This window comes from Strigops habroptila, chromosome W (genome assembly GCF_004027225.2).
Source record: "Strigops habroptila isolate Jane chromosome W, bStrHab1.2.pri, whole genome shotgun sequence".
NCBI lineage: Eukaryota > Metazoa > Chordata > Aves > Psittaciformes > Psittacidae > Strigops > Strigops habroptila.
In genome coordinates, this window is record NC_044301.2 from 29,228,137 (window position 1) to 29,300,225 (window position 72,089).

At 43.2% G+C, this 72,089-nt stretch overlaps 1 pseudogene; it reads left to right on the forward strand.

Annotated features, from left to right (window-relative positions):
• Nucleotides 1–21,925: 21,925 nt before the first annotated feature.
• Nucleotides 21,926–47,061, forward strand: LOC115618998 (annotated as a pseudogene).
• Nucleotides 47,062–72,089: the final 25,028 nt, after the last annotated feature.

The window sequence follows — 72,089 nt, forward strand, 5'->3', positions numbered from 1 at the left end:
CCATGAGGACAAGGGCCTGCGAGCGTGAGGCTGCTCCTATCTGTCTGTAGAGCGCTTCATCCACAGAGTCCTCTTGATCAGGCGGCCTGTAACAGATCCCCACCGTAATGTCCCCCATTGCAGTTTTCCCTTTGATCCTGACCCACAAACACTCTGTTACCTCATCACCCATCCCCAGACAGAGTTCCATACTCTCTAGCCTATCGCTGACATAGATAGCAACGCCCTCTCCCCGTCTGCCTGGCCTGTCTTTTCTAAACAGCCTGTAACCTTCCATTCCGACACTCCAGTCATAGGAGCCATCCCACCATGTTTCTGTGATAGCAATGACATCATATCCCTGTAGCCTTGCACACATCTCTAATTCCTCTTGCTTGTTCCCCATACTATGGGCATTTGTATAGAGGCATCTGAGCCAAGCTCCAAATGAAGCTGACTCAATGGCTGGAGCAGCTGAAACATCTCTACATCCCTCCAAGCACTTATTACAGGTGCTGGCAACTGACCAGGAGTGTTGGGATGGATCAATGCTCCCCTCCCCCAACACATCTAGTTTAAAGCTTTCTTGACCAGCCTGGCAAGCCTCCTACCAAAACAGCTCTTCCCCTTCTTTGTCAGACCAGCTCCACCAGCCTCCAGTAGACCTGGCCTCCCAAGTCGAGTCCCATGTTCTAAATAGCCAAACCCCTGACTATGGCACCACCACTCTAACCATTTATTAACCTGCCAAATGCGCCTACCTTTTTTAAGGTCCTCCCCTTCGTCCTGGAGAATCGATGAAAAAACTATCTGAGCTCCAGAGCCCCTAACCACCTCTCCCAGGGCTCTGTAGTCCTTCTTAATGTTCTCCAGGCTACTGCTATCTATATCTCTAGCACCCACATGGACCACTAGAAGGGGGTAATAGTCAGCAGGACTTACTAGAGCAGGCAGCCTCTCAGCAACATCCCTGATCCGAGCTCCTGGCAGGCAACACACCTCCCTCGACACTGGATCAGGCCGGCAGATGGATGCCTCTGTGCCTTTCAAAGTAGAGTCCCCTACTACTATGACCCGCCGCTTTTTCCTGGAGGCACCAGTAGTGATCCTCTTTACTGCTGCATCAGCAGGATGCTCATTAGGTGTGGTGGGTGCTTTCTCGTTAGCCCCCTGCAGAACTGCAAAGCAGTTCTGGGTGGGGACATCAGATTTAGGAGGAAGCCCCTTGTCGTTAATTGTCCTCTTCCTCCTTTTTTTGTTAGTTTTTCTTGTAACTAATTCCCAGCTCCCTGGGTTTCTGCCCTCCTTCTTTCCTATATGAGCAATGCTGGATGTTTGCGGCCCCTGCAGAGTTTGGGCCTGGAGCAAGCAGCCCAGCTTCCTCTCAGCTTCCCTGGCATCTTTTAGCTCACCAACAGCCTCCCGCAGCTCAGACAGCTGCTGCAGGAGGACCTCCACCAGGATGCACCGAGTGCAGCCCTGTCCATTGTGCACCCTTGCCTCAAGAGACCAGTCGAGGCACTTTCTACACTCCGAGGTCTGCGCTGCAGCCTCCCCTCTCATCGGCTCTGAGGGCCTATGCTGGCCACCACCGGGGCAGGGCGCTCACAGCGGGCCCTGGTCCTGAGGTGAGTGCTCACCATCCCGCTCGCTGCCCGCTCGCCCTGCCTGCGCGAACTGACGTGCCATGCCCTGTTCGCCGCGCTCCTGGTCGCTCGCGCTCCCTGGGATGGGTTTTTACCCACTGAGGGCTGGTACCCTCACTCCTGGCACTACCCACTGTGAGTCAGCTGCTCTTGTCAGTTAGATTAGTTCAGGATTTAAGGGCTATAAATCAAGAAGTTAAAGACTGTCGTGGTTTGAGCCCAGCCGGTAACTCAGAACCACACAGACGCTCGCTCACTCCCCCCCTTCTTCCTCCCCCCGCTCCCGGAGGGATGGGGAGGAGAATTGGAAGAGTGTAACTCCCACGGGTTGAGATAAGAGCAGTCCCGCAACTAAGGTATAATACAAAACCACTACTGCTACCACCAATGCTAATAATGATTAGTGAAATAACAAGCGGAGAGGATACAATGGCTCACCACCCGCCAACCGATACCCAGCCCGACCCAAGCAGTGATCTGGGCCTTCCGGGTAACTCCCCCTGGTTTATATACTGGGCATGACATGCTGTGGTATGGAATACCCCTTTGGCTAGTTTGGGTCAGGTGTCCTGTCTCTGTTTCCTCCCGGCTTCCCCTCCTCCCTGGCAAAGCATGAGACTGAGAAAGTCCTTGGTTGGAATAAACATTACTTAGCAACAACTAAAAACATCAGTGTTATCAGCGTTGTTCCCAGACTGAAAGTTAAAAAACACAGCACTGCACCAGCTACTAAGAAGGAGAAAAATGACTGCTATAGCTGAACCCAGGACAGTATCCACCCCTTATTCCATACCATTCATGTCATGCTCAGATCCCACATCTCTCAACTCACCATTGCCCCTGTCCCATATACACACATATATATATACACCCACACCCACACACAGAGAATGATATCATTCCCTAGTCCATGGACCAATCCCTGCAAAATTGCTGAACTCATCCAGTCCATGATGTCAGGCTCCATCTCTTGTAATAGTCTTTCAGGGCAGGAGGGACGGTATGTAGTGTTGGGTTGTTGCCTGCTGATGACACCGCCAAACTCGTCTGGTCACTGCTGAGCTCATCTGGTTTCCTCAAAATTCATTCTTTGTTGAGGTGATGATCGGAGGGAAGTCAGGGTCAGTTGCTGGTGACCTGAAGATATCTAGCTGGCGGGCTATAAAAGTGTTATAGAGCAGGCAACAGCATACAATTGAGTTCATTGGCTGTTTTCCCCCAAAATCAAATCCCCTTGAGGTACACATCGGACTTCCCCATCTTCCCGCATTACCCACCAAGTATATCCAGGTCCCTGAGCAAAAGCAACCCCACGAGTGGGTTTGCCTTTACCTGAAGCAGGAATAACCCAGACTGTCTTCCCCAACAAATTCTTTATGTGCACCACAGGAACTTTATCCCCCTCTACAGTACGTAAAAGTTCTGATTGGGCTGGGCCAGCCCTGTTGGCAGATCCCCTAGTGTTGACCAACCAGGTGGCTTTTCCTAAATGTGTATCCCAGTGTTTGAAAGTCCCACCACCCATTGCTCTCAGTGGAGTTTTTAACAGCCCATTGTACTGTTCGATTTTCCCGGAGGCTGGTGCATGGTAGGGATGTGATATACCCACTCAATGCCATGCTCTTTGGCCCAAGTGTCTATGAGGTTGTTCCGGAAATGAGTCCCATTGTCTGACTCAATTCTCTCTGGGGTGCCGTGTCGCCACAAAACTTGTTTCTCAAGGCCCAGGATAGTGTTCCGGGCAGTGGCATGGGGCACAGCTTATGTTCCCAACCAGCCGGTGGTTGCTTCCACCATGGTAAGCACATAGCGTTTGCCTTGGCAGGTTGGTGGGAGTGTGATATAGTCAATCTGCCAGGCCTCCCCATACTTGTACTTCAGCCATCGTCCTCCATACCAGAGAGGCTTTAACCGCTTGGCTTGCTTAATTGCAGCACATGTTTCACATTCGTGAATAACCTGGGCAATAGTGTCCATTGTTAAGTCCACCCCTCGATCACAAGCCCATCTATATGTTGCATCTCTGCCTTGATGGCCTGAGGTGTCATGGGCCCACCGGGCTAAAAATAATTCACCCTTATGTTGCCAATCTAAGTCCATCTGAGGCACTTCAATCTTAGCAGCTTTATCCACTTGCTGGTTATTCTGGTGTTCCTCAGTGGTCCGACTCTTGAGTACATGAGCATCTACGTGGCGTACCTTCACCACCAGGTTCTGCACCCGAGCAGCGATATCTTGCCACAATGCAGCAGCCCAGATGGGTTTACTTCTGCGTTGCCAGTTGCTCTGCTTCCATTGCTGCAACCACCCCCACAGGGCATTTGCCACCATCCATGAGTCAGTATAGAGAGAAAGTACTGGCCATTTTTCTCATTCAGCAATGTCCAAGGCCAGCTGGATGGCTTTCACCTCTGCAAACTGACTCTATTCACCCTCTCCTTCAGCACTTTCTGCAACTTGTCACAGGGGACTCCACACAGCTGCCTTCCATCTCTGATGCTTTCCCACAATAAGGCAGGACCCATCAGTGAATAAGGCATATTGCTTTTCACTCTCTGACAGTTCATTATATGGTGGAGTCTCTTCAGCACGCGTCACCTCCTCTTCTGGTGACATCCCAAAATCTTTGCCCTCTGGCCAGTCCAGGATGGCTTCTAGAATTCCTGGAGAAATGGCATTTCCTATTCGAGCTCGTTGTGTAATTAGTGCGGCCCACTTACTCCATGTAGCATCGGTTGCATGATGTGTAGAGGAGACCCTGCCTTTGAACATCCAGCCCAGCACAGGCAACCGGGGTACCAGGAGGAGCTGTGCTTCAGTTCCAATCACTTCTGAGGCAGCTCGAACCCCTTCATAGGCTGCCAGTATCTCTTTTTCAGTGGGAGTATAGCTGGCCTCGGATCCTTTATATCCCCGACACCAAAAGCCAAGGGGTCAACCTCGAGTCTCCCCTGGAGCTTTCTGCCAGACGCTCCAGGTAGGGCCATTCTCCCCAGCTGCGGTATAGAGCACATTTTTCACATCTGGCCCGTCCCGGACTGGTCCAAGGGCTACTGCATGAACTATTTCTCGTTTAATTTGTTCAAAGGCTTGTTGTTGCTCAGGGCCCCATTTGAAATCATTCTTCTTCCGGGTCACATGATAGAGAGGGCTTACAATCAGACTGTAATTTGGGATGTGCATTCTCCAGAACCCCACAACACCTAAGAAAGCTTGTGTTTCTTTCTTGTTAGTTGGTGGAGACATTGCTGTCATCTTGTTGATCACGTCTGTGGGGATCTGGCGACGTCCATCTTGCCATTTTATTCCCAAAAATTGAATCTCCTGTGCAGGTCCCTTGACCTTATTCCGTTTTATGGCAAAACTGACCTTCAGCAAGATTTGGATTATCTTCCTCCCTTTCTCAAAAACTTCTTCTGCTGTATCGCCCCACACGATGATGTCATCAATGTATTGCAGGTGTTCTGGAGCTTGCCCCTGTTCCAGTGCAGTCTGGATCAATCCATGGCAGATGGCAGGGCTGTGTTTCCACCCCTGGGGCAGTCGGTTCCAAGTGTACTGGACGCCCCTCCAAGTGAAAGCAAACTGTGGCCTTCATTCTGCTGCCAAAGGGATTGAGAAAAATACATTGGCAATATCCCTTGTGGCATACCACTTGGCTGCCTTTGACTCCAGTTCATATTGAAGTTCTAGCATGTCCGGTACGGCAGCACTCAATGGTGGTGTGACTTCGTTCAGGCCACGATAGTCTACTGTTAATCTCCACTCTCCATTACACTTTTGCACTGGCCATATGGGGCTATTAAAGGGTGAGCGGGTCCTGCTGATCACTCCTTGGCTCTCCAGTCTGCGGATCAGCTTATGGATGGGAATCAAGGAGTCTCGGTTGGTGCGATATTGCCGCCGGTGCACTGTTGTGGTCGCAATTGGCACTTGTTGTTCTTCGACCTTCAGCAACCCCACAACAGAAGGATCCTCTGAGAGACCGGGTAAGGTGGACAGCTGCTTCATTTCCTCTGTCTCCAAGGCAGCGATACCAAAAGCCCATCTATACCCTTTTGGGTCTTTGAAGTACCCTCTCCTGAGATAGTCTAGGACGAGGATGCATGGAGCCCCTGGACCAGTCACAATGGGGTGCTTTTGCCACTTCCTCCCAGTCAGGCTGATTTCAGCCTCCAGTAGAGTTAACGCTTGGGATCCTCCTGTCACTCCAGAAATATAAATGGGTTTCACCCCTCGATACCTTGATGGCATCAGAGTACACTGTGCACCGGTATCTACTATAGCCTTATACTTCTGTGGGACTGATGTGCCAGGCCATCTGATCCACACAGTCCAGTAAACCCGATTATCCCTCTCCTCCACCTGGCTGGAGGCAGGTCCCCTCTAATAGTGATCATAAAATTCTCCACTTCTGTCTTGTAGAAAGGGATTAGTATTCCTTCTCACAGGAGCGGGAGTAAAATCAGCTCTTTCACTCCATCTGGGAAACTGCTCACCAGAGACTGGAGCAGCAGCTTTCCTGGGAGGATCATCCTTGACCATTGTTCTCCTCTTCAGTTCACGCACCCGTTGCTCCAGAACTGAGGTAGGTTTTCCATCCCACTTTCTCATGTCTTCTCCGTGATCCCTCAGGTAAAACCATAGGGTGGCTCGTGGCGTGTACCTCCTATGTTTTCTTTCTCGAGCAGTAGGGCGCCTTCTGTTAATAGCTGAGACATGGGTTGGTACGCGTGGGGAGCTGGATAGATCGGATAAATTGTCTCTCAATTTTGTGAACTCCTGGGACAGTTTTTCCACAGCTGAAATGATGGAAGGGGTGAGATTGTCTTCGAACTCTCGGAGTTGACGAATCAGGCAATCCACTGTTGGTGATATTCCGTCATTCCAGGTCATTGATGCCAATGTGAGGGCATATGATGATGGTGCACTCCGTGTAAGTTTCCGCCACATGGGTCGTGTACATTCGACTTCATCTGGATCTACGGATGTGTTCCTGGAATCCGGCCTACGATAGATCATCTCTATAATGGCTGATTCCCTCAGGGACTGGATGCCTTTCTCTATCGCGGTCCAGTTGGCTGAATGACTCGTAATATCGTCTTTGTAGGGAAAACTTTCCTTCACAGCTGCCAGGAGCCGCCTCCAAAGACTGAGGGCTCGCTTCTCTCTTGCAATCGCTTTGTCAATTCCTCCTTCCCTAGCAAGTGATCCCAGCTGCTTGGCTTCCCTACCTTCTCGTTCATGACCGTCGGCCCCATCATTGTCCCAGCATCGGAGCAACCAGGTGACAATGTGCTCCCCTGGAAGACGGGTGAAATCTTTTCGCATATTCCGTAGTTCGGTTGAGGTCCGGGGTCGAGAAGTGACCTCTTCTTTTTCTTCCTCTTCCTCTGATCCATGTAGTAGTAACTCTTGTTCAGATGCTGTTCCGTGTAGTAATGGCATTGGGTCTTCATCTTTCTTTGCTTCGCGGGTTGCTCTTTGTGCCTCTCATTTGCTTTTGCTTACAGGGGCAACAGACATTGTCACAAACTGGACATTTGGTTTAGCCGCAGTGTTTGTCACTGTGGTTGGAGTGGCTGCAGTGTCTGCCACTAGGATTGGAGTGGTTGCAATGTCTATTGCTGGGGTTGGTGCAGCTGTTGTGCTTGGGAGTTGAGTAACACCAACAGCTGCATTGTTTATTGCTGTCGGGGTTTGAGTAGCTACTGTGCATGTCACTGGGGTTGGTGTAGCTGTGGTGCTTGGAGTAGCTATGTTGTCTGTTGCTGTCGGGGTTTGAGTAGCTACTGTGCTTGTCGCTGGGGTTGGTGTGGCTGCGGTGCTTGGAGTAGGCGCATTGTCTGTTGCTGTCAGGTTTTGAGTAACTGTTGTGCTTGTCACTGGGGTTGGTGTAGCTGCTGTATTTGAAGTTGGAGTAGTTGCGTTGTCTGTTGTGGTCAGGGTTTGAGTAGCTGTTGTGCTTGTCACGGGGGTTGGTGTAGGTACTGTATTTGAAGTTGGAGTAGCTGTGTTGTCTGTTGTGGTCAGGGTCTGAGTAGCTGCTGTGCTTGTAGTTGGCATAGCTGCATTGTCTGTTGCTTTGCCATCGGATCCAGAGACATTTTTTTCCCTTTGAAGGTGCTGGATAGTGTTGAGCAGGGCTCTGTAGGCATAGGCCAAGCCCCAACACATTGCCATGACTTGTCCCTCTCTGGTATAACCAGGACGACAGCACACCTCGTTTAAGTGTTTTACTAGTTTTTCCGGATGTTGCACTTGTTCAGTGGTGAAGTTCCAAAGCAGTGGAGGGGCCCACTGGCCTAGATACTTGCCCATACTATCCCACACACCCTGCCACTCATGACTGTCCAGCCTCAGGGAAAATCTCTTGGTGGTCCTCCTATATCGTCGTCTAATCCTAGACCAGATTTGAACCCTATACTGCTTAACTTTCAAGATTAAACTAATTAGGATGTTCCCAGGACGGGATGGCCGTGGGTAAAACACACTCCGTATGTTTGCCAACATGCTGATCCCCAGCACAATCAGCAGGCAGGTTTCAAGGGTATTCAAAGGCCATCTAAAACCTTCAGAACTCTCAATTGCTGTTGCAAATAGGCTGGTGGGGGAACGGGGGGTGAAAGAGAATGCTTCCTTCGTAAGTTTACCCCTCGAGGAGAAAAAAAAAGATATGCAATTGCTAAAAATTTCATTATATACCTCCCAATGTATAGTGGTGATGGCCACGCTGGAAGCACAAACCAGACCAGTTTCATGATCAATGAGTCTATTGTATTACAAGTCATTACCATGAAGTACAGTGAAACAAGAACCTTAGCCCAGGCCCCCCAGCCGATAAACGCTAAAACAGCAAATAGTGGCTGTAAGTAAGGTACAACATGCTGAAACTCTGAGATCAAGCGCAACAAGTCTGAGGGCCAAATAATCACCATTGTGATGAGTAGTAACAATGAATGCTTATCACAAATATGATTAGACACACTCCGGTCAGATCTGTCATTATCTCAACCTTTCGTGCCCCACGTTGGGCGCCAAAAAGAACTGTCGTGGTTTGAGCCCAGCCGGTAACTCAGAACCACGCAGCTGCTCCCTCACTCCCCCCCTTCTTCCTCCCCCCGCTCTTGGAGGGATGGGGAGGAGAATCGGAAGAATGTAACTCCCACGGGTTGAGATAAGAGCAGTCCCGCAACTAAGGTATAATACAAAACCACTACTGCTACCACCAGTGATAATAATGATTAGTGAAATAACAAGGGGAGAGGATACAATTGCTCACCACCTGCCGACCGATACCCAGCCCGACCCGAGCAGTGATCTGGCCTTCCGGGTAACTCCCCCCGGTTTATATACTGGGCATGATGTGCTGTGGTATGGAATACCCCTTTGGCCAGTTTGGATCAGGTGTCCTGTCTCTGCTTCCTCCTGGCTTCCCCTCCTCTCTGGCAAAGCATGAGACTGAGAAAGTCCTTGGTTGGAATAAACATTACTTAGCAACAACTAAAAACATCAGTGTTATCAGCGTTGTTCCCAGGCTGAAAGTTAAAAAACACAGCACTGCACCAGCTACTAAGAAGGAGAAAAATGACTGCTATAGCTGAACCCAGGACAAAGACATACACTCTGTAGTTGCAAATCCATATACACTTTTAACAGCATTGAGAGAGGATCATCAGTGGTTTACAGTGCTTGATTTAAAGGATGCTTTCTTTCGTATACCCCTGGAGGAGGAAAGCCTAAAATTATTTCTTTTTGAATGGGAACATCTGCAAACAGGACAAAAACCACAATTAACATGGATAAGACTGCCACAATGGTTCAAAAATTGTCCGATGGTCTTTGGTAACCAGTTGGTGAAAGAGCTGGAACTGTGGAAACAAAGTGATGCAGAACCTAAACCTGTATATCTGTTTCTACAATACATGGATGACATCTTGATTGCTACAGAAGAGAGACCGACTTGTATCAAGGTAACAATAGACCTTTTAAACTTTCTTGGACTAAATGGGTACAAAGTGTCTAGAAATAAGGCTCAGATAGCAAGCCAAACTGTTATATATCTGGGCTTTGAGATTTCAAAAGGACAATGACAATTGGGAACAGACCGTAAAGAGGCAATCTGCAGTATTCCCGAACTGTTCGTGAATTCCCGAAATGTTCGTGAATTAAGAGCATTTGTGGGAATGGCCATGTCCTGGGTTCAGCTATAGCAGTCATTTTTCTCCTGCTTAGTAGCTGGTGCAGTGCTGTGTTTTTTAACTTTCAGCCTGGGAACAACGCTGATAACACCGATGTTTTTAGTTGTTGCTAAGTAATGTTTATTCCAACCAAGGACTTTCTCAGTCTCATGCTTTGCCAGGGAGGAGGGGAAGCCGGGAGGAAGCAGAGACAGGACACCTGACCCAAACTAGCCAAAGGGGTATTCCATACCACAGCACGTCATGCCCAGTATATAAACTGGGGGGAGTTACCCGGAAGGCCCTGATCACTGCTCGGGTCGGGCTGGGTATCGGTCGGCGGGTGGTGAGCAATTGTATCCTCTCCCCTTGTTATTTCACTAATCATTATTATCATTGGTGGTAGCAGTAGTGGTTTTGTGTTATACCTTAGTTGCGGGACTGCTCTTATCTCAACCCGTGGGAGTTACATTCTTCCCATTCTCCTCCCCATCCCTCCGGGAGCGGGGGGAGGAAGAAGGCGGGGGGGGGGGAGTGAGCGAGCGGCTGTGTGGTTCTGAGTTACCGGCTGGGCTCAAACCACGACAGGCCAGATGGTGTCAGCTCTGGATAATGAATTATGGTCTGATAGCAAAGCCGCTGTATGAAGCCCAAAAGGTTGCACCATTTCTGTGGGGCCCAGAACAGCAAAAGGCCTTTCTGGACTTAAACCAGGCTTTAGTGAGTGCACCAGCATTGGGACTTCCAGACCTAACCAAAGACTTTCAGTTATTTGTTCATGAAAGACAACATCTTGCACTCAGTGTGCTGACTCAGAAAATAGGAAGCTGGAAAAGGCTGGTTGGGTATTTCTCCAAGCAACTGGACACTGCAAGTAAAGTATGGCCTACTTGTCTCCAGGCAGTTGCTGCTACAATGATGCTAATACAAGAAGCTCGAAAACTAACTTTGGGGGTGACAATAACAGTATATGTACCACACACGGTAATTACTGTTTTAGAACAAAAGGGGGGTCATTGGTTATCCCCTAGCAGAATGATGAAATACCAAGTGATTTTGACAGAACAAGATGATATTATTTTGAAAACAACTAACCTGATTAACCCTGCAGTCTTTTTGAACTCCGTACAGGAAGAAGGACAATTAGAACATGACTGTTTGGTGACCATTGAACATGTCTATTCCAGTTGAGAAGACTTAAAGGACAGACTGCTGGATGATCCTGATTGGGAATTATACACGGATGGTAGCAGTTTTGCGGAGGACGGAATTCGATATGCAGGATATGCGGTGACTACTGAGAATTCAGTTATAGAAGCAAATTCTTTACCTTGCACTACTTCAGCTCAAAAGGCAGAACTGATAGCCTTGATGAAAGCATTAGAACAAAGTGAAGGAAAGAGTAAATATTTAGACTGATTCAAAATATGCCTTCGGTGTGGTACATGTTCATGGAGTCCTGTGGAAGGAAAGGAGATTATTATCCTCCCAGGGAACGAGTATTAAATACAAAGAAATCTTAAAATTAATACAAGCAGTCCAAAAACTGATTAAGGTGGCAATCATGCACCGTAAAGCACATCAGTCAAGAAATAAAAAAGAAATTATAGGAAACAAATTGGCAGACAGAATAGCTAGGAGGATTGCAAAATAGATGCCTTCCAAATGGCATTAATCCCTACTAAAACCATAGTCCTACCAAGAGAAAAACCCAAATATTCAGAGGAAGACGAGAAATTAGGAAAGTTGCTAAATGCAAGAAAGAATCTGGCAGGATGGTGGGTGACATCACAAGGCCAAGTAGTAATCCCACCACTTATAATGAGGGAAATAATACAGAAAAAACATAAAGAATGTCATTGGGGAGCAGAAGTATTAGTGACGTTTTTAAAGAGACACATAGTATCAGTAAAAATGCTAGAAATAGCTAAAATGACAACTGCAAAATGTGAAATATGTTTGAAAAACAATCCAGTTGTAAAGAAAAAGGTTCAAATGGGAATACTGAAATCAGGAATGGAACCAGGAGATTATTGGCAAACAGATTTTTCAGAACTACCTCTGCAAAATGGGTATCGGTACATTTGGTAGGGGTTGACACTTTTACAGGATAGACAGAAGCCTTTCCCTGTCTGACCAATCAAGCAAAAGAAGTCATTAAGTGGCTATTGCAGGAACTTATCCCAAGATTTCGGGTGCCTATCGGAATATCTTTGGATAGAGGTCCAGATTTTATTGCAGAAGTGATACAGGGCATTAGTAAAATGTTGGGAATTACTTGGTACTTTTACATACACCTTGGAGGCCACAATCCAGTGGAAAAGTAGAAAGAATGAATCAAACATTGAAAAGACAGGTTAGCAAAATATGTCAGGAAATTAATTTGAAATGGCCTCAGGCACTCCCATTGGCCCTTTTGCAAAATTCGGGTTCAACCTAAAAGTGGAACTTTAATTAGTCCTTATGAGTTGTTATATGGAAAGCCATATGAATCTCCAGAACCAAATTTGAATGTACATATAAAAGGAAAACAAGATGTATATAGCTATCTACTTTCCCAAGGAAAAACTTTAACCGCACTTCAGAGTGTGGTTGTTTGGAACAGGCCTCTGTCTTTGGAGAACCCAGTACACGATTTCCAACTGGGAGATTATGTCTACATGAAAACATGGACTTCTGAACCTCTTCAGGAACATTGGAAAGGACCTTTTCAAGTACTGTTGACTACCTTCACAGCCATCAAGAGAGCTGAATCAGAAGCATGGCTACACCACAGTAGGGTGAAGAAAGCCCCACCATCGTGGAAAATTGTCAATAGGGATGATAAGACCTCAAAATTGACTCTGAAATATGTCTAATTTCATGTATCCTTTTCAAATCTGGGGAGAATGGATATTGATTTGGATGTTAGTGGGAGCCAATTTTGTGGTAAAAACTGAACCAGATGGAGAATTATTAGGACATGGAAATCTTATTGAAATTCAGATGTAATTCTATTCAAATTTCAGACTTTAATCTTAATGAGATGGCAAGTGAACCAGGAAAAAGATGGGGGGGGAAAGAAAAAAAGAAATAAAAGGCAAATAGAAACAGACCAAATGATCTATCTCCCAAGAAAAACCCAGGATGAAAATTTGATGTTAGGATTAATCAAAGAGTTCGCTAATTTGCAAAACATGTCACAAATTACTGCTTGTTTACCAATTCCAAGAGCAGTAGGTGAATCAATCCTATGGGGAATTTTAACTATGAATCTGATAATTTTAGGGAAAAAAGTGAAACCACACATTGTGAACAAAAACCTGTGGTTGAATGGCAACAACAAACAGAATCCATTCAGAAACAATGGAAATCCCCAGGTAATCGGGCTGACTGTGGGAAATTGTTAAATTATGTTTTTACCAAAATAGGGAGATATAAGACTGTAGGATGGTGCTCCTATGATGAATAAAGAAATAAAAATGTGAGTCGAATGATCATGGAATGGAAATGTAATGAGACAAGTCAGATTCAAAAGAATGAGGCAAATTGGGACTCTGTTTGGACTATGGCCATTTTATCTCAGTTTCAATACATAGCTAAGGCACCTTTTATTTGGCATGGAATGACTTCTGCAACCTTTCCAAATGTAAATGATAGTAGTTCATTGTGAGAAAAGGAAAACTTAGCGTCTTGGTGGAAGTGTGAAAAGGTATATAATTGTAATACCACTGATATGGTGATCCAGGCTATTCCTCCTTTAGCTGCTGCTTTAAAATATGGATGTTTGTGTAGGGGCCTTAGGAATGACTTTGAATTGACTGAGACATACATACCTAGAAGAGGAACAATATTTAGTTGCAAAACATCTTCATTCCGGAGCCCAGGACACTTAGTGTGGACAATGAGTGATGGGACCTGGACAACTCATTTACCTCTAGATGGTAAAGTAAGACAAATAACATTAGGCATGCCAACTCTATGTCCAATCTGGAAAATAACTCCTTTTAGAGGAGCAATAGAACATTTAAAATTGGAAAGGGTGAAGAGGTCAGAAATAGATGAAGAATGGAATGAACCTTTAACTGGAGTGAAAGTTGGTTGGTCTTTGGAGTCTTTGCTGACTCCTTTAGCAATATATAAGAACAGGGAATGGATATATCAACTAATGGGACAAGTAGAAAAACTAGCAAATGCAACCAGGAAAGGATTTAAGGATTTGAATTTACAATTACAGGCAACTTCAAGGATGACTTTACAAAACAGAATAGCTTTGGATATGCTTGTCCTGGGTTCAGCTATAGCAGTCATTTTTCTCCTGCTTAGTAGCTGGTGCAGTGCTGTGTTTTTTAACTTTCAGCCTGGGAACAACGCTGATAACACCGATGTTTTTAGTTGTTGCTAAGTAATGTTTATTCCAACCAAGGACTTTCTCAGTCTCATGCTTTGCCAGGGAGGAGGGGAAGCCGGGAGGAAGCAGAGACAGGACACCTGACCCAAACTAGCCAAAGGGGTATTCCATACCACAGCACGTCATGCCCAGTATATAAACCGGGGGGAATTACCCGGAAGGCCCAGATCACTGCTCGGGTCGGGCTGGGTATCGGTCGGTGGGTGGTGAGCAATTGTATCCTCTCCCCTTGTTATTTCACTAATCGTTATTATCATTGGTGGTAGCAGTAGTGGTTTTGTGTTATACCTTAGTTGCGGGACTGCTCTTATCTCAACCCGTGGGAGTTACATTCTTCCCATTCTCCTCCCCATCCCTACGGGAGCGGGGGGAGGAAGAAGGAGGGGGGGGGGAGTGAGCGAGCGGCTGTGTGGTTCTGAGTTACCGGCTGGGCTCAAACCACGACAGTTCTTTTTGGCGCCCAACGTGGGGCTCGAAAGTTTGAGATAACGACAGATCTGACCAGAGTGTGTTTAATCATATTTGTGATAAGCATTCATTGTTACTACTCGTCACAATGGTGATTATTTGGCTCTCAGACTTGTTGCGCTTGATCTCAGAATTTCAGCATGTTGTACCTTACTTACAGCCACTATTTGCTGTTTTAGTGTTTATCGGCTGGGGGGCCTGGGCTAAGGTTCTTGTTTCACTGTACTTCATGGTAATGACTTGTAATACAATAGACTCATTGATCATGAAACTGGTCTGGTTTGTGCTTCCAGCATGGCCATCACCACTATACATTGGGAGGTATATAATGAAATATTTTAGCAATTGCATATCTTTTTTTTTCTCCTCGGGGGGTAAACTTACGAAGGAAGCATTCTCTTTCACCCCCCGTTCCCCCACCAGCCTATTTGCAACAGCAATTGAGAGTTCTGAAGGTTTTAGATGGCCTTTGAGTACCCTTGAAACCTGCCTGCTGATTGTGCTGGGGATGAGCATGTTGGCAAACATACGGAGTGTGTTTGTTTTACCCACGGCCATCCCGTCGTAGGAACATCCTATTTCGTTTAATGTCAAAAATTCAGCAGTATCAGGTTCGAATCTGGTCTAGGGTTAGACGACGATATAGGAGGACCACCAAGAGATTTTCCCTGAGGCTGGACAGTTATGAGTGGCAGGGTGTGTGGGATAGTATGGGCAAGTACCTAGGCCAGTGGGCCCCTCCAGTGCTTTGGAACTTCACCACTGAACAAGTGCAACATCCGGAAAAACTAGTAAAACACTTAAACGAGGTGTGCTGTCGTCCTGGTTATACCAGAGAGGGACAAATCATGGCAACGTGCTAGGGCTTGGCCTATGCCTACAGAGCCCTGCTCAACACTATCCAGCACCTTCAAAGGGAAAAAAATGTCTCTGGATCTGATGGCAAAGCAACAGACAAGGCAGCTATGCCAACTACAAGCACAGCAGCTACTCAGACCCTGACCACAACAGACAACACAGCTACTCCAAGTACAGCAGCTACATCAACCCCAGTGACAAGCACAACAGCTACTCAAACCCTGACCACAACAGACAACGCAACTACTCCAACTTCAAATACAGCAGTTACACCAACCCCAGTGACAAGCACAACAGCTACTCAAACCCCGACAGCAACAGACAATGAGGCTACTCCAAGCACCGCAGCCACACCAACCCCAGCGACAAGCACAGTAGCTACTCAAACCCCGATAGCAACAGACAATATAGCTACTCCAAGCACCGCAGCTACACCAACCCCAGTGACATGCACAGTAGCTATTCAAACCCCGACAGCAACAGACAATGCAGCTGTTGGTGTTACTCAACTCCCAAGCACAGCAGCTGCACCAACCCCAGCAATAGACATTGCAACCACTCCAATCCTAGTGGCAGACATTGCAGCCACTCCAACCACAGTGACAAACACTGCAGCTAAACCAAATGTCCAGTTTGTGACAATGTCTGTTGCCCCTGTAAGCAAAAGCAGACGAGAGGCACAAAGAGCAACCCGCGAAGAGAAGAAAGATGAAGACCCAATGCCATTACTACATGCAACAGCATCTGAACAAGAGTTACTACTGCGTGGGTCAGAGGAAGAGGAAGAAGAAGAAGAGGTCACTTCTCGACCCCGGACCTCAACCGAACTGCGGAATATGCGAAAAGATTTCACCCGTCTTCCAGGGGAGCACATTGTCACCTGGTTGCTCCAATGCTGGGACAATGGGGCCGACGGTCAGGAACTAGAAGGTAGGGAAGCCAAGCAGCTGGGATCACTTGCTAAGGAAGGAGGAATTGACAAAGCGATTGCAAGAGAGAAGCGAGCCCTCAGTCTTTGGAGGCGGCTCCTGGCAGCTGTGAAGGAAAGGTTTCCCTACAAAGACGATATTACGAATCGCTCAGCCAACTGGACCACGATAGAGAAAGGCATCCAGTCCCTGAGGGAATCAGCCATTATAGAGATGATCTATCGTAGGCCGGATTCCAGGAACACATCCGTAGATCCAGATGAAGTCGAATGTACATGACCCATGTGGCGGAAACTTACACGGAGTGCGCCATCATCATATGCCCACACATTGGCATCAATGACCTGGAATGACGGAATATCACCAACAGTGGATTGCCTGATTCGTCAACTCCGAGAGTTCGAAGACAATCTCACCCCTTCCATCATTTCAGCTGTGGAAAAACTGTCCCAGGAGTTCAAACAACTGAGAGACGATTTATCCGATCTATCCAGCTCCCCACGCGTACCAACCCATGTCTCAGCTATTAACAGAAGGCGCCCTACTGCTCGAGAAAGAAAATATAGGAGGTACACGCCACGGGCCACCCTATGGTTTTACCTGAGGGATCACGGAGAAGACATGAGAAAGTGGGATGGAAAACCTACTTCAGCTCTGGAGCAACGGGTGCGTGAACTGAAGAGGAGAACAATGGTCAAGGATGATCCTCCCAGGAAAGCTGCTGCTCCAGTCTCTGGTGAGCAGTTTCCCAGATGGAGTGAAAGAGCTGATTTTACTCCAGCTCCTGTGATAAGGAATACTAATCCCTTTCTACAAGACAGAAGTGGAGAATTTTGTGATCACTATTAGAGGGGCCCTGCCTCCAGCCAGGTGGAGGAGAGGGATAATCGGGTTTACTGGACTGTGTGGATCAGATGGCCTGGCACATCAGTCCCACAGAAGTATAAGGCTCTAGTAGATACCGGTGCACAGTGTACTCTGATGCCATCAAGGTATCAAGGGGTGAAACCCATTTCTATTTCTGGAGTGACAGGAGGATCCCAAGCGTTAACTATGCTGGAAGCTGAAATCAGCCTGACTGGGAGGAAGTGGCAAAAGCACCCCATTGTAACTGGTCCAGGGGCTCCATGCATCCTTGGCATAGACTATCTCAGGAGAGGGTATTTCAAAGACCCAAAAGGGTATAGATGGGCTTTTGGTATCGCTGCCTTGGAGACAGAGGAAATTAAGCAGCTGTCCACCTTACCCGGTCTCTCAGAGGATCCTTCTGTTGTGGGGTTGCTGAAGGTCGAAGAACAACAAGTGCCAATTGCGACCACAACAGTGCACCGGCGGCAATATCGCACCAACCGAGACTCCTTGATTCCCATCCATAAGCTGATCCGCAGACTGGAGAGCCAAGGAGTGATCAGCAGGACCCGCTCACCCTTTAATAGCCCCATATGGCCAGTGCAAAAGTCTAATGGAGAGTGGAGATTAACAGTAGACTATCGTGGCCTGAACGAAGTCACACCACCATTGAGTGCTGCCGTACCGGACATGCTAGAACTTCAGTATGAACTGGAGTCAAAGGCAGCCAAGTGGTATGCCACAAATGACATTGCCAATGCATTTTTCTCAATCCCTTTGGCAGCAGAATGCAGGCCACAGTTTGCTTTCACTTGGAGGGGTGTCCAGTACACTTGGAACCGACTGCCCCAGGGGTGGAAACACAGCCCTACCATCTGCCATGGATTGATCCAGACTGCACTGGAACAGGGGCAAGCTCCAGAACACCTGCAATACATTGATGACATCATCGTGTGGGGTGATACAGCGGAAGAAGTTTTTGAGAAAGGGAGGAAAATAATCCAAATCCTGCTGAAGGCCGGTTTTGCCATAAAACGGAATAAGGTCAGGGGACCTGCACAGGAGATTCAATTTTTGGGAATAAAATGGCAAGATGGACGTCGCCAGATCCCCACAGACGTGATCAACAAGATGACAGCAATGTCTCCACCAACTAACAAGAAAGAAACACAAGCTTTCTTAGGTGTTGTGGGGTTCTGGAGAATGCACATCCCAAATTACAGTCTGATTGTAAGCCCTCTCTACCACGTGACCCGGAAGAAGAATGATTTCAAATGGGGCCCTGAGCAACAACAAGCCTTTGAACAAATTAAACGAGAAATAGTTCATGCAGTAGCCCTTGGACCAGTCCGGGACGGGCCAGATGTGAAAAATGTGCTCTATACCGCAGCTGGGGAGAATGGTCCTACCTGGAGCCTCTGGCAGAAAGCTCCAGGGGAGACTCGAGGTTGACCCCTTGGCTTTTGGAGTCGGGGATATAAAGGATCCGAGGCCAGTTACACTCCCACTGAAAAAGAGATACTGGCAGCCTATGAAGGGGTTCGAGCTGCCTCAGAAGTGATTGGAACTGAAGCACAGCTCCTCCTGGCACCCCGGTTGCCTGTGCTGGGCTGGATGTTCAAAGGCAGGGTCTCCTCTACACATCACGCAACTGATGCTACATGGAGTAAGTGGGCCGCACTAATTACACAACGAGCTCAAATAGGAAATCCCAGTCGTCCAGGAATTCTAGAAGTCATCATGGACTGGCCAGAGGGCAAAGATTTTGGGATGTCACCAGAAAAGGAGGTGATGCTTGCTGAAGAGGCCCCACCATGTAATGAACTGTCAGAGAGTGAAAAGCAATATGCCTTGTTCACTGACGGGTTCTGCCATGTGGTGGGAAAGCATCAGAGATGGAAGGCAGCTGTGTGAAGTCCCCTGAGACAAGTTGCAGAAACTGCTGAGGGAGAGGGTGAATCGATTCAATTTGCAGAGGTGAAAGCCATCCAGCTGGCCTTGGACATTGCTGAACGAGAAAAATGGCCAGTACTTTATCTCTATACTGACTCATGGATGGTGGCAAATGCCCTGTGGGGGTGGTTGCAGCAATGGAAGCAGAGCAACTGGCAACGCAGAAGTAAACCCATCTGGGCTGCTGCATTGTGGCAAGATATCGCTGCTCGGGTGCAGAACCTGGTGGTGAAGGTACGCCACGTAGATTCTCATGTACTCAAGAGTCGGGCCACTGAGGAACACCAGAATAACCAGCAAGTGGATAAAGCTGCTAAGATTAAAGTGGCTCAGATGGACTTGGATTGGCAACATAAGGGTGAATTATTTTTAGCCCGGTGGGCCCATGAAACCTCAGGCCATCAAGGCAGAGATGCAACATATAGATGGGCTCGTGATCGAGGGGTGGACTTAACGATGGACACCATTGCCCAGGTTATTCACGAATGTGAAACATGTGCTGCAATTAAGCAAGCCAAGCGGTTAAAGCCTCTCTGGTATGGAGGACGATGGCTGAAGTACAAGTATGGGGAGGCCTGGCAGATTGACTATATCACACTCCCACCAACCTGCCAAGGCAAGCGCTATGTGCTTACCATGGTGGAAGCAACCACCGGCTGGCTGGAAACATATGCTGTGTCCCATGCCACTGCCCGGAACACTATCCTGGGCCTTGAGAAACAAGTCTTGTGGCGACACGGCACCCCAGAGAGAATTGAGTCATACAACGGGACTCATTTCCGGAACAACCTCATAGACACTTGGGCCAAAGAGCATGGCATTGAGTGGGTATATCACATCCCCTACCATGCACCAGCCTCTGGGAAAATCGAACGGTACAATGGGCTGTTCAAAACTACACTGAGAGCAATGGGTGGTGGGACTTTCAAACACTGGGATACACATTTACCAAAAGCCACCTGGTTGGTCAACAGTAGGGGATCTGCCAACAGGGCTGGCCCAGCCCAATCAGAACTTTTACGTACTGTAGAGGGGGATAAAGTTCCTGTGGTGCACATAAAGAATTTGTTGGGGAAGACAGTCTGGGTTATTCCTGCTTCAGGTAAAGGCAAACCCACTCGTGGGGTTGCTTTTGCTCAGGGACCTGGATATACTTGGTGGGTAATGCGGGAAGATGGGGAAGTCCGATGTGTACCTCAAGGGGATTTGATTTTGGGGGAAAACAGCCAATGAACTCAATTGTACGCTGTTGCCTGCTCTATAACACTTTTATAGCCCGCCAGCTAGATATCTTCAGGTTGCCAGCCATTGACCCTGACTTCCCTCCGATCATCACCTCAACAAAGAATGAATTTTGAGGAAACCAGACGAGCTCAGCAGTGACCAGACGAGTTTGGCAGTATCATCAGCAGGCAACAACCCAACACTATGTACCGTCCCTCCTGCCCTGAAAGACTATTACAAGAGATGGAGCCTGACATCATGGACTGGATGAGTTCAGCAATTTTACAGGGATTGGTCCATGGACTAGGGAATGATATCTTTCTCTGTGTGTGGGTGTGGGTGTATATATATGTGTATATATGGGACAGGGGTGATGGTGTGCTGAGAGATGTGGGATCTGAGCATGACGTGAATGGTATGGAATAAGGGGTGGATACTGTCCTGGGTTCAGCTATAGCAGTCATTTTTCTCCTGCTTAGTAGCTGGTGCAGTGCTGTGTTTTTTAACTTTCAGCCTGGGAACAACGCTGATAACACCGATGTTTTTAGTTGTTGCTAAGTAATGTTTATTCCAACCAAGGACTTTCTCAGTCTCATGCTTTGCCAGGGAGGAGGGGATGCCGGGAGGAAGCAGAGACAGGACACCTGACCCAAACTAGCCAAAGGGGTATTCCATACCACAGCACGTCATGCCCAGTATATAAACCGGGGGGAATTACTCGGAAGGCCCAGATCACTGCTCGGGTCGGGCTGGGTATCGGTCGGCGGGTGGTGAGCAATTGTATCCTCTCCCCTTGTTATTTCACTAATCGTTATTATCATTGGTGGTAGCAGTAGTGGTTTTGTGTTATACCTTAGTTGCGGGACTGCTCTTATCTCAACCCGTGGGAGTTACATTCTTCCCATTCTCCTCCCCATCCCTCCGGGAGCGGGGGGAGGAAGAAGGAGGGGGGGGGGAGTGAGCGAGCGGCTGTGTGGTTCTGAGTTACCGGCTGGGCTCAAACCACGACAATGCTCTTACTTAAAGAGCATGTAGTTTGTGGATACTTGAAAGATAGAATTGATTGTTGTTGTATACACATTCCAAATATGACTCAAGATGTGGAGCATGATTTAGATTTATTGGAATAGGTAGAAGAGAATATTCAAAAGCTTCAAGAAGACATACAAGAAAGTTGGATAGATAAAATCTTCAAGGGATTAGGATGGAAAATCGGCATGGGGTGTGCTTGAATTGTGGAAATTCCACCTAGGACCCAGCGCTGCAATGAAGTGCCTGCTTCTTAATGCTACATTGGTATTAAGTTTTATTCTCCCAACTTTCGGTGACAAAACTACCTAGAGAGCTTCTTTTTAGGGAAGGAAGGAAGAAAGAGGGTTAGAGGAAAGAGTATAACAGAATCTTTAACAGGTCTAATATTTAGTCAATTCGAATCTAGAAAACACTAGCATGTCAACACCTGTGACTAACAGCACTCCAGCAAACCAGAGTGCTTGCAGCAGTGTACATCCTAACAGTGTCCACATCCTAGCTGATGTGACTGCTCAGAGTAAGTCTCTCCATCGTTAGAACTTGTGTCTGCTTGTTTTCTACTGCCACATCATTCACAGAAATCAGTTCTACTGTGACTGTGTCTCAACCACCTCTCGTGAGCACAATTCTATTGTGCACCTGAAGTCCATGTAGGGGTAAGACCATGCAGTGTCTCCTGTGGTCCTGATTAATTTCTGGGAAGCTGGAGAAGTCATTTGTACGTGTTACACAAATGGAGGTTTAGAATAAATATGGTTTAATATAGCAGAGAAGCATGTTGTTTCAGGATATAAAACTTATATAGCAGATAGGTACTATGTAATTTTATAAAATGCTTGCAAATTAGTAGATTCTCTAGAAAATATTCTTGAGTTCCCCAAACAATAAAAATTACTATTCTCATATATTCTCATATATATTCCTTCCTTAAGGAACCTGGAAGAACCGACACTGCACTTAGACTGCACCGATTTCCTAAAGTTGAAATTTTAAGAAAGCACATAAATGCATTACGTATTTTTGTATGTTCCGAGTTGTGGTTAGCGATTTCTAGGATTTGCATGAATCAGGACTGCAGAAAATTGTCTATAATTTTGATGAATTACTGATGTTTTTTCTGTCCAATTTCTCTCATCAGTGTTACTAGTAACAATCTTTGTATTGGAAGGGATTGCCGTTGCACAGAAGACACAAGGTACAATTTTGGTTTGATGATTTTCTTTCAAAAAATGTAATGGTTTTCTCATTTTTAATTAAGCAATATAAGCGAAAGAAAGTATTTGTGTTCAGATATCAATAGCTCTTGAATTACCAATATGAATTCCAGTATTTTCCATTTTCCCCCTATTTACTACATTTTTTTTTTCCAATTGAACAAAGCCATCCAGTCACAAAGAACATGGAAGTTCACTTACCCAGTTAAAATTCTGTGGGTTTAGACCTTAGAAGTGGGAAAAAAACCACCACAGAAATTAATGTTTTCTGTATCTGACAAGCTTTTCAAATAGTCCACCCACAACCATTTTTGAAGCTTGCTGAGTGGGGAAGGCATCAGTTTCATAAAACTTATTTTCTCATATGTGGGATTAACCCACACTTAGGAGAGAAGAATTCCTAGAACTGACACCTATAGAATTTCCTTTAACAATTTCTGCAGGAGAGACTAAGTTTTCACCCCCATAAATCTAAAAGTTCCCAAGATATCAGTGGAAGGTGATATCATTTACTGGAGGCAGCTGTCCTGGGTTCAGCTATAGCAGTCATTTTTCTCCTTCTTAGTAGCTGGTGCAGTGCTGTGTTTTTGACTTTCAGCCTGGGAACAACACTGATAACACCGATGTTTTTAGTTCTTGCTAAGTAATGTTTACTCCCATCAAGGACTTTCTCAGTCTCATGCTCTGCCAGGGAGGAGGGGAAGCCGGGAGGAAGCAGAGACAGGACACCTGACCCAAACTAGCCAAAGGGGTATTCCATACCACAGCACGTCATGCCCAGTATAGAAACTGTGGGGAGTTACCCGGAAGGCCCAGATCACTGCTCGGGTCGGGCTGGGTATCAGTCGGTGGGTGGTGAGCAATTGTATTCTCTCCCCTTGTTATTTCCCTTATCATTATTATTATTAGTGGTAGTAGTAGTGGTTTTGTATTATACCTTAGTTACTGGACTGTTCTTATCTTAACCCGTGGGAGTTACATTCTTTCGATTCTCCTCCCCATCCCTCTGGGAGCGGGGGGAGGAGGAAGGGGGGGAGTGAGCGAGCAGCTGCATGGTTCTGAGTTACCGGCTGGGTTTAAACCATGACAGCAGCCAAGACCTATATCAGCATGGACTCCCTCTCAAAGGTCTGCAAATCAAAACTGTGTAAATATAAATAACATTATGAGAGCACCCTGTGAGATTTAGGAAAAAACTAGCAGAAACCACATATCCTGTGTCTTACTCTCTCCAGTTCTGCTGATAAAAAGGAGAAGGGCCAAAGGTACTTGAGAAGAATGTCAGAGATCATACTATTCCCAACTCCTTTCTCTTTGGATAAGGAAATCTGAACTAACAAAGCTCCTGCAAATGGTCCAGCATGGTGCACTAGCTTAGTAAACTGCATAAATCAGTCAAGGACCATATTTCCCTGTACATCCAGAAAAGCTTTGATCTTAAATGAGACCCTTAGCCACCAGTGCAATCTACATATTGCTAGTAATTTTATTAGCTACCATTGTTGTATTTAGTGTATTTTACAAATTGTAATTTGTTCTAAGATTTCTGTATTAAAAAAAACCCCACCTATAAATAGATATTTAGCCTAAGGGCCACATACTTCAGTATAATCTGGAATCAGGGCAAAAATAGTAAAAGCTAACAAGTATTTTTTATTATATCTGCATATGAGTGGAGAAGACATAAACCATAAAATAATGCTGCTATATTGGCATATTTGCAGCCACTATTACTATTTGTCTTAGAAATAAGAGCATCAAAAAAGTCTAAACTGACTTGGATAAAAATAAATTTACTCTCTTCTCTTCCCAAGGATTACTGGACATATTTGATATTCCGAAACTGTGATCTCTTTAGGGTATACCACATCACTAAATTAAACATAAGATTTTCCTAGCTAGATATTAGCAAGCAACATAGAAGAGGGTTTTCAACCAAAATAAATTACTTTCTTCTTTCATAGGATATGGGTTATGTCAGTGTTTTACTTTTTTGCAAAATCAAACTCACATGCTTGCAGGAGAAATTTATTTGATTTTTTTTTTTCTGCATAAGATGGGCAAAATATTGGCATGAATCATATTCCTCCCATCCAGTGTGACAATTGGGTACAGACAAGTAATGGAGGACATTTTGCTTCACCAAACTACCCTAACATCTACCCACCAAATCAAGAGTGCATCTATATCTTAGAAGGTACATGCTGTATTTCTCTTTTGTTGTGTTGTAATCTTACTGTTCAGTGGATAATCTTGAACTGTTAAAACTGTGTCATCTTACTATACTGTCAAACACTGTATAGCCATACTGGTAACATAATCAATTCTGCAGTCATTTGGTTAAACAAGAAAATAAATTTGCTCTCTGAAGTAATAACAACACATTAATAGAAAATGCAATCATTCAGGAATTAGCTGTACAGAATAATACATACCCTCACAGACAGAAAAAGCAGCATCAGATCTACCGTACTCTATGAAGACATAGAACTACTAAGATAACTGTAGCTTATCTTAATATCACTGCCAATATTGCTGATAATAAACTGCAAAAGATGCTTGAAGACTGTCTTCAACATTTACCAGACCTTACTCTATTATTCAAAGTGTATCCCACAAGCAGAAAAACTTTATCCTGTCCTTTATTAATAAAAAAAGACACATCTGACTGCTGTGGCACTGTATGAAAAATATGGAGATTTGTTAGCACTGCAGGGGTCACAAGCAATCCAGGAGGTTCCTTGATTGTGTGGAAGACAACTTCCTCTTGCAAGTAATAGAGGAGCTGACAAGGAGAGGTGCCATGCTTGACCTCATGCTCACCAACAGGGAGGGGCTGGTGGGGAATGTGACGCTCCAGGGCAGCCTTGACTGTAGCAATCATGAGATGGTCAAGTTCGAGATCCTCAGGACAGTGAGAAGAGCATGCAGCAAGCTCACTGCCCTGGACTTCAAGAGAGCAGACTTTGGCCTCTTCAGGAACCTGCTTAGTAAGGTTCCATGGGACAAAGCCCTTGAGGGCACAGGGTCCCAAGACTGCTGGTTGATATTCAAGGATCACCTGCTCCAAGCTCAGGAGCATTGCGTCCTGACTAGAAGTAAATGCGGCAGGAGGGCCAGGAGGCTTCCATGGATGGATAAGGAGCTGCTGAGGAAACTTAGAGGGGAAAAAAGAAGCTTATAAAAGGCGGAAGCAAGGACAGGTGGCCTGGGAAGAACACAGGAACGTTGTCCGGGAAGCTAGGGACCAGGTTAGGAAAGCTAAGGCCCAGTTAGAATTAAATCTGGCAAGGGATGTGAAAGATAACAGGAAGGGCTTCTATAGGTATGTAGCAAATAAAAGACAGACTAGGGATAATGTGGGCCCTCTCCGGAAGCTATCAGGAGAACTGGCTACCCTGGATTTGGAGAAGGCTGAGGTTCTTAATGACTTCTTTGCCTCAGTCTTCACCAGCAAGTGCTCTGGCCACACCACCCAAGTCTTGGAAGGCAGATGCAGGGACTGTGAGAATGAAGACGTTAGGCCCACTGTAGGAGAGGATCAGGTTCGAGACCATCTTAAGAACCTGAATGTGCACAAGTCCATGGGACCTGATGAAATCCATCCGTGGGTCCTGAAGGAGCTGGCAAATGAAGTTGCTAAGCCACTGTCCACCATATTTGAAAAATCCTGGCAGTCAGGTGAAGTTCCTGATGACTGGAAGAAGGGAAATATAACCCCCATTTTCAAGAAGGGGAATATGGAAGACCCAGGGAACTACAGACCAGTCAGTCTCACCTCTGTGCCCAGCAAAATCTTGGAGCAGATTCTCCTGGAAGGCATGCTAAGGCACATGAAAAACGAGGTGGTTGGTGACAGCCAACGTGGCTTCACTAAGGGCAAATCCTGCCTGACCAATTTGGTGGCCTTCTATGATGGGGCTGCAGAACCGATGGATAGGGGCAGAGCAGTTGACGTCATCTACCTGGACTTGTGCAAAGCGTTCGACACTGTCCCGCATGACATCCTTGTCTCTAAATTGGAGACACATAAATTTGATGGATGTGTTACCGTAAAAGTCGGTCGGAGAAACTCTCTAAGCGTCAATTTGGAGTTTTAGAAAGCAGCATTCTTTATTGCAGTGCTGGGCGCACATGTGAATAGCTTTGCAAAGGTGAGCGCACCCATTACTTGCCAGCAGCAGCTATATATTTAGCATACTTACGCATATTTAGAGCGTTTCCTGGAAAATATTTACATATTCATGAGTTTTCCTGGAACTAATTATAATATTTGCATCCTAATTACACATATGCTTTCTTGCTGAGTGGGGGTCTTTGGTGGTCACTGATAGTCTTCCTCACTGTGTTTACTGAATGACCTCAGTGCTTGTGCACACTCGCAAGGTCCTGGTGCTGAGTTAGCAGCTGGTGTGTCCTTGCTTCTGTTCTGTTCCAGTCTTGCTCCACATTGGGCGCCACTCTGCTGTCTTGAAGGCTGGCATCCTTGGTCTTATTTACTGTCTCCTTAGTTGTTATCGGTCCCATGATGTTCCTTCCCCCGTCAGCCAAACATTCCTTTCTCTCTATGTGTTAGCAAGTTAGAACAGTTTTCTGTATTCTACTATGTTAGTTTAAAGACACACACACTACTGTTAGTTTAAACCTATGATTTAAGCCTACATTTCCCCCCTTTGAGACTTACAGGATATACATATATCCTATAAGTCTCATTCTATACCCTTTACCCATATTTGATTCTAATGCACCATCGTGACCAGCAACTACAAAATTCAATCATGATACATGCAAGGGTACAGACACAAATTATTAATTATTCAAATCCCCAGGAAGTATCATCTCTAACGGCCCGATATAAGATCTTTGTCTGCTTCCAGATTTCTACTAGATCTGTGGCTATTCTGCCACCCTGGTCTATGTATGTGCCAAGAGCCATATGGTTCTGCAATGTTACCTGGGATAAGCTGGATGTCTCAATCTGTAATGCCTGTATAGCACCCGGGAGTACAACACCCAACATACATGTTCCAGTCCATCCTGGGGGAAAGGGCCTTTCTAGCAGTAATACCACCCTTTCCCTTCTGGAGCATTTCATTAGCCAGTTTCGGGTCCCTTAATCTGGAGTTGGATTGTCCAACTACAGTCTGGGCAATGTCCTACCAAGATATTACCAGAGCTAAGAGTTTTACCCAGTGCCAGCAGGTATTGTCTGAGATTCTGTTTTCCCTGCAAAGGCATATCACCAGGAACAAAAGGCAGTTGGTAAGGCTGCCCATACATCAGTTCATATGGACTCACATCATTCCTTCCTGGCTGTATTCATATCATTAACAAAGCAATTGGTAGGGCTTGTAACCAAGTTAAAGAAGTTTCTTGAATTGTAACTTGAGTGTCTGATTCATACATTCCACTTTCCCACTAGCCTGAGGTCTATATAGGGTATGCAGATCCCACTTGATTCCCTTACACTCTCCCACCTTCCTAACTACTTCTGCAACAAAGTGCAGACCTCTGTCTGAGGACAAGCCTGCTGGTACACCATATCAGAGTATTATTTGATTCAATAAATGTTTTACTACTTCACGAGCCATATTGGTGTGACAAGGGAAAGCCTCCGGCCAACAAGAAAACATATCTATTAGTACCAATATATGTATAATATATATATACATCTGAGCCCGTTATGCTGTGGGAATTCTGTAAAGTCGGCTTGCCAATAGTCTCCTGGACAATTGCCTTTGTTGTTCCAGGTGGGGGTCTCTTAGCATGGTAAACAAGGTTCATACTTCTTCATAATGCTTTTATAATTCCAGCCATTTGCATACTCAGAACTTGGAGCTTTAAAGCCTCGGTCATTGATTCTGTTCCCCCATGAGTTGCCTGGTGTTTTTCTTCTCATAAGAGGCTGGGCAATTATCACTTGCCTGTTTGGTGTAACCCACCATCCTTCATCATTCTTCTTGGCTCCTAATAGACTAGGTAATTTCTCATCCTCTGTTTGATAACTTGGAACTTCATTATCCAAGCACTGAGGCAATATTAATAAAAGGTCCCCACCCATAGCTTCTTCGGCTGCTTTGTCAGCAACGTGATTACCAATATTCACTGGAGTGTTATCAAAATTGATGTGCCTTAAAAGCAAATTTTGACTTTCTGACAATTCCAGAAGTCTCAGTAGCACCATCAGCTCGGCTTTCTGTGCTGATGTGTTGGGGGGGCAGGGTTTTAGCCTCTATTATCTCATGTTTGGTTACCACAGCATATCCTGCTTTCCAGTTTCCATTTTTCATAAAGCTGCTACCATCCACAAACAGTTCATAGTACACATCCTTCAGGGATGCATCTTGCAGGTCAGTATGACTGGAATACACCTGCTCAATAGTCTGTAAACAGTTGTGAGTCAGCTCTCCTGCTTCTGGATCAGTTGTCAAAACCACTGCTGGGCTCAACAGGTTAGTTATTTTCAATTCTACATCCTCTTGTTCTAAAAGCACAGCCTGATATTTTAACAGCCTGCTTGGGGAAAGCCAATGACTGCTTTTCTGTTCCAGAATGGTTGTTACCAATTGAAGTACAAATACAGTCCATTTTTGTCCCAAAGTATTTGACAAAATTTTCCATTAGAGGCTCTAGTCCTTTTCTTGCTTCCAGTTTTATAGGATTGTCTTACTAGTCTGACATTTGGTTTCAGACGAATAGTTACTGCCTCTGCATTTCATGATCGTCCCGGTACTCTAGCAGCCTGTACTAGTGGGGTGACTGCATTCTCCACTTCCTCTGGTATATCCGGCTCAGTGGATTGTTTCTGTGAGATAAAAACTTGGGCCTCCACAGCCTTTTCATCAGGAACATGTATCTGAATTTTCTTTCTTTAAACCTAATTTACGCATGTAATTTACTTAGTATATCTCTATCCAATAACAGCACGGGGCACTCAGGCATGTAAAGAAATTGATGGGTCAACATTTGTTTGTCAATTTTAAAATTTAAAGATTGAAAGAAAGGCCAGATTCCTGTCCACTCTGTGGCACCAATGACTGAAGCTGTTTGCTTGCTTAATTGCCCTTTACAAGTATTTATAACAGAATAAGGAGCTTCTGTTTCTACAAGAAATTTTACCTTATCATTCCCCAACCTAACTGTAACCAGGGGCTCTGTTGGGGAGGGTTTCGAATCTTCCTCCAGTCCTCCTCAGCCTTCATCTAAAGTAATAATTTTCTCTGCCTATCCTGACATTCCACTAAATCTCTGGTGTTTATTTTGATTCTGAGGGCATTCTCTCTTCCAGTGCAACCCGTGGAGTCTCTTCGCAAACCTTTCCATGTAATCCTTCTTTCCTCTCCTCCCGGGCCACTCCCCCCTTTCCCAGTTTCCTGGGTGATAGCCACAGCCAACAATTTTTTCCTAAACCTTCCAATTTTACTCTGGAGCTTATCTTATGCCCCCGCATATACAATAACAGATTCCTAGTTGAAACCTGACACACTATAACCCACAATCCACAATATCATATTATATTAACAATTATATTAATTATATTAATTATATATGTATTCATAATCGGAGACTTGAACCCCTTTCCACCACCATTTGAACCATTTCAGGGAACTTGCACCAGGGCAATGGTGGTCCAATTGCGATAGGTCTCCCAGGCCACATTCATTATTTTTCCAAATCATATTGGTCCTCCCACTTAAGCTTTTGTACCTTTTTCCTTATATCTTCCATGGATTGACCTTTTATTAAATGGCCTAATTCTCTCCTTCCTTCCTCTGATTCAGGATCAATAGTAGTATATTTATGCATCACCTCTTTTAGTCTTTCCACGAATCCAGATGGTGATTCATTTATATCTTGCTTTATTTCATATAGCTTAGACCAGTTCACTGCCTCGGGGACTGCATTCTTAATACCGAATAAAACCCACCTCTGATATTGTTTCAAAGCCTGCCTATCCTGGTCCTGATTAAGGTCCCAGTTAGGATTGGTGGTAGGTACATGAAGATTCACTATACCTGCCAATGTGCCTGCCATTATGTGTTGATCTACTGTGGTCCGAGCCACACCAATAATCATGTCCCTGTCAACACTCAAAAGCATGATGCATAATTACCAGCCACTCATTTCCAAATATTCAAATCTATAATAGTAAAGGAAGTCTTTATCGTGACTGGAACATCACTGCCTACAGATGGACCACTTGGTAGATAAAGAATTGGCTGGATGGCCACACGCAAAGAGTCATGGTCAACGGCTCAATGTCCAGTTGGAGACTGGTAATGAGTGGTGTCCCTCAGGGATTGGTGTTGGGACCAATCCTGTTCAACATCTTTGTCAGCAACAAGGACAGTGGGATTGAATGCGCCCTCAACAAGGTTGCTGATGACACTAAGTTATGTGGTTCGGCTGACACGCTGGAGGGAAGGGATGGGATCCAGAGGGACCTTGACATGCTTGAGAGGTGGGCCAATGCCAACCTCATGAAGTTCAACCAAGCCAAGTGCAAGGTCCTCCACCTGGGTCAGGGCAATCCCAGGCATAGCTACAGGTTGGGCGGAGAAGTGATTCAGAGTAGCCCTGCAGAGAAGGACTTGGGGGTGTTGGTTGACAAGAAAATGAACATGAGTCGGCAGTGTGTGCTTGCAGCCCAGAAAGTCAACCGTATCCTGGGCTGCATCAAAAGAAGCGTGACCAGCAGGTGGAAGGAGGGAATCCTGCCCCTCTACTCTGCTCTTGTGAGACCCCACTTGGAGTATTGTGTACAGTTCTGGTGTCCTCAACATAAGAAGGACATGGAGCTGATGGAGCAAGTCCAGAGGAGGGCCATGAGGATGATAAGGGGGCTAGAGCACCTCCCGTATGAAGAGAGGCTGAGAGAGTTGGGGCTGTTCAGCCTGGAGAAGAGAAGGCTGCATGGAGACCTCAGAGCAGCCTTCCAGTATCTGAAGGGGGCCTATAAGGATGGTGGGGAGGGACTCTTCATTAGGGACTGTAGCAACAGGACAAGGGGGAATGGGTTTAAACTTAAACAGGGGAAGTTTAGGTTAGATATAAGGAAGAAGTTCTTTACAGTGAGGGTGGTGAGGCACTGGAACAGGTTGCCCAAGGATGTTGTGAATGCTCCATCCCTGGCAGTGTTCAAGGCCAGGTTGAACAGTCTTGGGTGACATAGAATCATAGAATAGTTAGGGTTGGAAAGGACCTTAAGGTCATCTAATTCCAACCCCCCTGCCAGGGCCAGGGCCGGCTCACACTAGACCATATCGCCCAAGGCTCTGTCCAACCTGGCCTTGAACACCGCCAGGGATGGAGCATTTACCACTTCTTTGGGCAACCTGTTCTAGTGGCTCACCACCCTCACAGTAAAGAACTTCCTTATATCCAACCTGAACTTCCCCTGTCTAAGTTTGAACCCATTACCTCTCGTCCTACCACTACAATCCCCGATGAAGAGTCCCTCTCCATCATCCTTGTAGGCCCCCTTCAGATATTGGAAGGCTACTATGAGGTCACCACACAGCCTTCTCTTCTCCAGGCTGAACAGCCCCAACTTTCTCAGCCTGTCTTCATATGGGAGGTGCTCCAGCCCCCTTATCATCCTCATGGCCCTCCTCCTGACTTGCTCCGACAGATTCAAATCCTTTTTGCATTCAGAAGAAGCAGACAGTATGTGATTCTTTAATGCTGTCATTCTAGATAACCAATTAGTATCTTAAAGTTCATGTAGCTTAATAGATGACAAGAACAAGAAACACTTAAGTTATTCATACAATATAAAGTCACAGTTCTGAACTACAGATGTGGAAGTCTGGTCACAAAGTAGCCATAAGCTGCATCCCCTCAGGACTTAGGGGTCTGATCCAAGTCCTGATGTTATGCTGCCGCTGGTTCAGACTTAGTAGTCACCTGCATATTAATAATGTATATGAAGCATTTACACTTCTCTGAATATTCTAATAAAAGATGTCTCCTGCCAAGGGTCTCCAAATTTCAGCTTGATGTTTAGGAAATCTACCAGTGAGTAGTTTTTCATATCTTTTTCTTTTCCATTCTTTTCTGCATCCCTCAATGTTTTGTCCTTTTTTTAATGTACTTTGCTTTCACAGAACACTGGTTTTAATTTATACTTAATATTAAACCTTGTTTAAATACTTTTGCATATATGTTAGTATGTTACATGTGCTGAATTCAATTTATGTTATTTCCAAATTTTCAACAATAAAGATCAGCAAGCAAAAAAATTTCCGTGAAAAAGGATCTCCTACACAATAATTTTTAGGTTTTTTTATTACAGTGTATCTGAGGTTTTGTAGTAGACTGACAGATGTATTTTGAGAAGTTTCCAGTCTGTATTTTATCTTGCTGTCTTGGAGGCCTGTCTCTTCATTATTTCATGTCTTCATGTGCTTTTTATATAGATCTTCATTTAATCTTTTGCTTGATTTTTTATGTCTAGCTGCTCCATGACAAAGAATTGAGTTGACCTTTGAAGAACTTTATTACATAGAACCCTCATTTGAATGTCGGTTTGATCATCTGGAGGTTCGAGATGGACCTTTCGGTTTCTCCCCTCTCATTAATCGTTACTGTGGTCTGAAAAGTCCTGCATTAATTAGATCAACAGGGAGATTTATGTGGATCAAGTTTACTTCTGATGAGGAGCTGGAAGGAAAGGGATTTCAATCAAAGTACTCATTTATACCAGGTAAAGATGCCTAACATTCTGACCGAGTTAATGACCATCTGCTCCCATGGAATTCTGTGACGTGTTTATGCTCTCAGACTAGAGCTGTATTTCATCCTAAGTGCTTATGAAGGCAAAGTGACAATGCAATAGTTACAGTCTCAATCCTGCTAATCCTACAGCATACTTAACTAAAACCACTTCGGAAAATTGACTGAAGGAAATTGCAGGTCTACAATTTGCTAGAGAAGTCAGTTGATCTTGTTTGTACTGAAGGCTTTACCAACTTCCCTCTTTGTTACTATAACTTGTACCAGTACTTCACCAGTGGTAGTAACGGAAAGAGCATTTATGTAGACAAATAGCTGGAGTTTTCAACAGCCTATCATCTGGGAATATAAGACACTGACAAAAACACCTGAAGCACATCTACAGTAGCACTTCCAGCCAGATGCAAAGTATTTTAAATCTCTATTCTGAAAAGCCAGAGGAAATGCCTATACAGTCCAAGCATCAGCTCTCAGTATAACTAGATTCCCTCAGCCCACAGGCTCAGACAAAAGAATTGTTCTTTGCTCAAAGTACTGTGTAGTTTACAGGGTATGGAGGAGAAGATAATATGCTGACAGTACCTTTAGAAAAACAAAAGTACATCTGCTCTGTGGGGCCACTTAAAACTGGCAGGGCATTCTTACAGGAATATTTGACCTGGTGTCCTTGTGCAATGCTTGACTGCTATACTTCATAGATACTACATGTGTAGCTATCAGCATTTTATTGTCCTTTGGGACAAAAGACAATATACAAATGTCAGCTTTACTACTATAAATGTATACACAAGCATAACTTTTTAATGTCACCTTTACTCAACTGGTCTTTACCCCTACAGCACATGAAAACACTCTACATGATTATGTCTTACTGCTCATAGAACTGTATACCTTACTAGGGATTTAGACTTGGAAACTCTTCAGATTAAGACCAGTGAACAGTCCACTGGGAGTAACACACTAAAATGTTTTCATAGGGTCAGTACTTATGCATTCTGTTAAGTTCATTTCCAAAGCCATTTCATTAACATCACTGTCAAAACTAACTTAGCCTAGTTCCAGTCTGGAACTTAAAATATACATTTAAACTGTATATTATTTTCACAATAGATTGTAGCAACTGAAGGACCAATATTTTTCTTTCCTTTTCTTTCCTCTACATTTACATGGAGTGTGGTAAAATATTTTGGGATTGTGAAAATGGAAGAGGACATGCACATACACCCCCACTCAGTTCACAAAGAAGGTTAAAATTTTCAGTGAAAACTGGTAGTTAAATTCAGAATGTAATGTAGGAACAACATACCGAATAGTGATTTTTAGTGTTATGCTGGAAATCTATGCTGTCAGTATAGAATTACCTTATTCAGATCAGGTCAATCTTTGTGGAATAATGTTATCTAAAAAAAAAAATCTGTCTCTGTAACCTGCAATCAATACAGTAAACAATTTTTATTGTGATATAATAATAGACATAATCTTCAGATTATACTAAACCTTGAAGTGATTCTCAAGCACTGATAGCCCACGTGATTCATGACTTCTTTCTATTACAGATCCTGACTTCACTTACCTAGGAGGTATTTTAAATCCCATCCCAGGTCTAGTATTACAGTAACAATTTCTTTATACATTAAATTTTAAATTAATATCATATTGCATTTGACAGCAAGGTATATCTTCTCCCTAGACTGCCAGTTTGAGCTCTCAGGAGCTGATGGAATAGTACATTCCAGTCAAGTAGAACAAGAAGGAAAAACAAAACTGGGACAAGCAGTTGACTGCATATGGACAATTAAAGCTACTCCAAATGCTAAGGTGGGTTTCATTCATATCATTCAACATATAATGGGTTTCCAAGTCATTAGTAACAGGTAATAGTCACTGTCTGTGATTCGCATAATGTCTCACTGAAACGACTTACTTATCACTGGCTTAGGAAATCCAGATAGAGGATTGTTCCTGAAATTAAACTTATAGAGCAAGTCCACAGTCTTGTCTTCCTATTATTTGAAACTTTAAATACAAAATAACTGTGAACACTGTTCAAGCAACAATTTTCAAGGGCATTTGACTTGGACTCTGGTTTTATTGGAAGACTGCAGGCAAAGATGCTGGCTAACAGCTTTGATAAATTTCCTTAAATCTTGCTACCACATTTTAAAATTTTGCCTCCAGTGGTTCTATTGGAAAATTTGGTTCTGTTCAGAGTCAAAAGAGCATGTACCTGCTCCTCCCAAGTGTAATTCACAATCCAGCACCTTAAACCCTGCTTTCAACAGCAGCCTGAGCTAAGATGAAAGGCTTTACCTGGAAGCAGCTGAGGAATTGTCACTCCTTCTCTTCTGACTTAGCTATAGGATCACACCCTCTTAAAGTGCCACAATAAAATTTGCTAGAGTAGTTTCTCAAGCTTCAATTCTGGCAGAATTATGATGATAAAATCCATTAGATCTGATATGGTGCAGTCTCTCAAGAAAAATAAACATAGACATTTTTAATTTCCTCAATTTGATTTTGTAATAAAAATAAATTTTTAAAACTGACACAACTGCAGCAATGAAAGGACTTTTAAAATCTGCGTAACAGATATTTACACATACAGAGAATAGCTCTACTAAAAGTGTCCTAATTTAGTTTTAGCTTCCCTTGTAATTTCACAGCAGATACATGAAATCAAGCATTAAATGAAAATACCATCTCTCAGCCCATATACTAGCACTTAACAGCTCACACCCATGTTTGTGAGATAAGACATCAGTGGAAGACAGGTTGTCAATGTAGCTGAGAACAAAGACAGCAGAAGTAGAAAAAAAAAAAGGAAGAAAAAAAATGGATACTGAAAATCACACAATGGTGAGATGAAGCATGAGATAATATGGCACAGGCTGCACCTTTTCATAGTGTGCAAGGGGAGACAGAGCTGGCAATCTGCCCCTGGAAAACACTGGAAAGGAAAAGCCAGGGTGTGCGAGTGTTGCCTGCCTTTTCCTGTGCTCACTTTTTTACCATGTTTTCAATAGAGCTTGTTAAGTGTGTGTGGGGGGAATCTTTTTTTTTCCCCACACAAAGTTGGTTGGTTTTGGTTTAGTGAATTCTTTACAATTCAGTTTTAAAAGGCTTTGGCTGTAGCTGAGGTTAAAAGAGAGATACGGCAAAAGGGCAGGAAAAATAGGTAATACAGCAGTAGTAAGCATGGTATTCATCTACGCTTGTCTCCCCTGCTTCACAAGCTAAACAAGAGCTGGAGATGTTTGTCATTAGGCAGATGCATGAAAAAACGCACTGTGCAAAAGGTCCTTAGCATCTGTAATAGCAGCCTGAGAGGTAGATGTAGGCTGTACTCACTCAAAATACATCGAGTCTACACCCAAGCTTATCTGAGGAACATACTGAAGACCTTGTGGGTAGAGGAGGAGCATCTCTTCTCCCACAGAGCAGGAGACCTCTGCCTTCACATGGATAGATTTCTTCTCTGTCAAAATAATGGCTATCTATCTGAGGAATTTTAAAAGTTTAAGGATGGCCTTTGCAGCATGCCTAGGTGACTGAGTTACACAGCTCATCAACTTCCCCTAGAATTTTGAGAATCCCAATCCAACCATTCAAGAGATGAAAAAGGCCTGTGATCTTTTCATGTAATTCTAGCTGAATTACAATCTTGCAGAAGTTTCCTGCTCCAGCAAAATAAATTATTTGCTTATTTTCCAAGTGTCATGTTGGTCTTCCAATTTCCTTGCTGCGTATGTTCTAACACATACGCTGCCTTCTCTTGAATTAGATTCCTGCTTTTGGAGGAATTAAGATTGGCTTAACTTATTAACTCTTCCTAGATAGCCAGCTTACTTTTCTTCTGCTTCCATTTTTATTCAGATTACTCCTGACTTCATGGCTTGTGTCTTCCATAACAGTGCTATGGTTCAGTAATTAGCTTTCATTCTGAAGCAATAAATTTTAATTTCCTTAATTTTACTTCGGAGCCTTTCTGACTAGACTCCTTCCCTTATATTTTAACATTGTTGTTAGGAATTAAAAAGAAAGAAAAGAGAACAGTCAAAATACCATTAAAATTCTTTCAGCAGATTTATGTGTTTCTCGTATCTCTTCTAAAGTAATAGGCTGCACATGTAGCAGAGCTCTTTAGGGCTTTCTTCAGCAAGTGTGTTGCTTTTTACCTTCCCCCCCCCCCCCCAAGGGGAGTAGAAATATATCAGAGTAAATTGTTAAGTAAAGGTTGTTTTGGGGAGGGGGGTGAAGTGAAACAGACACTTAAGACAAACTTTAAGTAATACTCTACATTTAAATTTAATGAGAAAATGTAAGTTTAAAAGTGCTGTGCATTGGGAGTTATACATGTGTAAGGGGACAAAACATCTCCAAGATTTGCTAAGAAAGACTGTCTTCTCTGTATTACTTTTCCTAGAGATATTAATTTCTCTTTTCTAACAGATTTATATGCGATTTCTCGACTATCAAATGGAGCATTCAAATGAATGCAAAAGAAACTTTGTTGCTGTGTATGATGGAAGTAGTTCTATTGAAAACCTGAAGGCAAAGTTCTGCAGTACGGTAGTAAACGATGTCATGCTGCAGACTGGGACGGGTGTGGTGCAGATGTGGGCAGACGAAGGCAGTAGGCTAAGCAGATTCAGAATGCTGTTCACTTCATTTGAGGATCGTAAGTAGATTTTAAAGTACCTATTCTCCTAGGATCAGGGTACTTCAGGTATTTTAGGAAAAGCATCAGCTGTATATTATGCAGCAGGAACACATGAAAAGGATTGTTTCCATTTCCTTCATGTAGAAAAATAAATTAAATACTTGCTTTATTACAGTTATAAGCATGGCTCCTGAAGAAAGGCTTTTCTCCATTCTTAAGAGGTTTATTTTTCATTTGAATTCAGTAATAATACAGCTCTAGGCTATGTCATTATCACAAAGAGTTCTACAGATGAGCACAGACTTACTTAAAAAAGACAGCAGTGTGACTGAAGTGTGCTCTCCCACTAGCCCTCATCTTCTAGTTCCCTGCCAGCTGCCACAACAGGCTCTTCTCAAACCCACACTAGATGTTCAGAAGGCTAGAGAACACATGTGACCCTGCAGAGTCTGGATCTACCTCCAGTTTCAGATCTGGAAGTACACCCACCCGAGCTACGCCTAAGCTGCTACCTCCTTTTCAGCTGCACGTGGCTTGGAGCAATCCCACACATGCTCGCTTAGCAAAGTCTAGTTGTGTTGCACAACCACGGATAAGCAGTTAAATTCAAATTTATTTAAGAAGGCTATATTAAAAGCAGAGCTGTAAATGCAAACTGGATTTCTGTTTGGATCCCATAGCCTGGGGTGGAGATAGTCTTTATTCCCATTGTAAATGAAGATGTTTCTTGAAAGTGTGCTTTTTGTGAGATTTTCTTTGAAGTGCTGTTCTGCTGACAGACAGGGAACACCACAAACTGACCACACAGTAGTTGTATAATATGCAGAGTTTATTAAACAAGCACACTAAAGCCAATAAGCACTCTAAAGCAAGCACACTAATGTGAATTAGGTAAATATCTCTCCATATATAGTGAATAAGTATTCACTACTGCTTTCGGTATGCAGCCAGCAGAATCCACCCCCATCTTCCCAGAGCAATTAATTCCTCTCCTTTTCCTACTGAAACTTTTTACAAACATTTAACTACATCAGGAGGTTCTGCCTCATTCAAACAGGAGTCCCAATTCTCACAGAAACCATAACACAACCATTCAGCAGCTATGTTACAATAAGGTCATTGTTCCCAGCCAGGGATATCCAGCTCCGCTGTCTTAGGAACCTTTTCTTTATCTTAAAAAAAAAAAAAAGCCATTTTGTTTCATATCCTGCCAACTACGCCAAATCGTTCTGCTGGGTACGCCACAAAGTGACCACACACTAGCTGTATAATATGCACAGTTTATTAAACAAGCACACTAAAGCCAATAAGCACTCTAAAGTAAGCACACTAATGTGAATTAGGTAAATCTCTATATATATAGTGAATAAGTACAATAAAGTAAATCAGAGATATAGGTAAGTACCGGAGAGAGTTAGCAATGCATTAAATCATTACTGTATAGAAAGAACAGAGATTAAGAAGAAATACATCACCAGTTACCACTGAATCATCATCCAGGCCCACACTTCCAGCTGGGAAGCCCCATTGCAGCTGATGCCAGGAGTCTCAGATGATTGGGAAAATTCCTATGCAGTGCATCCACCCATAGGTGAGGCTTCTCTCATGGCCACAAGAGGGTCCCACTTTTATACCCTTAGAAAAACAACTGGCTTTATCCCAGCTCTGTAATTGTTTACTCATGGGACCGTGCAGTTTCTCATCTCACCGTTGTCCATTCTGAGACCGTTGGCCAGATGCCCCAGTGTGACCAAGTATGAAGGTCATAGAACAGCTGCACACCTCTGCTTTCCTGTCTCTTTCTGACAAACAGTCACAATGAACATAAATATATATACTCTACCAAACACACTGTGGCAAACAACATCCTTTGTTATGTCTCAGTCATGAGAGGGAATCAACTCTCAGCTAGGTTCCCATTCATTACAAGTGCTTTCTCTCTGAACTTACTGGAATTTTTTTGCCTCACATATTTACAAAGGACGACATCGTCCACATTGCAGAACCTGAAAATAAGTGGCATCTTCAGGACTTAAGTAGACTAAGTTCAGAACTGCAGAGCAGATCTGCGATACATGGGGAGAGCTGAATAAAGCATATCTGCCACTTCAGGAAATCAGAGCTATGCTTGTGCCAAAAGTTTTCAAAAGGCTCTGCTTGAAGAATAAGTAGTACAAATTTGCTGTCAAAGAAATACCTTTTTTGACAGAACTGACATGACTGTAGCCAGTCCTGAAAGGGATCCTGGTCATCACCTTGCAAAAAAGTTTAGGTTACAGGTAACAAGTGGATTTTATATTCTGTTCCATAAATCAATAAAATTTTAACACAGGCAAAAAGTTACTTTCTGTAAAACAATCTTTCTAAAAAGATTGACAGAGACTTAAGAGAAATAGCTAATTGCTTACTTTGCCTAGATGGTAGTAATAAACAATTGCATGGTTCAAACTAGTCTATTGTTTAAGCTACAAGAGGCATTTAATAACAGTTAGATATTGTGCTTAAAACTGATATTTACTGCAATTCACAACTTGCGAAATCGAGAACTGCTTTTCCAGTAGCATTTATTTTAATACAATTATTGATATTAGTGATAGTGCAAGTTATTCCAGCTTTCAGTCTAGAAAATGCTATGAACTTTGCTAGGGAAAATACCTGTTTATATTACAAATATTGGAGTGGAGTTGGGTTTTTCTTCTGTTGAGTTTGGGTTTTAGGGGTTCTTTTTGTGGTGGGTTTTTTTTGAGTGCAAGAAGTTGAAACAGTAACTACTACTAAAGCTAGATAACTTTGCCAACTTACAATTTTAAAGCAACTCAAAAGTCATTGGCAGAAGAAAATCTGAAAAGGTATGTGGTTATTTTTATCTATATGTTCTAACTTGAGATACCATCTTTATTGGATAGGGTAATTGAAAAGTATGTGTCTGAAAAATGTTTCATGTATTTTTAAATCATCTAGTGATAAGCAATTTTTCTGACTGAAAAAAAAGTGAATCCTTGCTTATCTTATTTTCAGATCATGAGGCTATTTTTCTCTTCTACCTTACTAATGATTTGTAATTATATGAAGCCAACCATGAAAACAATCAGTATTTCTGAAAAGATTTACGTAAATGAATTAATTGTGCATGACAGTCACCTAACACACACCTAGTGCTGCTTGCAGATTTGACTAATTCAGCTAACAGCAATGTTAAAAATCAATGTATTTGATTTCTGGCTCAATTTAGTACATGAATAATGCTAGATACAAAGAACACTGTGAACATTGCACAAGTCTTAGGCAGCTGTTATGAGTCCAGCTATGTCCTTGAAGCCCTGGAGTGGAACCAATCATTGTGACTTTTAGACTTAGTAATCCCCAGATAAACAAAAGGAAAATTAAGTCTATTTGTCCCATCTTTATGAACTTGTGAACAAAAGCCATCCCCAAAAAATGTTAAGGAGACTACACAGAAATGTAGAATAGAGACTGTGCCGGCAGATGGAGAAGCAGCAGCAGAATGCATCATCCAAATATATGAAACAAATTCCCCTGTTCAGGGAAATAAAGGGAGTGTGTCTTACATAATTCTTCCTCCGTGCCTCCAAAAGAATTACAACTCCATACAGATCCATACTGGAACACCAGCAGATACACATGGATCCATGACAACCACCCTGGACACAAATTTCATAGATCCTCTATGTCAGAAATACTTCAGTAGGTATTGTAGCCTATTACATACATAGCCTTTTTAAGCTATTCTGTTTAAATAATGATCCTATTTATCCTTTACAAAGTAAAGCTTGTGCAATCTTTCTTTCCAAATTCAGAAGGAGAACCTACCTACTCCTTTTTCTCACAGAAAAGGAGTGAGAAATGCTTTATTCAGGACTAGTCACCCTTCTCTGCTGTACCCTTTGGGTTTTGTATTGTGTTTCAGAGAATCCAGACTGCCCAAGAGTAAATTCTTTCTACGAAACCAAAGAGAACATCTACTATACATCTTTGCTGTTTAATGTATAACTGACTCCACTGATAATAGACATTTCTATCATAAAAATACCACATTACTGAGACAAAGAGAAAATCAATTTCTTGTGAAGTGCCCTGAATTCATAAAGAATTCCCTATGAATATTAAATAACATCCTGAAAAGAATTATTACTATTTTTTAATTTTTTTTTTAATGTCAAGGAGCTATAACAAACATTCACAGAAACATAGAATCTTTAGGGCAACTTTCTAGTTCATTTATTTCTTCAAATTTCTAACTATATATGGACAAATAGATAAAAATCTAAACTGTACTCTCTCAATCCCTGCATTAGCTCTAATAGGAGGATCTAGGAGCTTTGATTCACACGCAAGAATTACTTAGATGCCTCCAGTTACTGAAATCTCTTGCAATTACTGAAACAGTTCTCCACAAGCTGAAATCTGATTTGCCTTAAGATATTAATGGGCTCTAAAATGCAGTTCAGGAGCTGCTTCACATCATCTACATAGCAGATGCACAGCAGACTGAATAAATATAACTGGTGGTGAGCATATGATTTTTAAGTATTTAAAGCCAAGTATTTTAAAGCCAAGTATTAAAGTATTATTTTAAAGCCAAGTATTAAAGCCTTCTTCCATTATCTGTGTTGCGTGACTGTTTCTATCTGCTACCCATTTTGAGCAAGAATTTTTTTTGTAGCATTGATAATGCCCTTGCCAGAAACCATACGGAGTAAATCATCCAATAATCACTGATGTGCAAGAAAAGTGCTTGTGTTTGAAATGGAGATAAAGAATGAGTACTCATGTTAAAAAAATCCAACAGGAATTTACTAGTTTTATTGCAGTGCATCGATTACTGAAAATTCCTAATGTTTTCTTTCTCTCCTGCAGCTCCCTGCTCAGGCAACACTTACTTCTGCCATAGCAACATGTGCATCAATAATTCTTTAGTGTGCAATGGCATTCAGAACTGTGCATACCCTTGGGATGAAAATCACTGCAGAGGTGAACATTATCCAAAGTATAGCCTTTGTGAGCTAGGCTGGTCAGTTTGCCTTTCGAGAAAGTCATGAAATGTCTTTTTCCTGGAAATATGCTGAAGACAGCTATTCTACTAATCTCAGAAAGGTGTTCCAAATTTTTTATTTAAACTCAGGAGACGTGCAAGCATCCTGAATATTGATCTTACTGCTTTATAATTATATTTCTTCCTCTTCAGCATGAAGTATCTTATTTTAAAAGGATGTCAGCTTAATAGGAAATAGAATTTAGTATTTGCCAGGTTGCATCCTATCCATTTCTAAACATTAAATGAAGCGAAGATTGTAGGGACAGGTAATACCTTTTAAAGAAAAAAATAAAGAGCTTGAAAAAGACAGACAAGCCTTCAAGCACAAAAAGCCTTTCTCAGGCAATGGTCTTCAAAGAGAAAGACGATTTTAAAACACTTGTTTTAAGTTGTTAATCACAGGCTATCTCAGAGTAAATGCAGCTGCTGCGTATGGTGTGAGAACAGGTAGGAAGTATTGCTTAGAAAACAGAAGTCATCGCTTATGGAAAATGGACAGATGTAAATCACTGCTTTTAGAACATGGGGCAGAGGATTATTGTTTAAATCATCACAGCTACAGGAAAAACATGTCTCAATATCAGGTTTTGTAGGAAAAATTCTCATGATATGAGGAAACTCTTATTCTGCTAAGGCGCAAATATGTTCACCTGTGCTTCAACAATCACTGAATTTTCAGAGTTGAAACAAAACAAATTTAAGGTCAACAGTTTTTCTTGCTAAAAGAAAACAAGAAAAGGACACGTGAGCAGGGGCTTTTTGGTTGGTTGTTTTTTTTTTTTTTACAAAGAATGGCATAAATAGCTCTGAACACGACTCCAGAAAGATTTAAATACGGACTCCATTTCAAAGAGAAATTGACCCTGCAAGAAGGGTCAAAACCCTCTTTACAGAAAATCTTGAGATAAAATGGCTTTTCAACACACGAATCCTGCTTAAATTTTTAGTAAATACATATTAAAAAACTTACTTTGAAATTTCGTTTGGGGCAAACAAAAAAATACACACCACTAATAAATACTCTAATGCAAGGTATATTCTGGAAGCTTTCCAGTTAACAAAACTGATCCATAACTCCCAAGTTTTCAATGTAAAAGTGAGCTCCTCTAAACAATGCTTAGCTTTGTTAATATTCAGTATTCCCTCTTAAGTGCAATTTCCAGATCTCTTTCCCATCTTTACCAACCACTTTCTAGAATCTTGCCTAGAATCCACACTTCACTCACATACTGCAGTATTTAAAAAATGAATTCCATTAAAACTGTGTCACAGTGTGAAGAAAGTGTCTTTCCCAGTATTTGCAAATCACTGTATCTGGTGCTGAATAACCTACCATGTTTTATGCTGAATAAAATCGAAATTCTGCTGTAATACTTGCACAGCAGATAATGAAGAGACAGCTGAAGACTGGATCCATATTGCCAGCTTAGGCAGACTGAAGGGAGGCTGCTGCAACCAAATAAGCAATATCTAGCCTTAAAAAGAAACTTCTCATAGTTGTGTAAAATTCCTGCTGGCACCCAGAGTTCTCATGTAGTCTGTACGGATAGCTACCTAAATCTGAACATATTGTGACCTAAGCCCAGTGGCACAAATATTGATAGTCAGTTGTGTGTAATTTATTTTAAGAGACTGGAGAAGACATTACCTTTTGCATAACAACTTTTTGACCAGAGTATCTTCCAAGAATTAAGAAACGTAGACACAGATGAGAGAACTGCCGTAGTGCTGAAATTCATACCTCTCACAACATATGGTAACGCTGAGATCTAAGCTAGGCATGTTTAAACCATGACAGCGGGACAAGGAAGATATCCTCCTTCACATTAAAGGTACAAGCGTAACTCAGAGTAGACAGTCTACGCTCTGAAGTAGAACTGTATTTCAGACATAACTTCTTACTAGCCAACTCCTTGGAAGTCTGTTTAGTATATGGATTGTTTCAAACAGCATATGGTGGTATAGACTCTCTCCAAGAACTGTGTGCAGAGTACTTAGGTGCATAATACAGATATCCAGATGCCAGGAGCCAGATATCTGAAAATAATATGCAACATCTAGGCTACTGTATTTTCTTCTACATAATCTTAAATGCTTTTCTCCCCCAGTAGAGGATGTTGCAGAGTCTCAGTGTAGAATTCTTTTAGTCCCCTAGGACAATCATAGAATCACAGACTGGTTGGGTTGGAAGGGACCTTAAAGTTCATTCAATTCCAACCCCTTGCCATGGGCAGGGACACTTTCCACTAGACCAGGTTGCTCAAGGCCCGTCCAACCTGGCCTTGAACACTGCCAAACAAGTACATTTACAGAACTGAAATCCATCTGGAAAAATTTAATCTTCAAATAAGAATTTTTAGTATGGCAACCATCTTGTTCTGATGCTGCCATCTTGTGTGTTTCATATGAAGTACTATGTGAACTCCATATGAAGTGCTATATGATTTGGGTTGGTTTGTCTGTGTCTGTTCCCCCCAGCACCTCTCTTTTTTTTTTCTTTGTCCATCTGACTTGATTACTGGACTGTTAAAACTGGAATATATCTATACTAAAGCTCCTTGTATTGAAAAAGGTATAACAGAATTTCGCAATAGACAGAGTCATTAAATTTCCAAGAGATGCAAAAACAAATAGTACAGTCACCTTGAGATCATCATTATATTTCCCTTTTAAGGAAGAAAGAGATAATTTTAAATCTAGGTTTCCTTCTACTGACATCAATGGGAATGTTACCAGCAGGAGCAAAACATGGTAAGAGAAGCATCATCTGTAGCTGTTAATTTAAGCCTACTTAACTCATGGATTTTGGAATGTGAACTGATCAGTAGAGGTTCAGGATTGAAGCCACATCCCAGTTGAGTTAGCCTACACTGGCCACAGAGTTCCACCTGCCACTGAAATACCATGTGGTGGCCACTAATGCAGACAGGGAATTAAACTTTCTGAACAAGGATGATAAATCCCATTGACACAGATCTAGTCTCCAATGCCATTAAGTCATTTCATTAATATGGTACTTATATGGCAATCACAGTACAGATTGCTTTGTTTTAATGAATGATCAAAAATGTGAAAAATCATAAAACCCTTATCATAATCCTCATTTTTTCTTTGCAGAAAAGAAAATAACTGTATTGTTTGAACAAATCACCAAAACTCATGGAACAATCATTGGCATCACATCAGGGATAGTTTTAGTACTTCTCATCATTTCAATTCTAGTACAAGTAAAGCAACCTTGCAAAAAGGTTATGGTTTGCAAGACTGCTTTCGATAAAACTGGCTTCCAGGAAGTATTTGATCCTCCACATTATGAACTCTTTTCACTAAGGGACAAAGAAATTTCTGCAGATCTGGCAGATTTATCAGAGGAACTTGAAAACTACCAGAAAACAAGACACCTTTCAACAGCTTCCAGATGCATTCATGACCACCACTGTGGCTCCCAGGCCTCTAATACGAAACAAAGCAGGACAAACCTCAGCTCCATGGAACTTCCCTTCCACAATGACTTTGCACAGCCTCAGCCAATGAAAACATTTAACAGCACATTCAAGAAAAGTAGTTACACTTTCAAACAAGCGCATGACTGCCCTGAGCAAGTCATAGAAGACAGGGTGATGGAGGAGATTCCATGTGAAATTTAAGTTCGAGGAAAAGAAGATACAGCACAAGGTTCATTATCTATTGACTTTTGATTTCCTAGTGAAGGTGGTATCAGTGTCTATACAAGATGCTTGTGTACAATGACAGTGTATATATTAAAAGTGTATTATATGCAGCCTGTGAGATGCACACACTTTTAGCTTATTATACTTCATTTAAAAAAAGTCTGCGTAACTAATTCTTGCTGAGAAATGGTGGATTTCCTCCCATCTTCCCAAGCTACCTATCTAGTGGAGGAGTAAGACAGAGACTTTGCATGGAAATTATAAGTAAAGGATATTGGAAGAAAAAAACCCAACAGCTACTAATCATTAAAGACTGGAAACAATGACTACTATTCTCTTCCTCATATCATTTTCTCTTCTTTAGACATCTGCTTTTCAAGACAATTTTAATACCTCATTTATATAAATAAAAGTGCACCACATGTACATCAACATAGGTGTCATATTGTATTTGTCAAATTGAAAGAAGTGTTAAGTGCCAGTTAAGACTCAAGAATTATGTTACAGCCACCTGTTTCATCTTGCTTACTATTTATATTGCCTTTAATTATCAGTTCCTCACTCTGTGCTTTGTGAGAAATAAGTGAAAAGGATTACTGCCTTTTAAAATACTGAGTCTCATGAATTTTAGTACATTTGAACATATGTAATTTTGCAGTTTGGTTAAAACACAAGTACTCATGTTAGTCTAGATGCAGACTTTTACAACAGTATTCTTCCAAGAAGGTTTGGGATTTTAAAATATTCTGCCATATATTACAGATCCATATGGCTCACTGATTTCACAGCTCTGTAGTTAGAAAACAATTTTGTTCCTGCCTTTTCCAAGTACTGACATAAATAGACTGTACTGTACATTTGTCTCTTAAAATAGCCTCTTACTCCATATTGCAGCAAATCTTCCCTACTGAAATCAGTGGTAATACTTTTAGCTCATGTCCTACTTGCCTGAAGAGAACTGCTCTGAGGTCTGTGTGACTACCAGGTACATGAAGATACTGGAAACAAAGAGAAACCACAAAGCAATTCTTTCTTAATTTACCCTTGTGGAACCTTTCTTGTGCCCCTTGATTCCACTTGCAAAATTGCACATTTCATACCTTTTTTAATGGTGGTTTGGACCTAATTTTAAAATTTTTACAATATAAAAATTTTTTTAAAATAATTTTCGTGGGTTTTTTAACTTTTTATATAGTTTGATACTGTACAGACTATTTATTGAATCAAAATCTAGCAGCTGTACAGCAGGCTTGTTTCAGCGTCCCTGTTAGCAGCTTGGAGTAACATGCGGTGCCTGCTGTGTACATTGCAATTTGCCAAGAATACTTAATATGATTTCCACATTGGCCTACATTTTAGTCCCTGGCTTGTTTGGGTTTGTTCTGGTATTTTGTTTTCAGGAAGCCTTTCACTAAAGGTGACCAACCAGCCTGCACTGGTCATATCCTTTATTTACAAATGTATGTAAAACCATAACGTTTGCTGTGCTGACTATCGTACAAAAAACCCTAAACTTTAATATACAATCCTAGCAATTGAAAAAAATTTTCTTTAAAATAAAAAATGAACAACAGCTGTAGTCACAGATTTCCATAAGAATGATATTTTTTTGAAATTTATTTACAAATGCTTAGAATGTAAGAAATTTAAGGAAAAAAAAAAAAGGGAGCCAGGGGAATCAAGTACCTTCAACACTTCCCAACTTCAAAATTAACCCAGTCTGATGTCTAGAAAGAATTTAATCAGAAGCTCCTAGATCAGACCCCTAAGGCTGTATCCTGGTGTCAGTTTTTTTGCTGGCCCCAGAATGTATTTGAATTTGAGAGAATGAAAATGGGCATTATTTTTAGATGCACTTCATGCAGAAGATGTGTTAAAAAATCTACTTGAGTCTTAACTGCACTCCTAGCACTGAGAAACTAAGAGTAAGTTACTGCTTGAAACAGAACAACTTAATTCATATGGATATACTGAAACATATCTACAGTTGAATCTTCCTGTATGGTCAGTCTCTATATCTGTTCACAGTAAAACTCAGTCAAATCCATTTATTTTTACATGTTCTTATTTCAGTGTTTATGTGTGAGCCCTATGGTTGCTCAGAAGGTCTGTAGACTGTTCACCAAAGCAAGATTCCAAATCTACATCAGCCTGAAAGATAAGCTGATTTTACATTTTTTGAGATCACACCGTTACAACTGAATATTAACTATAATGGGAGAAATTATTTTAAAAATCAAAAACCTTTCTTTGAGTTGGTTCATGCCTTGAAAATTAGTATTTCTAGCATCTATCTCAATATAACAATATAAAAGCTACTATCTTTAAGAATTCTGTTCCTATGGTTTCCAATCACCATCTCTGTATAGTGTAAATCCCCCCTATAAATACCCAAATAAATCACATGTCAATATGCTCTAATATGTGGTTCTGTGTCACCATGGAACTCCAAGTTTATTTTCACATTCAAATTCCTTTGCTACACTCCATTTTACAGAATCAGCTTAATAAAAATCTGTTTTCCATCTGTTCCATGCATCACCAACAACAGTCATTTGTAACTTGTCAACTCATTCCCTCTTATCTAGCTATTGAAGATAATCTACCATATACCAGATAAACCAACTTAATTTTTATAAGCCTGTTCTTATAGAGCTAGGCTCAGGGAGAAACAAAGTAAGAACATGAGGTCTTTGTAAAGTCTTTTCATTACCATCACTTAATTTATGTTAATAGCTTTTATACTGGAGAAACCCATAAAAAATCATATTGAATTCTGTTAAAAAATATTTTAATAAACCAAATAATAGGTATCTAAGACCTACACACCTCAAAATAAAGAATAATTTGCTGGTTTGAATTCTGAATCATGCCTTCTGAAGGGTAAGAGCTGTTAATGCTGCCAGTGTACTTAAAGGACGCACAACATACCATCTTTTGCAGCTTATTTTTCACCTGAAAAGAGACTACAAGGAAAACTCAAAGCTCACAATATTATCTCCTTAACCTCAAATGAATATGGCTAAACTGAGTACATCAGTGTTCCAATACTCAAGGTTTAGTATTTTATGAGGAAGTAATATCAGAATTAAAAGGGCATGTGTTTTTTTATGTGAGAGGGTTTAGTTTGCCCCTGGTTATCACACTGTTTGCTCATAACACTTGTCTTTAGTAACTACTACATTCACCTGTGAATAACACAGGAATCCAGAGCTTAAGCTTCCTTTCAGTTCCACTGGCAAAGCACATCAAATTGCACAAAAATTTTAAAAAGCTATTTGCAGAGTCAGGAGAGGAGTTGAAAAATAAAGAATTATTTGTTTTAAATACAAAATGGGATACAGTAAAATACTAACCACTGGACATTTCTGCTTCAATGTTTAACACCCTTCAACATGCTCAAATTACTCTCAAGGTAATAAAGCACTCAATTCTACCTAACAAATATGCTAGGTTCCCTCACTTCAGTAAACACCCTCAATAATCCTAATAATTTGGAAGAAACCAGCTGTTAGTACTGAGTTCACTGGATAGCATTCTCAATTACTACTGATTATTATATTAAAAGATGATTCAGTGATTAATAGGGGTGAAAAAAGCAGGAAAATACTCCTGAAAGCAATTCTGAGAATAAGAGATTCTTAGAAAGACGAGTCAATAAATCCCAAGTGTCTTAAACAGTGTAATGAATCTTCTATTTGCAAAGAACAAAGAAAGTACATAAGCAATACCAGTCATTACTGGCTCTCCACTGTATGTTTAATAACCCAACAGAGCAATGGAAGGCCTGAAGCAAAGCCAAATTATTTTCATTTTTCTGTAGTAATGAAAAACAAAAAGATCTAGTACAATGAAGAAGTTTGCTTTGCACTTACCAGAGGCAAAAGATTCTTACAGGCCATTTCATCTTCTGTCATGGTTAAGTTTTATCCTTAACAGTGAAGGGAATTCTGGAATATACAAGAACAGTACAAAATATCTATGAAAAATTCAAGTGTGGAGTAAGCAAATCAAAAAGTAATGGATACTTAAAATAATCTTATATATTAGGTAATATTTAGAGCTCTGTATGATTCCTAAGGTTATCATATTCTCCCAGACATTTCTGCATTTATATCTGTTTTGAAAAATTTGAATACAAGCATTCAAACATTAAATCTGTGCAAGAGAAGTAGTAATAACAGGAAACTAAGTTATTTGCATTTAAGATCCAGAACTAATGAAGCCGCAAACTTGGAAAGCTTTACTGTACTGCACTTTCCACATCAGAGGAGGAGCAAGGACAGACATTAGCATAAGGGAAACACATCCTGTACTCGAACTAGAAGAATCCAAACATGATTTATTTCTTATTAATTGTTAGAACACACATATTAAGTTGTTTGGGTTCTTTTAATTGCAGTTCCAACTTTCATTATTAACACCATAAGATAAAATGTTCTTTAAAGTAAGCACATGGATTTCTTGCCCATAAAGAGCTATAACAGGTAGATTTAAATATTGAATTACTGCATTTAAAATTATGAAATACCTGGTTTTAACGTCAATTTATAAAAGTATCAAAAGCTACATTACATACATTTGTGGAATAGTTTACATTACAGCAAGTTGCCAGATGTTTAACATCAGGATTTAATGACACATGGTTCAGTTGATACGCTGGAGGGAAGGGATGCCATCCAGAGGGACCTTGACAGACTTGAGAGGTGGGCCAATGCCAACCTCATGAAGTTCAACCAAGCCAAGTGCAAGGTCCTACACCAGGGTCAGGGCAATCCCAGGCACAGCTGCAGGTTGGGCAGAGAAGAGATTCAGAGCAGCCCTGCAGAGAAGGACTTGGGGATGTTGGTTGATGAGAAACTGAACATGAGCCAGCTTCAGTGTGTGCTCACAGCCCAGAAACCATGTCCTGGGCTGCATCAAAAGGAGTGTGACCAGTAGGTCAAAGGAGATGATCCTGCCACTCTGCTCTCGTGAGATCCCCCTTGGAGTACTGTGTGCAGTTCTGGTGTCCTCGACATAAGGAGGACATGGAGCTGTTGGAGCAAGTCCAGAGGAGGGCCACGAGGATGATCAGGGGGGCTGGAGCACCTCCCATATGAAGACAGGCTGAGAAAGTTGGGGCTGTTCAGCCTGGAGAAGAGAAGCTGCATGGAGACCTCATAGCAGCTTTCCAGTATCTGAAGGGGGCCTACGAGGATGCTGGGGAGGGACTCTTCCTTAGGGACTGTAGTGGTAGGACAAGGGGTAATGGCTTCAAACTTAAACAGGGGAAGTTCAGGTTGGATATAAGGAAGAAGTTCTTTACTGTGAGGGTGGCGAGGCACTGGAATAGGTTGCCCAAAGAAGTGGTAAATGCTCCATCCCTGGCAGTGTTCAAGGCCAGGTTGGACAGAACCTTGGACGACATGGTGTCCCTGCCCATGGCAGGGGGGTTGGAACTAGATGATCTTAAGGTCCTTTCCAACCCTAACTATTCTATGATTCTATGATTTTATGACAACATTTCAGCACCACCTATAATGCTACTGCGGTACAGTTGGCCAATACGAGTGTTCAACAAGAGAAATAAAAAGCACAAACCCAGCTCTTTTTCAGTAGTCTCCCCTCCCCCAGGAACACAACTAAAGGCTACGATGAGCTGTTCTTTAGCAACAGTACTAAACAGGGAGCTCAAGCTCACAAGCAGCCCTCAAGGCTTAGGGGAACATTAATAAGAAGTCGAAAGAATGTAGAAGGTATTTCTACATTAATTTTCCTATTCTAAAAAGTTCATGTATAATTTAAAAACAAACAGAAACACCCAGGGTGATCAATGGAAAAATACATAATTGAATCCAGTTTTATTTGAATTGAAAATGGACATCACAACTTATCCTTACCATAGGACTACCCAGAAATTAACATTGCCAAAACCCCAAAAGATAAGGAACAGTCACTTCAGACTTGGGAACATCAAAGAAATAACATCTCATACACCCCCCCAAACACAAATGAAAAGGTTTCTTAATAAATCCTTTAAGCTGGATACACAGCTCATACAGAGAAAAAGAGAACATAATAACAACAATAACAATAATAACGATAATTTCCTCTAAATTCTGACTTACTCTGGAAGGAGGAATGATGCCTCAATTACACCCCTACCAAAACAGAGGAGTAATAAAATGGTAACTGTCTGCCCTAAACATTACCAATGGTGTGACAAAACTATTTCCTATAAAATTCATGTTTGCTTCAAAATGTTACAGCAGACATGGAAGAATCTCCTTAGGGTTTTCAACTTTAGGCTGCATTGTGCTCCTGAAACAAGAGAGCATGCACATCACTGAAAAGAAACTGCATTTTTCCTCATTATATTTTCCTCAAAACCAAGATTGGGGCAATTTGCCAGAGCTACTTTTCCAGCACAGAAAAAACCAAAACAACAACAAAGAGGAGGATTGAAAAACCACATACAAATAACTGCTTTATCTAGACTAGAGGGAAGAAAAAACCCCACCAACACACAAAAGAAATAGCTAACCATTTTCCACTTGATATGTATGACTACTTCCTGCTGTCTCTGGGCAAAGTGTAACCACTGCTCTCATTTGTGCTGGGAAAAAAAAAAAAAAACCAACTAAGTGCTTTGTGGCATATAAGCAACAAAGAGCAGAAAAAAAACCTGAGTGCAATGTTTCTTTCATGATGCAAGGCATGATGCTTTTAACAAGTCTCTATCACAGGTAGGAAATTGACAGTTTAAAGAAACAAAAAGACAAGTCAGTAAGGAAAGTAACTAACAGAAGATCTCTGAAATTAAATTTAAAACTGTCCAAAGTGACCAACCAAAACAGCAAGGAGGTAAATACAGCTTTCTGCCAAAAAAGGTGTCTGAAGACATTAGCAAGATCCTGACTCCATAGCTATCGCATCTTTTCCAAGTTCTCTCCACTTTTTCTTTTATCCAGGTGCTGAAATACGAGATTTCAGGATGCATTTAGTAAGTAACTTATATTTAGATTAAAAAGAAAAAAAGAAGTAACGATCCATGCAAAATTGCAAATACACCTAGTACATTCATGCTAGATCTTTTCAAGTTGTTTGCAACCAGAATAATGGCATTGTTATTGCTATAAGGATGGTGCTGATGGTAGCTTTTAGGCAGCATATGAACAGGTGATGTTCATTATTCAGGTCATGTTTTTCTAGAGTAAACATTTGTAAACAAATTACTGTTTAAACTGCCATTTCCTGGCCAAGAGTACACTCATGTAATCTGGTTTTGGGCACAGTTCCTCCCACTTCTAATGGGGATGATATTAGAAATACCAAAGGAAAAATAGTCACAAGGCAGATTAAACTGTTTTGACACAGAAAGGAGGATAACAGTAATGAGAATAAACTGTTCTGGAGCAGAGGCAGCTAATAAAGCCAAGTGAATTGTGTTTCCTTTGTCTTTCAGAAGCAAAAAAAAAAACCAAACCCAAAACCAGGAAAAGGGTGGGGAAAAAGAACAAATATCTCTATAGCATCATCGAAACTCCAGGCTTTGTAATAACTTTGAATTTTTATTCCATTTAAATAACACAATTCCATAAAGGTTAGAATGGTCACAGAGAATGGCAGCAAGGGTTAGTTGCTATAGATGATATTAAATTGAAGTATCTCGTTTTGCTGGCTTAAATCCATTCAGCTGCTGGGTTTTTTTGTTTTTTTCTTATGCTCAGATCCAGCTCATCTCTGGTCAAAGTAACTACTGCATGGGAACACTGCACAAATTTGGGTGGTTACTAAATGTGTGTAATGTACTACATATGAAATTTGTTACAAAATTTTAATTGGGATCTTCTCATGCAAACCTTGCTCCCTTCTCTTCTCTAACACCTAATACTGGCTATAGATGAGGATAATGTCTACAAAAGTGTTTACTTTGGAATGAAATATTTCATTACAACTACTTCATACCAACTATCACCAGACGGCCATGTGCCAGTGCTTTCACTCAGGAGAGTCCTGCTGAGGCAGCACTTGGCACAGGGCTGTGCATGTTCCGCAGGTGTACGGCAGCTGACTAGGAAACCCCTGAAATGCAAGGCTGCCTCCAGGTACCACTGGTTTGGGACTGTTACATTATGAAGTAGAAAATGATTGTCTATATCTAGTGCCCAGTCATCTCCTAGGTAGAAAGTAAAAGAAGCAGTTCCAGCAAGAAAGTAATTTATCCTTTACAGTATTGAACAAAACATATAGTCCATTCCCTGGTGAAACAAAGCCCGTAACACTTCAAGAAAAAAGCATCACAGTAATGGATTATTTAAAGCCTCTAAAAAGAGCTTGCTTTGAGGGAAACCAAGCAGAAAATTAGAGAAAATGGAAACAAAGACTTAATTTATGACTGTGGCTATGAAAACAGATTAAAAAAAAGAAGATGCAAGTTCCACTGTTGCATGTCCTGAGCCACGATGGGCTCAAAAGGCCACGCACACATTTTTGCTCTCACAGGGAGAGGGCTAGAATAGAAATCCTGAACTCCAAAGATGATACCTATCCTTTCAAAACATGGCTCAGCAACAGGTTGTTTGTTTTTTTAAGCAAATATCAAGAGAACAGGTAAACAAACTAAATATATAATAGATTTTAAACTGGTTTAGTATTGGAAACAATTTGGGGATTACATTTTTTAAGAGCAATCTAAGCATATAAAATCTAGTATAAATAATCCTCTAATAATTCTCAAGCCCTTCTACGTTTATTTCTAGTGACAGAACATTCAAATACAAGACAGTGTAATAATTATTGTCTCAATCAGTTATGGTAATTAAATGTCTATAGCAGTTCTCAATTGAAGATACCAACTGCTTGACAAGAGATAAGGGATATATTATGACTTACTCAGCTGCGCAGTTAAGCAAGTCTACTGTCTGTGATGAATCTACTCACACGAGTAACAAGTGTGTAAAACAAGTATAGTTTTTATGATAAATGAAATACTTATTTTCAGGTGCTCATAAAATCACTGCATGTTCTAACCAAAGAGCAGAGAGAGCTCTAGACATGCACGAAGCAGGTGGCTGCCTAATACAGAGGCTGTTGGAGGCAGCGAACCCACAACAGCGCTGCCATTTGCTATAGCTATTGTTACTGTAAAAGTCAGTTGGAGAAACTCTCTAAGACTCAATTCTGAGTTTTAGAAAGCAGCATTCTTTATTGCAGTGCTGGGCGTACACGCAAATAGCTTCGCAAAGGTGAGCGCGCCCGATACTTGACAGCAGCTGCTATATATTTAGCATACTCATGCACATTTACAGCTTTTCCTGGAAACTATTTAGACACTCATGAGATTTCCGGAGACTAATTATAATATTTGTATCCTAATTATGCATGCGCTTTCTTGCTGAGTAGGGGTCTTTGGTGATCGCCGATAGTCTTCCTCACTGTGTTTACTGAATGACCTCAGTGCTTGCGCACGCTCGCAAGGTCCTAGTGCTGAGTTAGCAGCTGGCATGTCCTTGCTTCTGTTCTGTTCCAGTCTTGCTCCACATTGGGCGCCACTCTGCTGTCTTGAAGGCTGGCATCCTTGGTCTTATTTACTGTCTCCTTAGTTGTTATCAGTCCCATGATGTTCCTTCCCCATCAGCCGAACATTCCTTTCTCTCTATGTGTTAGCAAGTTAGAAGAGTTTCATAGAATCATAGGTTAGGGTTGGAAAGGACCTTAAGATCATCTAGCTCCAACCCCCCTGCCATGGGCAGGGACACCTCGCACTAAACCATGTCGCCCAAGGCTCTGTCCAACCTGGTCTGTAGTTCCCTGGGTCTTCCACCTTCCCCTTCTTGAAAAAGGGGGTTATATTTCCCTTCTTCCAGTCATCAGGAGCTTAACCTGATTGCCAGGATTTTTCAAATATGATGGACAGTGGCTTAGCAACTTCATTCGCCAGCTCCTTCAGGACCCACGGATGGATTTTGTCAGGTCCGATGGACTTGTGCACGTTCAGGTTCTTAAGATGGTCTCGAACCTGATCCTCTCCTACAGTGGGCCTAACGTCTTCATTCTCACAGTCCCTGCATCTGCTTTCCAAGACTTGGGTGGTGTGGTCAGAGCACTTGCCGGTGAAGACTGAGGCAAAGAAGTCATTGAGAACCTCAGCCTTCTCCAAATCCAGGGTAGCCAGTTCTCCCGTTAGCTTCCGGAGAGGGCCCACATTATCCCTAGTCTGTCTTTTATTTGCTACATACCTGTAGAAGCCCTTCCTGTTATCTTTCACATCCCTTGCCAGATTTAATTCTAACTGGGCCTTAGCTTTCCTAGCTTGGTCCCTAGCTTCCCGGACAACGTTCCTGTGTTCTTCCCAGGCCTCCTGTCCTCGCTTCCACCTTCTAGAAGCTTCTTTTTTCCCCTCTAAGTTTCCTCAGCAGCTCCTTGTCCATCCATGGAAGTCTCCTGGCCCTCCTGCTGCACTTCCTTCTAGTTGGGACACAACACGCCTGAGCATGTAGAGGGTGATCCTTGAATATCAACCAGCAGTTTTGGGCCCTCCTGCCCTCAAGGGCTTTGTCCCATGGAACCTTACTAAGGAGGTTCCTGAAGAGGCCAAAGTCTGCTCTCTTGAAGTCCAGGGCAGTGAGCTTGCTGCATGCTCTTCTCACTGTCCTGAGGATCTCAAACTCGACCATGTCATGATCGCTACAGCCAAGGCTGCCCTGGAGTGTGACATTTCCAACCAGTCCCTCCCTGTTGGTGAGCACAAGGTCAAGCATGGCGCCTCTCCTTGTTGGCTCCTCTATTACTTGCAAGAGGAATTTGTCTTCCACACAATCGAGGAACCTCCTGGATTGCTTGTGCCATGCCGTACCACCCCTCCAACAGATGTCAGGATGGTTGAAGTCCCCCATGAGGACAAGGGCCTGTGAGCGTGAGGCTGCTCCTATCTGTCTGTAGAGTGCTTCATCCACAGAGTCCTCTTGATCAGGCGGCCTGTAACAGATCCCCACCGTAATGTCCCCCATTGCAGTTCTCCCTTTGACCCTGACCCACAAACTCTCTGTTGACTCATCACCTGTCCCCAGACAGAGTTCCATACTCTCCAGCCTATAGCTGACATAAATAGCAACGCCCCCTCCCCGTCTGCCTGGCCTGTCTTTTCTAAACAGCCTATAATCTTCCACTCCAACACTCCAGTCATAGGAGCCATCCCACCATGTTTCTGTGATACCAATGACATCATATCCCTGTAGCCTTGCACACATCTCTAATTCCTCTTGCTTGTTCCCCATACTATGGGCGTTTGTATAGAGGCATCTGAGCCAAGCTCCAAATGAAGCTGACTCAATGGCTGGAGCAGCTGAAATATCTCTACATCCCTCCAAGCATTTATTATAGGTGCTGGCAACTGACCAGGAGCGTTGGGATGGATCAATGCCCCCCTCCCCCAACACATCTAGTTTAAAGCTTTCTTGACCAGCCTGGCAAGCCTCCTACCAAAACAGCTCTTCCCCTTCTTTGTCAGACCAGCTCCACCAGCCTCCAGTAGACCTGGCCTCCCAAATGGAGCCCCATGTTCCAAATAGCCAAACCCCTGACTATGGCACCACCATTCTAACCATTTATTAACCTGCCAAATGTGCCTACCTTTTTTAAGGTCCTCCCCTTTGTCCTGGAGAATTGATGAAAAACTATCTGAGCTCCAGAGCCCCTAACCACCTCTCCCAGGGCTCTGTAGTCCTTTTTAATGTTCTCCAGGCTACTGCTATCTATATCTCTAGCACCCACATGGACCACTAGAAGGGGGTAATAGTCAGCAGGACTTACTAGAGCAGGCAGCCTCTCAGCAACATCCCTGATTCAAGCCCCTGGCAGGCAACACACCTCCCTCGAGACTGGATCAGGCCGACAGATGGGTGCCTCTGTGCCTTTCAAAGCAGAGTCCCCTACTACTATGACCCGCCGCTTTTTCCTGGAGGCACCAGTAGTGATCCTCTTTACTGCTGCATCAGCAGGATGCTCATTTGGGGTGGTGGGTGTTTCCTTGTTAGCCCCCTGCAGAACTGCGAAGCGGTTCTGGGTGGGGACATCGGATTTAGGAGAAAGCCTCTTGCTGTTAATTGTCCTCTTTCTCCTTTTTTTGTTGTTTTTTTTTTTAATAGTTCCCAGCTTCCTGGGTTAATGCCCTCCTCCTTTTCTGTATGAGCTATGATGGACACTAGGGGCCCCTGCAGAGTTTGGGCCTGGAGCAAGCAGCCCAGCTTCCTCTCAGCTTCCCTGGCGTCTTCTAGCTTACTAACAGCCTCCTGCAGCTCAGCCACCTGTTGCAGGAGGACGTTCACTAGGGCACACAGAGCGCAGCCCTGTCCGTTGTGCACCCTCGCCTCAAGAGACCAGTCGAGGCACTTTCTACACTCCGAGGTCTGCGCCGCAGCCTCCCCTCTCATCGGCTCTGTCTGGATGCCTACGCTGGCCACCACCAGGGCAGTCATAGGAGAGCTCCCAGTCTCGACCCTGGTCCTGAGGCATCCCCCTGTCCGCCCACTCGCCCTGCCTGCACGACCTACCACGCAAACTGCCGCGCCATGCCCCGACGGATGTGCCACGCCCTGTTCGCCGCACTCCAGGTTGCTCACGCTCCCTAGGGTGGGTTTTTTGCCCACTGAGGGCTGGTGCCTTCACTCCTGGCACCGGCCTCTGTGAGTCAGCTGCTCAAGTCAGCTGAGCTGAGGGCTCCTGGGCAAGCCCTATCGAGGACTTGAGGCTCCGTCGCTGGCTCTAACTGCTCCGATTCCCCCCGCTCCGGTGTTGAAGGCATCCTCTCTGGAGATACCTCGGCAATTGACCATTAGTGGTCGACGATGACCCGTTTGAATCTGCCACCGTGTTGTGGTTTGAGCCCAGGCAGTAGCACGGAATCACGCAGCCGCTTGCTCACTCCCACCCTTCTTCCTCCCCGCCTCCCGGAGGGATGGGGAGGAGAAACCAAAGAATGTAACTCCCACGAGTTAAGAGCAGTCCTGTAACTAAGGTATAATATAAAACCACTACTGCTACCACTAATAATAATAATGATAAGGGAAATAACAAGGGGAGAGGATGCAATTCCTCACCACTTGCCGACCGATACCCAACCCGACTCGAGCAGCTATCTGGGCCTTCTGGGTACCTCCCCCCGGTTTATATACTGGGCATGACGTGCTGTGGTATGGAATACCCCTTTGGCTAGATTGGGTCAGGTGTCCTGCCTCTGTTTCCTCCCGGCTTCCCCTGCTCCCTGGCAGAGAATGAGACTGAGAAAGTCCTTGGTCGGAGTAAACGTTACCTAGCAACAACTAAAAACATTGGTGTTATCAGCGTTGTTCCCCAGCTAAAAGTTAAAAACACAGCACTGCACCAGCTACTAAGAAGAAAAAAAATGACTGCTATAGCTGAACCCAGGACAGTATCCACCCCTTATTCCATACCATTCACGTCATGCTCAGATCCCACATTTGTCAATATACCATTGCTTTGTCTTTTATATATATATACACAGACACACACAAAAAGAAAAAGATATCATTCCTTACTCAATGGACTAACCCCTATAAAGTTGCTGAATTCATCTAGTCCATCATGTCAGGCTCCATCTCTTGTAACAGTCTTTCAGGGCAGGAGGGACAGTGTGTAGTGTTGGATTGTTGCCTGCTGATGACACCGCCAAACTCATCTGGTCACTGCTGAGCTCGTCTGGTTTCGTCAAAATTCATTCTTTCTTGAGGTGATGATCGGAGGGAAGTCAGGGTCAGTTGCTGGCGACCTGAAGATATCTAGCTGGTGGGCTATAAAAGTGTTATAGAGCAGGCAACAGCGTACAATTGGGTTCATTGCCTGTTTTCCCCCAAAATCAAATCCCCTTGAGGTACACATCGGACTTCCCCATCTTCCCGCATTACCACCAAGCATATCTGGGTCCCTGAGAAAAAGCAACGTGAAGCAGGAATAATCCAGACTGTCTTCCCCAGGAGATTCTTTATGTGCACCACAGGAACTTTATCCCCCTCTACAGTACGTAAAAGTTCTGATTGGGCTGGGCCAGCCCTGTTGGCAGATCCCCTAGTGTTGACCAACCAGGTGGCTTTTCCTAAATGTGTATCCCAGTGTTTGAAACTCCCACCACCCATTGCTCTCAGTGTAGTTTTTAACAGCCCATTGTACCGTTTGATTTTCCCAGAAGCTGGTGCATGGTAGGGGATGTGATATACCCACTCAATGTCATGCTCTTTGGCCCAAGTGTCTATAAGGTTGTTCCGGAAATGAGTCCCATTGTCTGACTCAATTCTCTCTGGGGTGCCATGTCACCAAAAAACTTGTTTCTCAAGGCCCAGGATAGCGTTCAGGTCAGTGGCGTGGGGCACAGCATATGTTTCCAGCCATCTGGTGGTGGCTTCGACCATGGTAAGCACATAGCGCTTGCCTTGGCAGGTCGGTGGGAGTGTGATCTAGTCAATCTGCCAGGCCTCCCCATACTTGTACTTCAGCCATCGTCCTCCATACCAGAGAGGCTTTAACTGCTTGGCTTGCTTAATTACAGCACGTTTCACATTCATGAATAAGCGGGGCAATAGTGTCCATCGTTAAGTCCACCCCTCGATCACGAGCCCATCTATACATTCCATCTCTGTCTTGATGGCCTGAGGTGTCATGAGCCCATCGGGCTAAAAATAATTCACCCTTATGTTGCCAATCTAAGTCCATCTGAGCCACTTCAATCTTAGCAGCTTTATCCACTTGCTGGTTGTTCTGGTGTTCCTCAGTGACCCGACTCTTGGGAACATGAGCATTTACGTGGCGTACCTTCACCACCAGGTTCTGCACCCGAGCAGCGATATCTTGCCACAATGCAGCAGCCCAGATGGTTTTACCTCTGCGTTGCCAGTTGCTCTGCTTCCATTGCTGCAACCACCCCCACAGGGCATTTGCCACCATCCATGAGTCAGTATAAAGTACTGGCCATTTTTCTCATTCAGCCATGTCCAAGGCCAGCTGGATGGCTTTCACCTCTGCAAACTGACAAGATTCACCCTCTCCTTCAGCAGTTTCTGCAACTTGTCACAGGGGACTCCACACAGCTGCCTTCCATCTCTGATGCTTTCCCACCACATGGCAGAACCCGTCAGTGAACAAGGCATATTGCTTTTCACTCTCTGACAGTTCATTACATGGTGGGGCCTCTTCAGCAAGCATCACCTCCTTTTCTGGTGACATCCCAAAATCTTTGCCCTCTGGCCAGTCCATGATGACTTCTAGAATTCCTGGATGACTGGGATTTCCTATTCGAGCTCGTTGTGTAATTAATGCGGCACATTTAGTCCATGTAGCATCAGTTGCATGATGTGTAGAGGAGACCCTGCCTTTGAACATCCAGCCCAGCACAGGCAACCGGGGTGCCAGGAGAAGCTGTGCTTCAGTGCCAATCACTTCTGAAGCAGCTCCAACCCCTTCATAGGCTGCCAGTATCTCTTTTTCAGTGGAAGTATAGCTGGCCCCGGATCCTTTATATCCTCAACTCCAAAAGCCGAGGGGTCGACCTCGAGTCTCCCCTGGAGCTTTCTGCCAGAGGCTCCAGGTAGGACCATTCTCCCCAGCTGCGGTATAGAGCACGTTCTTCACATCTGCCCCGGCTCAGACTGGTCCAAGGGCTACTGCATGAACTATTTCTCGTTTAATTTGTTCAAAGGCTTGTTGTTGCTCAGGGCCCCATTTGAAATCTTGCTTCTTCCGGGTCACGTGATAGAGAGGGCTTACAATCAGACTGTAATTTGGGATGTGCATTCTCCAGAACCCCACAACACCTAAGAAAGCTTGTGTTTCTTTCTTGTTAGTTGGTGGAGACATTGCTGTCATCTTGTTGATCACATCTGTGGGGATCTGGCGACGTCCATCTTGCCATTTTATTCCCAAAAATTGAATCTCCTGTGCAGGTCCCTTGACCTTACTCCATTTTATGGCAAAACTGGCCTTCAGCAGGATTTGGATAGTATTTCTCCTGTTCTCAAAAACTTCTTCCGCTGTATCACCCCACACGATGATGTCATCAATGTATTGCAGGTGTTCTGGAGCTTGCCCCTGTTCCAGTGCAGTCTGGATCAATCCATGGCAGATGGTAGGGCTGTGTTTCCACCCCTGGGGCAGTCGGTTCCATGTGTACTGGATGCCCCTCCAAGTGAAAGCAAACTGTGGCCTGCATTCTGCTGCCAAAGGGATTGAGAAAAATGCATTGGCAATATCACTTGTGGCATCCCAGTTGGCTGCCTTTCACTCCAGTTCATACTGAAATTCTAACCTGTCTGGTACAGCAGCACTCAATGGTGCTGTGATATCATTCAGGCCACAATAGTCTACTGTTAACCTCCGCTCTCCATTAGACTTTTGCACTGGCCATATGGGGCTATTAAAGGGTGAGTGTGCCCTGCTGATCACTCCTTGGCTTTCCAGTCTACAGATCAGCTTATGGATGGGAATCAGGGAGTCTCGGTTGGTGCGATATTGCCGCCGGTGCACTGTTGTGGTCGCAATTGGCACTTGTTGTTCTTCGACCTTCAGCAACCCCACAACAGAAGGATCCTCTGAGAGACCGGGCAAGGGGCACAGCTGCTTAATTTCCTCTGTCTCCAAGGCAGCAATACCAAAAGCCCATCTATACCCTTTTGGGTCTTTGAAGTACCCTCTCCTGAGATAGTCTATGCCAAGGATGCATGGAGCCCCTGGACCAGTCACAATGGGGTGCTTTTGCCACTTCCTCCCAGTCAGGCTGATTTCAGCCTCCAGTACAGTCAACTCTTGGGATCCTCCTGTCACTCCAGAAATATAGATGGGTTCCACCCGTTGATACCTTGATGGCATCAGAGTACACTGTGCACCAGTACCTACTAGAGTCTTATATTCCTGTGGGACTGATGTGCCAGGCCATCTGATCCACACAGTCCAGTAAACCCGATTATCCCTCTCCTCCACCTGGCTGGAGGCAGGGCCCCTCTAATAGTGATCATAAAATTCTCCACTTCTGTCTTGTAGAAAGGGATTAGTATTCCTTATCACAGGAGCTGGAGTAAAATCAGCTCTTTCACTCCATCTGGGAAACTGCTCTCCGGAGACTGGAGCTGCAGCTTCCATGGGAGGATCATCCTTGACCATTGTTCTCCTCTTCAGTTCACGCACCCGTTGCTCCAGAACTGAGGTAGGTTTTCCATCCCACTTTCTCATGTCTTCTCCGTGATCCCTCAGGTAAAACCATAGGGTGGCCCGTGGCGTGTACCTCCTATATTTTCTTTCTCGAGTAGTAGGGCGCCTTCTGTTAATAGCTGAGACATGGGTTGGTACGCGTGGGGAGCTGGATAGATCGGATAAATTGTCTCTCAGTTGTTTGAACTCCTGGGACAGTTTTTCCACAGCTGAAATGATGGAAGGGGTGAGATTGTCTTCAAACTCTCGGAGTTGATGAGTCAATTCATCCACTGTTGGTGATGTTCCGTCATTCCAGGTCATTGATGCCAATGTGTGGGCATATGATGATGGCGCACTCCATGTAAGTTTCCGCCACATGGGTCGTGTACATTCGACTTCATCTGGATCTACGGATGTGTTCCTGGCATCCGGCCTACGATAGATCATCTCTAGAATGTCTGATTCCCTCAGGGACTGGATGCCTTTCTCTATCGTGGTCCAGTTGGCTGAGTGACTCCTAATATCATCTTTGTAGGGAAACCTTTCCTTCACAGCTGCCAGGAGCCGCCTCCAAAGACTGAGGGCTTGCTTCTCCCTTGCAATCGCTTTGTCAATTCCTCCTTCCCTAGCAAGTGATCCCAGCTGCTTGGCTTCCCTACCTTCTCGTTCATGACCATCAGCACCACTGTCCCAGCATCAGAGCAACCTGGTGACGATGTGCTCCCCTGGAAGACGGGTGAAATCTTTTCACGTATTCCTCAGCTCGGTTGAGGTCCGGGGTCGAGGAGTCGCCTCTTGTTCTTCTTCCTCTTATCCACATAGTAGTAACTCCTGTTCAGATGCTGTTCCATGTAGTAATTGCATTGGGACTTCATCTTTCTTCACTGCAGGGGTTGCTTTTTGTGACTCTCATTTGCTTTGGTTACGGGGGCAACCGATATTGTCACAAAGTGGCCATTTGGTTTAGCGGCAGTGTTTATCACTGTGGTTGGAGTGGCTGCAGTTTCTGCCACCAGGGTTGGAGTGGCTACAGTGTCTGTAGCCGGAGTTGTTGCAGCTGTTGTGATTGGGGGTTGAGTAACACCAACAGCTGCATTGTCTGTTGCTGTCGGGGTTTGAGTAGCTGCTGTACTTGGAGTTGGAGTAGCTGCATTGTCTATTGCTTTGCCATCAGATCCAGAGACAGTTTTTTCTTTTTGAAGGTTAATGTTTAGCAGGGCTCTGTAGGTGAAGGCCAAGCCCCAGCACGTTGCAGCGAGTTGTCCCTCTCTGGTATAACCAGGATGACAGCACACCTCATTTAAGTGTTTTACTAGTTTTTCCGGATGTTGCACTTTTTCAGGGGTGAAGTTCCAAAGCACTGGAGGGGCCCACTGGCCTAGATACTTGCCCATACTATCCCACACACCCTGCCACTCATGACTGTCCAGCCTCAGGGAAAATCTCTTGGTGGTCCTCCTATATTGTCGTCTAACCCTAGACCCGATTTGAACACGATACTGCTTAACTTTCGAGATCAGACCAAATAGGGTGTTCCCAGGGTGGGATGGCCGTGGGTAAAACACACTCCGTATGTGTGCCAACATGCTGATCCCCAGCACAATCAGCAGGCAGATCTCAAGGGTATTCAAAGGCCATCCAAAACCTTCAGAACTCTCAAATGCTGTTGTAAATAGCCTGGTGGGGGAGCGGGGGGGTGTAAGGGAATGCCTCCTTTGTAGGTTGACCCCCCGAAGATAAAAAGAAAACAAAAACAAAAACCATATCTAATTGCTAAAAATTTCATTATATACCTCCCAATGTATAGAGGTGATGGCCACACCGGGAGCGCAAGCCACACCAGTTTCATCATCAATTAGTCTATTATATTACATGTCATTACCATGAAGTACAGTGAAACAATAACCTTAGCCCAGGCCCCCCAGCCGATAAACACTAAACCAGCAAATACTGGCTATAAGTAAGTTACGACATGTTGAAACTCTGAGATCAAGCGCAACAACTCTGAGAGCCAATAAATCAACATTGTGACGAGTAGTAACAATGAATGCTTATCACAAATATGATTAGACACGCTCTAGTCAGATCTGTCATTATCTCAACCCTTCGTGCCCCATGTTGGGCACCACAAAGTACTGTCGTGGTTTGAGCCCAGCTGGTAACTCGGAACCAGGCTGCCGCTCCCTCACTCCCCCCCGTTCTTCCTTCCCCCGCTCCCGGAGGGATGGGGAGGAGAATTGGAAGAATATAACTCCCACGGGTTGAGATAAGAGCAGTCCAGTAACTAAGGTCTAATACAAACCCACTACTGCTACCACCAATAATAATAATGATGAACAAAGAAATAACGAGAGGATACAATTGCTCACCACCTGCCAACCGATACCCAGCCCGACCTGAGCAGCCATCTGGCCTTCCAGGTATCTCCTCCTGGTTTATATACTGGGCATGACATGCCATGGTATGGAATACTCCTTTGGCCATTTTGGGTCAGGTGTCCTGTCTCTGCTTCCTCCCAGCTTCCCCTCCTCCCTGGCAAAGCATGAGGCTGAGAAAGTCCTTGGTTGGAGTAAACATTACCTAGCAACAACTAAAAACATTGGTGTTATCAGCGTTGTTCCCAGGCTGAACGTCAAAAACACAGCAGTGCACCAGCTACTAAGAAGCAGAAAAATGACTGCTATAGCTGAACCCAGGACACATCGTCACTCCCGGCACCGCCCTCTGTCAGTCAGTTGTTCGCGTCAGCTGAGGTGCCAGCTCCTGGGCAAGTCCTGTCGAGGACTTGAGACTCCCTCGGTCTCTCTTGTCACTCCAAACTGAGGCTCCTGGACGCTGTGCTTCCACCCGCTCCAGTGTTGAAGGCGTCCTCTCTGCAAATACCTCGGCAATTGATCGTTAGTGGTCGATGATGAACCGTTTGAATCTGCCACTGTCACTCCCGGCGCCGCCCCCTGTGAGTCAGCTCTCGCATCAGCTGATCTGACGGCTCTTGGGCAAGTCCTGTCGAGGACTTGAGGGTCCCTCAGTGCCTGTTGCCGCTCCGAACTGGACGCTCTGCTTCCCCCCGCTCCGGTGTTGCAGGTGTCTTTGGAGATACTCACCTCGGCAATTGCTGTAATTCTACTATGTTTAAGGCACACACACTACTGTTTGTTAGTTTAAAATTTAAGCCTACACTATGAGTGGTAAACTCTGCACAGAAATCCTGACAGGTGAGTTTGTGGGGTTTTATAGCTTAGAGCTTCTTCCTCTCCCCGTGTGTCATCCTTAGAAGTGAGAGATTCTATGCAGTAAACCTATGGAATGCCTCCATCTCCATAAGGAAAAAATGACCCCTGTAAGAACCTGCTTGCTTTCTTTATCACATCTGTCCAAGTAGTACACTGTGAAGCAATGTATCCTAAGCATAAGCAACCCCAAAATACATATGATGTTTTAAAATAAAAGGGGATAAAACCTTTTGCTATTTGTCTCTATTTTCTTTTTCTTGGTTCAGCATTATTTACAGATAAGCTACAAACAATATTGAGACAAGAAAAAGGAAGCTGAACTAAAAAAGCATATGACAGTAAACAGCTTATCAGCAATAGATGTATGCCCTCCCTCCCTGCCTCATTCAAGTTAAAGGAGATCTAGAATTTATTGGATGCTGGAAAAATACACTTTAAAGATTTGAAGCAGACTCAGAAAGAATGTGACAGTTATCAAAGTCCACATAGGGGCAGAAAGATATGAACAGTCATTATCTGTGCAACCCAGCTGGAGAAAGCTATTCAAAAGTATGCACTGAGCAGACAGATGACTGCAAAGTAAGCTCACAACAGACCTTCTGTCCCACCTTTCCCATATGATCTTGGAGCCCAGCACAGTGACTGAGAGTGCCTTCAAAAATAAAGCATCAAATTTTTTGGGTCAAGCTGTTTTCCTCCTGTAGGATATATATGTTCAGATTTGGAACAGACAGAAAATAAATATACTAGAAGGTAATTGTAACATTTATCTATAGATATCTCAGACTTTGATGATGCAATCCTATGAGTAGTGAGACGAGGAAGTACTAAATGAAATATAATCCTTTGTAAATAAGAAAATTTAGTTTTAAGTAACTTTAAGCTTGGTGGCTTTGTATATAACAACAAAACTTTCCAAACCTAAAAAAGCCCAACCAAAAGAACACAATAAGGGTCCTTATATAAGATAAATCATTGTAGCTGACATGGTTTTAGAACCTTATGACCTTCGTACAAAATTTATTGTAACCAAAACAGGACTGTAGCTAAGGAGTATCTGAAACTAGCAGATGTTCAGGAGGTACTGTAGTGAAGTTAACTGATAAGTAGAAGGACAAGGAGAAATCACTCATTTATGTCAGCAGTGTTACCGAACTAATTAGGCTGGTGTAAGCATTTATCTACTGCGCATGCTTCAAAGACTTCCAGAACAAGAGTTCAAGGAACGGCCAAGTGATGAAGATTGTTGGAAGAAGTAAAACGACCACTAAAGACCACTACCACGTCGTTATGCGCATGTGAAAATAGGCGTGGAATTATGTAAAACAATTCTTGGACAGCTAATGAATATGTATGATGTTTATCGGAAATGTAATGAATATGTATGTTAAGCAACAATATAATCACGGTCTGTTTGATGCTTAAACGAGACACAAATTAGGAGGAGATATCCCCTGTGTCTCCCGGAGCTGCAATAAAGAATACCTGCTTGTCAACTTAAAACTTTGTTGGCGAGTTCTTAACGAGTTCTACGAATCAGTAGTTTTCAGTACAGTATTTTTAACCTCTGCTAAAATAAAAGGCCTCTACTACACAACTGGATCTTGCTGTTCCCCCAAAGCAGTCACTTCAAGAAGTTTGAATTCTAAACCACTAATATTTATACAAATAAGAATTGCCTTTTAGCACATAAAGTTGTCAAGACAATAGAGATTTATAAAGCATTAATCAATTTCTGAATATATTTGATTTATAGTCTGAAGTTATTCCTGTAACTCTTATTCTATGCTGTCATACAGTCCAAAAGGCACAGAGATGCAAACCGCTGATGCACTTTCTGTGCTAGGTTTTTACAGAAAGTTAGAGAGGATGATTGTTCCTTTATCATAACTTTTAACTTCAGATATTCAACTATCAGATCAGCAGGATATTTTCAGCATTAATGAATGTAGTGAAAAAAAGTGAAGCTTGATTCAATTCATATTAAGTAGTGTCTCTCCTCACAAATGGCCTACCTTATCAAGATAAGAATGCTTTAACCAGGTCTTGAAGGTGAAGTTCAGCTCCTTGCAAAATATCATTATAAATCCCATTCACCAGGTGAAGTTTACATAGAATTTGAGAGGCATGTAACTCTTGCGTCAACCTCCTGTTCAAGGATCAATTTTGCCTTAATGTACAAAGCAAACTACAGTGAAAGAAAGGTTATTGAATAGTATTTGAAAGAAAATGGGACATTCAGGAAAAAAGTAAATCTCATCATAATCTCTATAGTCTTCACCTCCTCACTAAAAGTGAATAGGATAGCTATTAGTTCAGTCAAGAGAAGTCTGTATAATACATGCAAAACAGGTACACAATTACACTTATTTTTATATGAAATCCAGATTTTCTACATAAGTTCTAAATACCATCCCAGATCATATACTTCTTTCTTTGTTGTAAGCAGAAAAAAGAAGAAAAAAATATTCTAGACCAATCTTATTCCCAACCTCCCTCCCAAAGACACAAAGCCATTAGGATCTTTGGATGCCAGAAATGACCATAAGATTTCTGACATATTTCCCCTGCTGAGACTAACAACATGAAACGAAGGCAAAGAATCAAACAGCTGATGAACTACTTTAAGTTACATGAAACTTGTTATCGAGTTGACACTAGCTAGGTTTTGTGTTACATATATAAAAGCTTATTAAAAAAATATGGTTTGGATTTATGTGAAGAAGAAATTTAGATTCTATTTTATTTGTGAAGTTTTGCACATAACTGTGGTATTTACCAAGCGAGTTTCCTGCACCACACTTGGTGTAGTATCTTATCTGTATAACATCATTCCTTCTCATTAAACACATTGTAAATCTTGCTATTACTATCGATGATGATATTGGGCTAGAGTGGAAAATGAAGTGTAGTTGGCTGTGCAAGAGATCTTAAGCTACCTCAATAACTGTTTTAAATCACTTCACTACTGTTCTGAAAAATAAGTTATTTACTACTTGAGTAGAAGTGATAGGAATCTTAGTGCACAGGCCTGAGGAACTCACTCTAACTGTTCAGGATAGCAGCAGACACTAGGTTTAAAATCCTAATTCAGGAAAAAAAAAAAAATAAGCAGTCTGTTATGATTATTCATCCTTTATGACACCACAACCCTAGGAGATAAGGTTTTACTCAAAATTTATGAACCCTTAAATCTTACTTTGCTTGTAAAGTATCCACATCACCATCTGCTTTGAACACTTGGCTAATACATCAGTTCCAGAGACAGAGGTTCTCATACATTTTACCTTGTGAGAGCCTGTCTAATTACTCAACATTCAGTTCAGCTGAGTAATTTTGTCACAGAAAGTCAGGAGAATAAAACTCCTTAACACCAATGTAGCATTAAGAAGCAGGCACTTCTTTATTGCAGCACTGTGTGCTAGGTGGAATTTCCACAAATCAAGCACACCCAATGCCAATTTCATCCTTACATTTATGCATGAAAATTACAAGGTAGTACACTCCCAGTTACAATGATTGGTTAGTGATTTACATACAATTATAATATCTGCAGTGTCATTCTCTTCTGCTACTACACTTGTGTGGGGGAAGGGTCTTCACTTGGGCAAGGGTCTTCTCAATCTGTGGGTGTGCTTTTTAGTATTATAATGAAGGCAGTTTACTTTAGGTCACCTTAAAAGTAAGTTTTGTTGCCAAGTTGGCCAGCTAGATTTCTACCTTGCCAGGTTGTCAAATAACTCATCCTATATACAATAGACCCTAGGTGCTTTGGTTATGCTCTAGAGAGTAAGGACTAAGGCTAGCATGTCACAGAGAACAGGGACTTCAAGAAACACAGTGTCTAATTACTAAGCTAACACAGCACCCCGTGCTAACATAGAGGCTAACTTCTTAAATCAAGATGTTCTTATACATAAGTGCTTCATAATCAAACACAAAATATAGAAAGATTCAGTAAAACTTAAGATAATCTGCAACATTTCCCCCCTTTGAAAGTTTTGAAAATCATTTCAATACTTTCATTTTAACTTTTTTTATTTTTTTTATTATTTTTTTGGTGGGAGTCATAATATGTTAGTGGGAGCCTTCGGAATTGATTATTGTTCATCTTGTTGTCTAGCCACTGCTTGGATGATCATTCGATTAAATGCAGTCTTCTTGTTTATTTGTCTTTTTAAATAATAATAGATCAAATAATAGATAATAGATAAACAATAATAGATCAAAATTGCCGAGGTGAGTATCTATCTCCAGAGAGGACGCCTTTAACACCGGAGCGGGGGGAAGCACAGTGTCCAGGAGCCTCAGTTCGGAGTGGCAAGAGCGACCGAGGGAGCCTCAAGTCCTCGACAGGACTTGCCCAGGAGCCGGCAGCTAAGCTGACGTGAGCAGCTGACTCACAGGGGGCAGCGCCAGGAGTGAAGGCACCAGCCCTCAGTGGGTAAAAACCCATCCCAAGGGGCGCGAGTGACCAGGAGTGGGGCAAACAGGGTGTGGCGCGGCAGTTTGCGCAGGCAGGGCAAGCGGGCAGTGAGCGTGATGGTGAGCACTCACCTCAGGACAAGGGCCCGCTGTGGGAGCCCTGCCCCGGCAGTGGCCAGCGTAGGCACCCAGACAGAGACGATGAGAGGGGAGGCTGCAGCGCAGACCTCGGAGTGTAGAAAGTGCCTCGACTGGTCTCTTGAGGCAAGGGTGCACAACGGACAGGGCTGCACTCAGTGCATCCTGGTGGAGGTCCTCCTGCAGCAGCTGTCTGAGCTGCGGGAGGCTGTTGGTGAGCTAAAAGATGCCAGGGAAGCTGAGAGGAAGCTGGGCTGCTTGCTCCAGGCCCA